We start from the raw sequence: 70225 nt of genomic DNA, 5'->3' as shown, positions 1-70225 counted from the left end.
TATACATCACCGGGTGCCAGGGGCGTGGTCAAAGAAAAGGGGGAAAAAATGGCGGACAGCCTTATTTGGCGACTCCCGTGAAATGGTCCTTCGACCCCAAATGGGGTCCCGACCCACAGGTTGAGAACCACTGATCTAGCAGGTTCCTCTGCTATTTCTTCCTTAACCACCCCTCTTTCTTCACCTCCCTTCTGAGTTCACTGGAGTAGCTGTTCTTTCTCAAAGAAATCAGGATGTCAGTTTAAAGCATGTCCTGATATCTACCAGGCTCCCACTCACTGTCCACGTCACTTAGACTTTCATTGGCAGTCCCATTAAAAAAGTTCAAGACCGCAATTTGTGACTTCTCAGCCAAGTAGAATTGTGAAAAATAAGTATTTTAAGAGTCAATTAATTGGTATCCCTTGAAGGCCTTCATCATTCCCATTATCCAGACTTTATCATGGGCCTGCATGAGCTTGCTTTCCAGGTTTCTCTCAGATGCTGTTCATTTTAAATAATGATTTATTTATTGAACTTCGTGTGGGAAATAGATTTGTCTATCTTTTTACAGAGTAACTTATCCATTTACATAAAATATAGGCAATTCTGTGAATAACTTCCACTCCAAAGGCTGTGAAAAGGAGGAACCACCATTAAAATTAAAAAGACATCCCAGTTAATTCATTTTGAAAATAATTCCTTTTTTTCACAGTTCTAATTGGCTGAGTAGGGTTCAAAACTGAAATTTATTCATTTGTTTATTACATTTACACACTGCCCATCTCACCATCAAAAATGACACTGTGGCAAATGCAGATGATAATTTAGGAGACTGCCCATACTAGGGATTCATGATTCCAACAGATACCTCAAACTTCAGTTTATTTATGAAAATCACTGCTGCAAATGTCAGTGAGCATGAGAAGATCCATATTATCACAAGAAAGGCACAGAACTAAAACAAAATTACAGCAGGATTTCCCTAATGATGGCTCTGTGACATTTGTCGTATCCAGATTTAATTAATCTATTCAGTTATAGCACTGCTCAATTCCAGAACAACACTGGACAGCTCACAACATAATCAACAAAATAAAATACAATGACTAAGGAAAGAACAACAAAATAAAGTTAAACAGAGAACAAAAAATAACCAAATAGCCAAAACACACAAAAAAACATAGATGAAGTTTGATATCAAAACAGACTCCTTCAGCAGAGCCATTTGTATGCTCCATTAAGAAACAAAGAGTTCCTTATTATTTCTATGATCTTCACAACAGTTGGAGCATCACACAATTAATTCACTGACCATATATGATCATAACCTTGAAGAAAGAAGAGGGAACAGCCTTGAAGGACAGGAGGAAGAGTTGCTATGGTCAGATAAGAGGGGCTTGAGTCCAGGCCAAGAAAATAACAAAATGTCTCAAAAAATTCCATCCCTAGTTCACATGAAGATAAAGGGAGGAAAAGGGAAAACATCTAGACTTGCAAGATTCTGTTACTATACAGGTAACCCTTGATTTACAACAGTAATGGAGCCTGGATTAACTGTCTGTAGTTGCACAAATATACTTATTATTTGTTCAAGAAGGTCTGACCTCTGCTATATAACAAGATGGGTCAGGAAGTTAACTAAGCTCCAACAGTTAATGTTTGATTGTAACTTGGAACTGTTGTTTGTGTCCTTGGACATTATGATCTGGATTGCTTAACTAATTGTTTTTAACTTTGCACACTGGCCAAAATCACTGATGTTAAGTTGGACGGCATCTACATTGTTTAAATAAATAATAAAAAAATAAATGTTCTGCCTTTCAGCTATTGGTTCTGATCTGATTGCGGATCATTCCATCTTTTGGAACAACTGTTCAGGATTACTCAGTGAGATGGCTGATGTATAAATTCAATCAATCAATCGCCAAACATTGAGCAAGAATCAGGAAATGCTGTTGCCTTAATCATCTCGTGAGTGGTATTCAGGTGCTATTATGGTGAAGATCAGCGGATCAATCATCCCCATTAATCAGTTGCTGATAAACTGAGACACATGATTGCCTTTTTAGGTGTTTTATATTATGTAAAGCTGTACTAAGAATGCATTATGACCCAAAAACCAGGAAAATAAACCTGATATTTTAAAAATATGATGCTGCTATTGACCTCTGCTGTGTTGTTTTTTTTAAAAAAAAATTTTTAAAAGTGATTAACAATTTCTCACTGCACTGTAAAAAACCAACACAACTGAATCTTGTCAGTGCAATCAACACATTGACGATGGAATGATGGAAATTCTACTTCAATTTCCTTAATTTCTAATTTCAGGATCACTTTTCAGGATTCCATGCACAAGAAAGCATTGATGCCCTTGTGATTGTTGGGCAAAAGACTCAACTTTCTGTCTGGCAATAAATAGATTTCTGTATGCCTTGGCCTGTCTCAACTTCAATGAAGTATATAAGGAATTGCTCTTTTGTGTATCTGAAGGAGCAAGGTTCCTTTGGGACCTCCCTAAAGTGTAGAATTGGGATTCTGCACATGGAAGTCAACAGCAACTTTATGGTTTGGCAGTGGCATATTCTCAACACTTGTGTTATTATTCACTCCACAGGGCTCAGGGGCAGCAGGCTTAAAGGACATCTGGGACCTTGTGGCAGTAGAAGGTTCTCTTCTCCATGGCTGCACTGAGTGGTGACAGTAGCTGCTCAAAAGGAGACTCTTCAACTCCTAGGATGTCACATGGCAGTCTGCTGTCAATGCTTTTGCCATTAAATGGGGCTGTACACCAGATCGGCCACGTCAAATAAAGCGAATCAAAGTTTCTTTTTTAAATATCCTATTACAAAATAACTGTCTTCAAATATAAAATTATATTGGACCACAAGGTTGCTGGTTATTGGACAATTTGTCTGAGGTAATTAAAATTAAAAAAGCAAAATAAAAGCAGAAAATCAAAATTGTAGAGATAGGGGTCAGGTAGAGGTCGTGAGCAGCAAACTGCCCCTCCAAAGCCTGCGTGCCTCTTCTCTCTCTACATGATCTCATCTATTCACATCACCATGGCAATGTAGGGAAATACTCCAGGCTAGTATATGATATCACCTGGTTCACATGATATCAGCTAGGTTACATCAACAGGATGTTGCAGCAAACTGCTCCGTCTGGGGCCTCCTAGCTGGTATATTCTTAAGGATTGGCAAGGGGTTTCACCAATAGAACTACTGTTGCTATGCTGATGCCATCTTACTTTATGCTATTTGAATACCTGTATAAAAAGAATAAACACTGCGAAGGCAGTCAGCCATATTTGCACCCTGCAATGACTGAGCACTGATTACAACACAAAATAAACAGATATTTTATTATTTTGTTTAAAAAGGAAAATAAACGTACCTTAGCCAGCAATGTGAGGGAAAAAAATCTTGGATGTTACATGACTTTTTTTGGAATTATTTTCTGAAATAGTAGTAAGTTGTAATTTAGGGCCTTGAGCAAAGCTACAAGGAAGAAGTGCTTCTAAGTGCTTTTGAGCTCCTGTACCTTTTATTTCCAGCAGAAAACTGTTTTCTAAAACTTCTGAGCTTAAATGTTTCTCAAATGTTTCTTGAGGATCTGAAAATAAATTTTACGGCAAAATCTCCATATGGTTTCAGCGTAAGAATGAAGAGCAAATGTAAATACGAAACAAAACAGCCAGTGCAGAAATACTCATGGGATTATGTGGGAGCAGATGTTTTAGCTTCTTTTATAAAAGGTGCAGGAAGTATATAGAAAAATAAAAATTGCCTTGAAGGACAACACAAATATATTAACTCCTGGAAGATGTATGGATGGTAAACATTTGTAAAACTCAATACTTGGCAGACAGTTGCAAATTTTGTTTTCTCCAGTTTCTGAACATTTACTAGCCTTAAGTGAGCAATCCCTTCCAAAGCAGCTAATCCTTTTGGCAGCGATAACTTCCTTTCAATATCTGAATATTGTTTGTCTGTTGTTGGGGTTTTTTTTGGGGGGGGGAGACATATTGCTTATATAATAATATGTGGCCATAAGCATAAGCATAGAAGTAAGAAGTAGTCGCAGGCTACATGAAGTTCCCTTTGAGTGAAAATGTTCTCTGCTGGATTTTAAACTTATCTGGTTCAGTTCATACCGGCTGTAAACAAATAAATAAATAACATTTTATATGCTGTTCTTCAAGGTGAGGCATCCAACAGCTTCCCAAAGATCATAGCAGACCAGATGCAAAGTGCAGCTGCATGCTGAATGTTACGTGTTTTTGCACGTACTAATTGACCTCAAACTTTTATTAACTTGTTACACAACAGTAATGTTGCTTTAATGTGTTTTAAAGTGGTTTCTGGCCTTGGTTAATTGCATCTATAGGAAACTGTTTACATATGCGGTCTACAAAGGATAGGCAAGAAATAATACTGCCCTTCTGTACAGTCGAACACAAGACAATGCCCAGAGCAAAGGAATCAAAACCGTATATTTCTCTAGGATAGCAAACTATAATTTCAATGTAGCTGCTGAAAATAATTCTGCAATTGCTGGCGGAAAAGGGGCCAAACTCTCACAAGATGTTGTGTTAATTTTGGCAGCTTAATGATCTCCATAGTTGGGAGTGAGACATTTCTGACACTGCTCCAAGCCAAGCATAGTCTGAATGTATCTGGCCCAGCCTCCTTGTGCAAGCAAAAGCTACATGCAGAATACAGGTAATCCCCGAGTTATGAGCATTCACTTAACGCTTGTTCAGAGTTACGTGATCAGTGCCCCCTAGTGCTTACGAGCAATTCCCAAAATTACGACTATTACAGCAACACGGCAGTCATTCACGCCCTTACGAGCGACCGCAGAGGCTCTGCAGTACAGTATTCACCCTATTCCTTTCCCCATTCCTCACAACTGCTTCCCGCTCCCTTCCTGCCACGCCAGAGTCCCTTACCTTGCAAAATCTGTCTCCTCTCTGCCATAGTTTCTTCCCTTTGAGGGAGAGGAGAAAAGCTTGCAAATGCTTTGCGTGCTGACAATGGAAGCTCCTGGGTGCCATAATATCGTGCAAGTTCAAACACTCATTCTTTGCAAAAGAGATCATGGTCCTGGAAGCTTTCATTCTCGGGGGGGGGGGAGTGTTTGCTTCATTTGCACACCTATGAGGCAAAGCGGGGAATCGGAGTTGGCTGGGTGTAGGAACCAATACTGTCAGCGGCCTGGCTAAGCCGTTCGCTTGCGTGCGCCAGACATAGTTTGAGGGCATGAACGAAGCCTTCAAATGAGTGGGGATGCATTGCAGGGCCAAGTCCCTTGTACCCGCATCCAAGCCAGCAGCGGCAGCAACCACCTGAGCGGCCATGATCCCCCTCCCCAGCCAGCCATTCCGCCTGACCTAGTCCTTGCCTGGCCACCCGGCTGGCACAAATCCTTACTGCTCTTCTCCTCCTCACTCAACCGTCGGCAGGAGCTTGGGTTTTAATGAGGAAGAGAGTGATCTCACTAAAGGAACAAGATTCACTCTACGAGTTTTTGATTTACAAGTGGAATGGGCAGGCTCCATTACACTTGTCACTCGAGGGCTACCTGTAGTCTTCTAATGTTCTGATTATAAACACAATATTGGGAGCTGAAATCCTCCTGCCAGTCTTTTGTTCAAAGCCAGGGAAACAAGAAGGAAAGGATTTTCCAAGGAAACTGATACTATGATGCTGACACTAGCCCAGGGTTCCCAACCCCCTGTCCGTGGATTGATACTGGGCCACGGCATGCCAGCAACTGGTCCGCACAAACAAGCCAAGCCCCATCCGCGAGATGCAGGCAGCACACAAAAACCACACCCCCTCCAGTCTGCGGAAAAACCTCTCTCCACATATCCAGTCCCTGTTGCCCAAAGGTTTGGGGACCTCTGCACTAGCCCATCGGCTGCCATCTGAAAGTATTGAGGCATTTGATTTCTGTCCCTCTTTACCTCCAACAATCCACCACCCCCTTTTGTCCTTTCACTCTGTTGCAGATGGAGGCCAGGGTGTATACGCCTTGAGGATAGTTTTCAAAATCGGGTCTGTACAACTTTAAAGGGGGAATGCCTGACCTCATTTTGAAAGAGAACAGATTTATAGCCCATTGACAGTTGAAGACATACACTTGCCTTGCAAGATGCAAGGAGGGAAAGGGGCCAACATATCTCCTGGGGAAATTTGATCCAAAGTGTGGGGGTTACAACAGAGAAGGCCCACCTAGCCATCCCTCCATTTCCTAAAGAGCAATTCTAAGCAGATCTTCAGTTGAGGTTTCAAATATACCAACCAACTTGTGCTATGTTGGATCATCATTTCAGAGATATTTATTTACCTAAACAGAGAAACAGAATGACCATGGGCAGGTTAAAAAAGCTGCAGGAGCAGGAGAGACTTCAGAATTCCTGCCACCTTCCCCATTGTGTTTCCTTGTGGCAAGTTGGCAAGGAGCAGTGGAAACTCTTTTCCTTTCCTTTCCTTTCCTTTCCTTTCCCTTCCCTTCCCTTCCCTTGAATATTCTTGTATATATTCCCTTCCCAGGAATATTTTTGTATTTCTGCTTTTAAATATAAAGAACTGGATGCACCAGTCTGATTTCAAAGAATTCTCTGTTTCAATAATTTATTTGCTTCATTGAAAATATTTTGTGCTTCTGTTTCTTTGTATTTCATCATTTTAAGTGTTTACCTCAGGGGCAGTCAACCTTGGCTCTTTTATGACTCGTGGACTTCAAGTTGACTACCCCTGGTTTACCTGATATATCACCCTTTCTCAGCCTGGTGCCCCCTAACTGCATTGTACCATAATAATTCCATCATACCCAGTCTGAACAATGTTGCTACAGGCTGATTTAAGGAAGTGTTGTATCAGTCATTGGCATGTTAATTAAAAATAAAGGGATACAAAAATTAGGTGCCAAAGTTACTTTATTTTAGCTTATGGAAATAGGCATTCAAGATGGCATATGAAAGAGTAGAACATGGCTTCAGAAACACACAGATTTTCTTCAGTTTAAATTTACATAGAGAAATACATGATTTACTGACAGACATATTAGGGAACATTCGTAGATGTCTCAAAGGTATGAAAATAGTATTTCTTAAAAACAGTGTTTAGAAAGTATGAAGCTGACATTCTTGAAGACCCATCTCTAAAATAAGTGCTACCATATTTTCACTTTTCTATGATGGAAAGAAAATAGGGGGGAAATGACAAGAACAAAATGTAATCTTGTTCGCAATGGAACCTACGCACAAAGTAATTCTCTGTAGATCAGGGGTGTTAAACTTGCAACGTCACGTGACATGTCGCGACGTGACACGTCTTTTTTTCCATTGTGCGCAATGGGGTGGGCGCGGTTTCGGCATGATGCAGTTTGACACCCCTGCTCTGGATTTAAATTTCGTTTCTTCACTTCTGCAGCTGCCAAACATATACCAGAACCAAGACAGATAAATACAAACAGCTGAGAAACTATCCTAAAGCATTCCTTATCATAGCTTATTTGTAATTTTTTTTTAAAAAAAAATTGTTAGCTCATTTAGAAGTGGCTGTTTTTAATACTGAAAAACAATATAAAATTATTTGAAAAAAAAATGTAACAGTTTCCCTGACGAGAGACAACACGAGAGTCAAGGGTTTGTGCAACTACTCTCAGACATTCTGAAGGGTTTTGTTAAAAGCAGTTCTTGTGACAGTAGTTAAACATATGAAGTTAGAGCAAATGTAAACTGAGATGCAGACCAGAGCCGTTTTCTCAATATCAGAAGAAAAATCTACTTGAACAGTAAATCCACTGGAAAAATCAAACATTCAGCTAATTGCACCTACAAAATAAATGTCATATAATATCACTGAATAGCAGCTGGGGGGTGAAAGCTCAGGATCCCAGTTTGCTTATGTACTGAATGATCAAACATATTTTTTCTTGCACATGCTGAATTCCCAAATGGGGGAGATACTTAGAGGCAAAGATGTACAAGAATATTTTCAAATGGCTTAATAGGATTCTGAAATGGCTTTCGGTTTCTTTCATTTTAAACAGAAATACAAAATTAATAAAGCAGATGACTGCAGTCCGAAGACATTAAACCCGATAGAAAAAAATGATAAGAGTTTTCCACTAAAGAAAAGCTATGTAAACGAGAAACAAAAAGATCCACAGGCTACACCAGAGTGAGGTATTTGGGATACTTATAAGTGGTAGAGTTATGCAGGTCAGTTGGTCCCTTCATTAGGGACCTTCCCCTAATTTCCACAACGACGGCAGCTCAAAATAAAAAAAAAAAGATCACCAGTGTGAGAATCAGGTATCTGACCACAAAGGTGGCTATCTACACAAAAGCTGACATCAAAAATATTTCCATACCAACTTAACATAGTCATAATTAATCAACCAGTCCTGCTTCTACAGCAGCAATTGTTAGAGATCTCTAATAGTGTCTCATGGAGAATCAGGATAATAAGCAACTTATTGTCAAAATATTAGAAGTTCCATCATAATGGACAGACTTATAGGAGGAAAAGAAACTGGAACAAGCGACTGGAAGTATAGTTTTATGTTCTCTCTACATATTTCTTTTGCTTGCTTTTATTTCTTTATTTGATCTATATTCCACGTTTCCACTGGAATACTCAAGGGAAGATACTCTTGTAAATCAGCAAAATACAGTTAATCACAGGTTAGTAAGGGGAACCTGGATGGCTTTTTAGCTAGCGTTCACCACAGTTGCCACTGAGCTTTGCTGCTTGGGCTGCAAGGCACTGTACTTCAGCCTCTTCTGGTGGACCAATAGCTTCCCCACACTTGCCATACAGTTTCTGATACAGTTCAGTAAGCTAGTCACCCACAACAGGGAAAAGTATTCCCTTACTGCATACGCAACATGGCTATCCTTCCTTTTGCTTCAGCACAATGACTGAGCACGCAAGAACATGCGATGCCTCCTTAGAAAATGCCAGGTAATTCCAACATCCTAGCTTAGATAGCCCCAGGAAAGCAACACAATTCTAATGGGACCACAACTGCCTCTTCAATACAAAGACGGGTAGGGAGAATGGCAGAGACTGCAGGTACAATGCTAAGTGTATCTTATTTCCCAATTAATCCACATACAAAACAGGAGCTTTGAAGCACTCCAGGCAGTCATTTCTTATAGGCTACAGTCGCTTCCATCTATTCTTTTTGGGGTTGATTGTCCATATTCTCTTTAAGCTAACTATTAACAGTATTTTTTTACAATGCAGACTAAGCATGCAGACCAGTCACACACATTAGATTCTAAAGAATACACCGCAGCTATATAGATTTTTATTCAACAAGATCAGGTTAAAAACTGCATTATCAGAAACTCAAAAGTTTCAAGCAAGATTTCCAAAACCTAAAACGAAATCCGAGACAGATGCAATGATTGCAGAAAAGAAGCACTCCCTGATAGAGCTTCCTTTAAAAACAAAAATAAACTCAATATGATTTTTTTTTTAAATGAATGGACGCATATGTTGCCAACCCTCACCTGGGAATTTGTGCTTCACACAGAACTTCAGTCATTAAGCCACCAGACACAAGTCAAGGACTACCCTTGTATTAATAATAAAGTCCAGCCCCTAAGTTAAAATATGTTGCCTGGCCCTGCATTGTACTTGCCAAGAAGGCAAATCAGGAGCCAAAAGAGTTCCTATAGAAACACAGAAGACTCAAGCCCAGATATCACCTCAACGGGAAGGGCAAACTGTGACATGAAAAGCATCCAGGAGCAAAACGGGGCCTGACACTAGGGTAAAGGATGGAGAGAAGCCAGCCAACTCCACAGACAACAGAGCACCTTAAATCCAAATTTCAAATCAGGAACTTTTGTGCACACAGTTAAGTTACATATCACCCTAGTACACGGGTCAGCAACCCACGGCTCCGGAGCCGCATGCTGCTCTTTCAGCTGTCTCCTGTGGCTCCCTGTCCTCAGCCACCATGTGCAGTCTGAAAAAAAAGTGGGACTAAAAAAGTTCAACCAATCAATTCAAACTTCTCATGAAGTTTGAATTTATTGGTTGAACTTCTTTGGTTTGTGGGACTGCCCACAAACCTCTTTCCTTCTTCAGACTGCACGGGGTGGCCAGGATTGCTGGAAACGTGTCCCTGGTAAGGAGCCTCGGGTGGCCGGTCTCAGGGTGCTTCTTCCCTGCCCAGTGGGTCTCACCTTGCCCTGCCATCGCCTCTGTTAGTGGGGGGGGTCGCCGGAGGTCTCTGTAGCTTCCTCTCTCCGCCTGCGCTTTTCGGCCGTCTCAGAGGCAGCGGATTCCCCCCGCGGCACCTGCCCGGTCCTTTCTCCAACTGCTGCGCGGTCCTCTTGGCCATTCTCCCGCCGCCAGTCGTGCTGAGCAAGGCCAAAGAGGCAGCAGTGAGCGGGCAGCCATCCCCTTCACCGTCCTCCCACTGCCGCCACCGCCTTTGGTACTGCAGAAGACCCCCCCTTGTCCCCGTGGTGGCATTCCCCGTTGCCGGTGCGGCCACCCATGGTGCACCCGGCCTTGGCGCCCTCTTCTTGCGATGGCAAAATGGTTAAGGACGTGGCGGGGGCAGTGGCCAGGCCGGGGGCAGCAGAGACGATTCTGCAGTGGCCGCTGCTGGGCCACCGCCACCAGAGCCGCTGCCTCCCATCCTGCTCCACCTCCCCACCTGTTCGGCTAAGGGGCCGCTCTGCTGTCACCGGAGCCACTGCCTCCCGTCCTACTCCCCCTTCCCGCCCGTTCAGCTGAGGATGTGGCGGGGCGGCAGCTGGGCCGGAGCTGCTGTCTCCTGTCCTGCTTCCCCTCTCTGCCCATTCGGCTGAGGACATGGTGGGGGTGGCGGAGAACACCGTCAATGCTGCTGTGGCCGCCGCCGCACCGCTCCATTGCCACCGGAGCCACTGCCTCCCATCCTGCTCCCCCTCCCCGTCCAGTCGGCTGAGTACACGGCGGCCGTGCCAGGAGCGATGGGGAACCCCGACGATGCTGCCGTTGTGCCATTGGAGCCGCTGCATCCCATCCTGCTCCCCCTCCCCGCCCGCTCGGTGCCGTCTGCCTTTCGTTTTCTCTCTCCCTCCTCACCTGGAGAGAGAAGAGAAAGAGAGAGAGAGGAAAGAGAATGAGAAAGAAGAAAAAGAGCGAGAGAGGAACGAGAGAAAGAGTAAAGAGAAAGAGTAAAGAGATAGAGAGAGGAAAGAGACAGAGAAAGAAGAAAGAGATATAGAGAGGGGAAAGAGAGAAAGAGGAAAGAGAGAGGAGAGAGAGGAGAGAAAGAGGAAAGAGAGAGAAAGAGGAGAAAGAGGAAAGAGAGAGAGGAAAGAGAGAAAGAGAAAGAGGAAAGAGAGGAAAAAGAGGGGGGAGAGGAAAGAAAGAAAGGCAAGAGAAAGAAGAAAGAAAGAGATAAAGAGAAAGAGAGAGGAAAGAGGAAAGAGAAAGAGGAAAGAGACAGGGAGAGAGACCCTTTTGATATCTAAAATGAAGATAACACTGCACATATCCTTTTTTACCTTTATTTTATATATATACACACAAATACATACACACACACACACAAACATATATTAAAGGTAAAAAAGGATATATGCAGTGTTATCTTCATTTTAGATATCAAAAGGGTTTTGAGGCTCCCAGTGTTTTGTTTTCGGTGGGAAACGTGTCCAAGTGGCTCTTTGAGTGTTTTGGGTTGCCTACCCCTGCCCTAGTTCATTTAATTAATGGACTTCTTCCACTTGCTCAAAGTAAAACAAACTGCCTTAGGAAAATGGTAAAAATGTGTATGAAGTTCTCTGTACTACAAAGGAGCAAGAGGGAGGAAACCAATTTAAGTGAAAGCTTGAACTGCATAGTTGGACACACACTCCTGGGTCAACTGGTCAAGTGCAATGATTGCGCTGTAGTTCATTGACCAGTGTTCAAACTACTTCCTCCAGAAACAGTCATTCAGACTCTCCAACAGTTATTTTTCAGCTCAGAATTTGTTCTGTTAACAATTTGGCTGACCTAAATTGTAAGAGAACAAATTGTTGTATGCCATCCAGAGTCACTTTCTGTGAGATGGACACCCATATAACATATCTGATAAATAACAATTAAGAAAAGAAAGAAGAGAGGAATGCATACAATGTCATATAAGAACATCAGGGCTGCCTTAACTTCCTCTTTGTGTTCAGATGTGCAACAACACTCTCCGCTTAACAGTGTGGACAGAGAAGGATGCTACCTAGTGCTTTATTAATGAGCAACTTTTATACCCTGCCCCAATCAACTGACTACAAGACCAAGGATCACTGTCATGGATGAAAGTGTACTATGAGACCAAGGATCAGGGGTAGGAGTAACTATGACTCTCTTAAATGTTTAGTTGCATGGTCTGGCATCTCCTTGTGGTGACTGCTGGGGAAGGTACGGGTGTGATCTTGAATCCCCTGTGCTCGAACTAAGACCCAGGCCACTCCCCTGCTGGGTTAATCACCTTGCAGGAGTTAGATGCTGGTTACGACAAGATCAAAGAAGTGCTTGGCCTCTCTGGACCCCAAAACATCAGCAGTAAAGATAGGACAGCAGGAGCCATGGAAGCTCCTTTGGACAGTTCTAGTTCTAATCATTTTATGTGCTCCTGGAGGCTCCAATTTCCATCACAGGGGAGCCTCAATACACACAAATAACACAGACACACAACCGATGTCAGCGCTGAGTGGGTTGCCGCACTGACCTTGAAGTGTTTGAACTGGTCCCTGGAAGACGATGAGACTGACGCCACCCCAACCTTTATTGGACAACTGGGGTATTAAAGAAGGAACTTTATACCCTTCTGGTTCCACATTTCCTGGGAGATTCCTATGAAGCTATCAAGAAGCATCTTCAAATTATTAAGTGCCTCAGGTTCCACCACACTGCCTGAGATTGTGCAGCAGCAAGAGACATTTCGCTCCCTTGCAAGCAGAATTAACAAGCCATGCATGCTGAATTCCATCGTTGTTACTACTAAAGCGGAGGTCTGAACTGAGTGGAGGAATGCTCTCACTCATTCCATCGATGGGCGAGAGTTGAGTGTTGCTGATGTGGATTGAGCCAGTCATGATTGGCTGTTGTGCTTCTTCTAGGTGTTCCTTTGCCTGTATCTATGGGGAATCCAATTGAGGGGCGGTCTACTCGCCACAAAATCCAGGGGTATGCATGGCCTCTGTCATCAGGTGCTTGACAGGTGTTGCAGAAACCTCTGAAACTCTTCACCACATTCTGCAAGTTTGTGAGATAACTCACAATGTGAGATGTGCTGGGTCATAATTGTGTCCTTCGTTAGCTAAAACAATTTTTGCAACGAGATGGAGTCCACTTGTAGGTTGAGACCATCATACCATCTGGGCCTTCCTTTAAACTCAACTTAATTGTGAAGAGACCCCAACAACTGTGAATCCTGGACATTTCAATAGTCTCTGGCTACAAGTTCCACTGACACCCTGTAGAACAGGTAGCTGCCCTGCCATCTAAGTGCCTGCTTTGGTCCTGAAAATGATGTGCCCCTAGGATGCCATGCTGACTATCTTTGGAAAATTGGGATGCTCAAGAAGGAGCTTTTTCCTCTACTGCCTCCCTACTTTTCAGGTCACTTGTCAGAAGCCTGAAGAACCATTTCCAATTCATCAAATGGGCTCCTCCATCATTGATCCCTGCATCCTCAGGTCCTCCACCACCATCTCCTTCATCTTCCAACCATCCACTAACTTCAGCAGGCTCAGTTGTTAATCCTGTCTCTGACCCTAGTTTCATGGAGATCCACCTTATTAGAGTTTGCTGTGCAACATCTTTTAAGAATTGAAAATGGGAACTGACACCTTGAACCTGGATTGCCCACAACCTTCAGTCCGGTAAGCTTAGCCTGCATTGATGTGCAGACCTTCTGCAAGAATATGCCCAGTGATGGTTTACCCATAAATGAAAACCAACTGAGATCCAGTCCAAGAGCACCACCCAACAGTGGAGTAACAAATCCATCCATAGAATGAATTATGCCATCATCCAACACCTTACATGCTCGAGAAAAGATGTTGCTTCTACCATGCTATCCAGATATTTGAAGAATGTGCATTGCAGCCCCTTTCCTATTCCACCAGAGATGATGCTTGCGGTCAATCTTTGAGACTCCCAGCACAATCAACAATGCACAACCCGCACACCCATCTGTAATGCTGTGGTCCCTTCTGGATGTCATCACCCCATCAGAAGTCACTATGGGACATAAGTTCTAGTGCGCATTTAAGGATCCAGCAAATATCATAAGTACTCAGTGTCTGTTATGTTTTTTTTAAAAAAACCTCATTGTTTATGTATTCAAGAGAACATCAATAAACTCAAATCAATTTATAGATTTTTAAAAGCCCACTTCATACTACAGATTCTAAATGATACAATGACAAGCCTTTCTCTCTTCTTCACTGAAAAATGTGAGCCAGAATGGTACAATTTGCTTACACAGAATTGATTTCTATTTGGTTCGTTCTCTTGATTAACTACATGGAATTGATTATGTCTGCTAGGGACACAAGATGCTTCTTACAGTTCTAAAAGAATTAAATACTCTAGGTAACAGAAACAGGAATGAAACAACGTCATTCAACAAAACTCTTTCAAAGCACTGTCAACTTATTTTCAAATCCATACAAACAACAGGATACCCAAGATCAAAATACAGAGGTTAATAAATATGTTTACAAAACAATATAACAATTCAGATAAAGACAAATGCATCTAATGGTTAGATCTATATGACTGGCATCATATCCAAGAGCTAGCTAGATGCTCAGACTTTGTTTCTTGATCTACTGCTGATAAAGTGCATAAGCATATATTTTTTCATATACAGTAATCCTTGATTCAACTTTTACTGAGCCCAGAATTCTGGTCATGAGTCATTGCAGTCATTAAGTGAGATGCCCAGGTGACCCGCCTTGCTCAATGACCACAATCCCAGTCCTCCCAGTGCGGCGGCAAAGCGACTGCATGGGTCATTAGGTGGATGGATTGAAACATTTGCCTGTCATGCGCAGAGATCCCAAACACGTGAGCTTCATTTCTTTGGCCCACTTCAGACTTCCTCTCCCCTCTATGTGCGGAAGGAAACCCCCATGCTTGGCCAGAGAAAGGAAGCTTGGGTCCCCAAAGATCTGAATGTTTTGCCTCTCCCCTGGCATGGCTGCTTTCCTCCTGTGTGCTAGCCTCTCAACCTTTCAGAAACATTGCATTTGCTAGCTTTCTGGTTAGAAAGGTAGCGAACGTGATTGGATCGCAGGTTTCATTATCCCACACCACAGCTACGCCGGCTGGGAACAATGGAGCCTCTCCTCCAATGCATCTGGAGAGAGGGTTGCTCAACCAATATCCTGCCACAATATTACCGAGACAAATATATAATCAAGAAACCCGCCCAGGTAACCAAAAGAGATCGTTTCATGGGGCCTTCTGCAGTTCATCTACAGGGGAAAGAGATCCCTGAGGGAAAGATGGAGCCAGACGCCTCGGAAGCCTCCCAAAACAGCGCCTCACTGTGGTGAGGCTGAACGAAGTCACATTGCACACTGATTTTTAATATATTTTTTAATACTATTTCATAATAAAAGTACTGCCTTTAAAAAAGAAAAAAAAAGGTAGCGAATGTGATTTTTTTCTGAATAACAGAAAGGCTGGAAAAAATAGAAAAACAGAAAGCTAATAACACGATGTATTCGAATGGTAAAAAGTGGCTCTGCTAGCCTTTAAAACAGTGCTTCTCAACGTTTGTGTGACGGCGCCCCCCGTCACACAAATGTTCTGCGCATGCGCCGGGCCGCGCCCCGCCCCGCGTGCGGTGCACCGCCCCCACGTGCGGCGTGCATGCGTGGCACCGCCCCCACGCGCGGCGTGCATGCGTGGCACCGCCCCCATGCGCGGCGCGCGTGCACGGCACCGCAAAAAATGGCGGATCGCCGCCTTTGGCGACCCCCGAAAAATGGGCGATCGACCCCAAATGGGGTCGCGACCCATAGGTTGAGAACCGCTGCTTTAAAACAATTGTGAGAAAAACAACAGCTCTTATGATGTTTCTGAAGGCAAGCAAGGCTGGAAAGAGCCTTTTTTACTATTCGGAAACACGGTGCTTACTGGTTTTTCTGGTTGGAAAGCTACGAACATGATGTTTCTGAATCGCAGAAAGGTTAGAAAAAAGGTTAGACATGCAGAATGCAAATTTCTTTTCTGCAATCCAATGCTGGAGTTCCCTTCTGCGTGCATGGGGGGGGGTAGGGGGTACTCTGATGCTAGGCTGGAGAAAATCTCGAATACCTTTCTTTCTCCAACCCCATGCTAGAATTTCCCTTCCACTTCTAGCAGAGGAGGGGGAAACCCTTCTGCAGGCAACAGTAGCTTGCAACCTGGTGGCTTCTGCACTGACTTTCTGGGGAAACCGGAAGGGAAGATTGTAAATGATAATCACATAATCGCAACCTGTCGCAAGTGCAAACAAATCGCCAACTGCCCGAAATGCCATCGCCTGACTGCGGGGATTGTGCGGCAGTTGTAACTTCAAGGAATGGGTTGTAAGTAATTTTATTTAATAACTCTGAACTGTCATCAGGTCAAGAGTTGTAACTATGTCTTTTTTTCATTATTCTGATTAATGGCAAGAATTTCATAACAGCTTCTGATAAAGCATAAGAGTGAACAAGGGCATTTTTCATCTTCCTCCAGCGAGGCTGTCAGAGAACCAATGCAAGAAAAATGCAGGCCAGCTGATCTGATCAGCAATGCTCTGATGTACTGGAAGGCATTTCACCTAGTCCACCTTGGTTCTTTTATGACTCGTGGACTTCAACTCCCAGAATTCCTGAGCCAGCCATGCTGAGGGGAAAGGGAGAGGTTTCCAAGCTGAGCCACGCTGGCTCAGGAATTCTGGGAGTTGAAGTCCACGAGTCATAAAAGAGCCAAGGTTGCCTATCCCTGGCCTAGTGGCACTGCTTACATCAACTGTATTTTACTATTATCTTGTGCTGGAGATAGGTTTTCAATATGGATTTTTATATTTTGTATCTGTTGCTGTGCTTTTGGTGAGATGGGGGGGTATATAAATTTAATAAATAAACCTTGTATAAACGGAACATAATCAGGGACACAAAAATCCTTTGAATAATATACTTATCCGTGTAAACTATTAAAGTAACCATAGTACTATTATAAATACTATGATAATAATCAAGTAGCAAGAAAACTGAAAAAAAAATTGCAACAGTTAACAAAACGGTCCAACACATATACTCTTGCTGCCTCTAACAGATGCTTATCCCTTGCAATCACTCAGCTGCAGTAAACAAGATCCTCATATTCAACATACCAGTTCATGCATTCATATAAGTCCCACAAAAATATTTAAACATGCCTGATTTATCAAAACACTGAAATACTTCCCTACCATCAAATAAGTGTATCAATCTTAAGCTATATAATAGTTTCAAAGCATGGCTTTATACTACTCAGATGGCTAGCAAACTTTAAAAGAATTATTTCACGAGAGAGATCCAAGATTTCCTAAAAGGACAAGAAAAGCAATATTTGGATCAAGGCACAATTTACTAGGATTGTGTTATTTTAGTAGGATCTAGGCATAGAGAATTCCTGACAGATTGTGCCTACAGTAAATTAATAGCAGCTGCGTACATTAATTTAAGCATGCTCACCTCATACCTATTTAGACCCAGTGTTCCTTTGAATAAGTACATTCCACTAACAGATTCTTCTAACTTCCTAGCTCATGTAGCCCTTCACCAGCATCTCCAAAGTCCCTCCTGGGACTCAAATATCCAGACTGTCAAAAAGCTGGAGATTTTTGGGTTATCAGAAACCGGCAAGTTTTTTTTTTCCAGTGGCAGGTGCCAGAATATTAAAAACACAGTAATACAAATAGCTGGAATACCACAAAATCACCTATTCTCATACATCTCCAAGTTCTAAAATAAGAATGCTGAAATCTCAGTGCATCTGTGTTCTTATCTAAATTCCTGCAAGATCCTGCCACGTATTTGCTAACTTCCTTACATTTTGCAATCTGGCAGCAGCCTACCTGTCGTAGGAGTCTAAAAGTAACCTCCAAAGTTGTAAGTTAATTAATGAGTCCTAATTAGAGTTGCCATTTTTATAAATAAATCAGTGTAACAGACATTAGAAACAAAGCACGTATTTAAAAAACCTCTTACACAGCTAGTACGGAAGCAAGATTAATATTCCAAACGACAAACATTTTCCTATGAGAAAATATTTTATCAGTAACTGACTGGATAGGCCGCATATAAATCTATCCCTCACTCTATTAAGGATCGCAAAAAAAGGTAAGAATATCAGTCAGCGGGGTCTGCGCCTTGTAAGTCACCAATAATAATACTTATTCAACAAAACTGAACTTGAAGCAGGCTGTGAACCTAGTGCAGACATAGTTTTTGCCCCCAGGGGAGCTTTGTAGTCTTACGAATTTTTTTCTCATACAAATTTCCCCATTTTCACCCTTCCATTTTCAAAAGAGAGCAAAAATAATGGTTCTGGCACTGCGCCATGTTAGGTTCCGAAAGAAAAAGGAATGCATTACCAACAGAGGTGAGGAAGGGAGAGAAAAGGAGCAGCTTGACTCCACGGATTATTCCTGATCAGACGGTGCTATGTCTGCGCAAGGATCGTCTGAACCCCCGAGTGGCTTTGTGCAATTAATGGAAGAACTGCCTTCAAGCCTCAAATTACAAACCTGGTAACAATTACTATTACACAGGACTATAACATACTTTTTCAGGGACTACTAAAGAGTAATCAGTAAACAGTTACCATGAAAGGTTCCTCCACTCTGTTATTTTTTCTTCTTGATGCTGTATGTGTATATATATATATATATATATGTGAGAGCCAGGATCATAGTGCAAGGTTTTTCAGCAAAAGCCATGCTGAACTACCATCACTAGTTAACAGGCCAAACTGGATCAAGACCTATGTGTCTTCATCAGTTTGATCTTTAGTCAGTTCCTGTTCAGACACACTGGACACGTCATCGTCTGTCTGTTCACCTGAGTGATAGAGCACCAGTGCGTGGGTCTTGTGAGTAATAGTGATAGTGCAAGGGCCTTGTGCCCAAGGCTCCCCATCCACCTGCATTGGCATCTTTGAATTCTTCAAAATCAACTGAAATCGAAAAACAAAATGGAAGTTTAGTAAGGGTAGAGACTGTGGAATCTGTCAACTCAGTTTTCACATAGAACACCAACACTAAATATATTTAGCATGCACTAAACAATGTAATTAATTCCCCCCTATTCAGGGGGATAACCAAACTAGTAGGAGCCTGAACAAATCCCCTTTCCTATGGTCTCTTTATGCTTGCATCTCTTTTATAATTTATTATTAGAATTTTATCCCACCTTTATGACTTTGTAAGTAACTTAACGCAATGAACAGACCCAATACTCCTTCTTTCCTCCTCCTATTTTTCCCACAACAGCCCTGTGAGGTGAGTTGGGCTGAGAGAGAGACTGACTGGCCCAAGGTCATTTTCCTTTGTAACCAACGTAGGAGGAAGGCAGCAAGGTGGCAGAGGAGGCTTTCCCAAAGCAAAAACCTGGTCTGCAGATTGCTTTCCCTGTGGCATGAAAATGAAAACTCCTGAGAGCATATTAACAAAATCTGGAACAATTTCTAAACCTCTCTGGAGAGAGAAATAAATAGAAGATTTGGGAGAGGGTAGAGTTGAATGAGACAACACTCTGCCCTGAACAAGAAACAAGGGAAAGGACAGACAAGCATTCATTTTAGAAAATGCTTTGGAAAGTATAAGCATTCAGATGACGTTTTTGTCTTGAGTATATGACTATGCCTCAGTGTGAGGTAAATATTGTTTGGACTCCGGGAGAAAGTGGACTTCCTTGTGTACCGGCAGAAGAACGTACACTGTTAAGAGAAGACAGTAGGCATATCCTTCTTTTTCTTCTTTCTGTACTAGCTTGGCAAGATTTGAGAGTGACACTCCAAATGAGTTGGCCTAAATGTTGAATATAAGCAGATCATCTACACCAGAAGGTCAATCATGGCACCAAAGGGCGCTGTCCACATTTTCCTCCATAGCCACCAAAAATTAATTTAAAAAAAAAATGTAAGCCCCAATTCCTAAGTTTTGCCGAGTACCCGCCCCAGAGATACAATGTCTTCATGCAATACAGAGTTTCCTGGCTTGGACTATTTCCAAGAACAATTAAACTAATGGGCAGTGAGGTCAGTCTCCATGCCCTGCCTTTTCCCAACACGCTTTCTGTTTCATTATTGGGCTCCGAATAAAAGGTTCAATCCAGAGTATGGAAAACAGCCACAGAGATGTGCAACATACCCTTACTGTATGGGCCTGTCCCAGCCGGACAGGATTTGCAAGCTTCACTTGAATTTGTGCGCAGTGAAATGAGCCATTGACTCCAACAACTTCCAGTAGTCCATCATCATGCCTGAAGTAGGACAAGGAGAGTTTATGATCAGTAAAGACATCCTGGACCCAACTGTCAAAAAGGTTACTGGATTAGGAGTATCACAGCCCTGCCATAGTACCCCACCCCTCCCCAGACTGAAAAGGTATGCTGAGAAACCCAAATGGGTAGGTATGGCTGAAATTTCGCATCCCAATCCAACTCCTCAAGCCTCCTCAGGAAAGGAAAGGAGGTAGAAAATTGAGATGATGATCTAGATCAGGGGCAGGCAACTTTGGCTCTTTTATGACTCATGGACTTTAACTCCCAGAATTCCTGAGCTAGCCATGCTGAGGGGAAAGGGAGAGGTTTCCAAGCTGAGCCATGCTGGCTCAGGAATTCTGGGAGTTGAAGTCCACGAGTCATAAAAGGGCCAAGGTTGCCTACCCCTGTTCTAGATGCTGCCACCTGGCAAGAAAGAGGAAGTTGGGGATGGAACAAATTATTCTGTAGGATCCTTGGGGCCCTCTGAGCTTGGGTTTTTTTTTTTTTTTTTTGCAGATTTTTCATTACCAAACTAGGTAACATCATCAGTGCGATCTCTTGTATTGAAACAAATTATTTCTTTTTAATTTGGACTTCCAGTGAAGATGGCCAACTAAACCCTGAAGGGGTTTTTCCCTAGCTGGCACTTTTTCAGCTTACCAACAGAAGGAACCTGTATTCCTTTAGTTTATATTACTCTCTTGGGTTAGAGAAGGACCTAGAGCAGTGGTTCTCAACCTTTCTAATGCCGCGACCCCATAATACAGTTCCCCATGTTGTGGTGACCCCCAACCACTTATACATCACCGGGTGCCAGGGGCATGGCCAAAGAAAAGGGGGAAAAATGGCGGACAGCCTTGTTTGGCGACCCCCGTGAAATGGTTGTTCGACCCCAAATGGGGTCCTGACCCACAGGTTGAGAACTACTGATCTAGAGTCATCCCACAAGATCTGCTGTATCGGGTCTGCAAGTAGCTTCAGGAGCTGTGCTTCAAAGCAGCCTGCATGCTGACAGCTGGGTAGAAGGCAGCTTCAATCAGTTCATTGTTGAAGAAGCAACCCTTTTGGAATTTATTTTTCAAATGGACAGTAACTTGTGCCTTTCATTTCTTAATCATTTTTAAGGACTATTAATTTTTATTAAACTAAGAGAGGCTTCTCTTTAGTCACAGCCTGTTATTCCTTTTTGAAGATCTGTGCCATTAAAAAACAAGGAAGAAGGCTGCTAAGGCAAGCTAAAATAAAGAAGTGTGGAGTATCTTTTTTAAAAACAAACTGATGGAGAAATATAAGGGTAGAAAGTTGTGGTACTAGTTTATTATTTTTAGTTATTTGTAGTTTGGTCTGCTTTGCTGTGGGTGGCTAAAGCTTTCTGATTTATGAGTCCTGATTGGCCAGCAATTCTTCGGTAACTTACAAAAAAGTAAAGAGGGAGTTAAGAAGATGGAACAAACTATTAGAGATGTCTTTGAACAATCTTTAAAAAAAATCCAACAATTCATAGATCAGCTATGCTCCAAGGATGTTAAAAAAAACTACTCAAATTACTTCAGAGATGCAAATATGTGTAGAAAACTACCAAACCACTGAGGCAATTTCACAAGTAGCTGTCAATGTAAAGGAATCAACTGCATTTCTGGAATATAAACCTGACTCTATTAAACCAATCTCTATTATGATGGTTTAAATATACATCTCCCAACACAATTGAAAGAAGAGTTTCAAGAAAATCTGCAACTTTCAAAATGACAAATATGAGACTTTTTCTTCATGGACACTAACAAGGTTGAGAAATCCTTGAGAAAAAGAGAAGTTTATAACTACCTGATAAACATTCCAGAGAAGAAAAAAATGTTATTTCATAAAAATAAGCTGGAAGGAGTGACTTAAATTTAATGAGTCAATTGGCATTAGGATGGATTTTTATCGGTCTGATATTGTAACTGAAAAAAAGTTTTAATATAAAGTGGGCCTGAAAATGCATTTTTCCTATCTATCTGTCTGTCTGTCTGTCTGTCTGTCTGTCTATCTATCTAATGCTTAAGTAATTATTAAAGCTTGTAAAATAGTACTGAGTGTATTTGAAAGTATCTATGTTAAGAGAAAGTTAAAAAAAAGATGTATTAGCTTATAGAAAAGTTTAGAGTTTTAAAAAGGATGTATACAAGAAGAAAATTTTTATAAGGGTAACTTGGAGGGAGTGATTTAAATTTAATGAGTTAATTGAAGCTAGTTGGAACTTTATTAGTCTAATTGAAAGTGAACTTTAAAAAGGGAAGTTAAAAAAAGATTAGAACTTTTTGATCTTAGAAATGTTTTTAAAGAAAAGTTTGTTTTAAAATAGATAAAAAAAAGTATTTTTCCCCTTTAAGGTTAAAGAATCTGAAAGAATACAGTGAATTTTGTTAATACAAATGGTGATAGTTTATAAAGATTTTTAAGTGCAAATAGAAATATATATTATTTCCACAGCAAGGAAGAAAAAGCAAAAATGGTTAAACTATTCAAAGAGGGGAATATATTTAATTATGTTTTCTATTTGGAAATCAGTACTGGATTTTGTGTTTGTGATGAAAAAAAAATGAAACTTTGTCTTTAGTTTTGCCGATTAGATAGATTTGTTGTTATAGAAATGGCTAGTGTATACTAATGTGTAAAAGTAAAAAGTGGAGGCTGTAATGTTGTTATCTTCTCCGGTGCTAAAAAAGAGTAGGAAGTCAATGCTTTTTTTTCTTTTTCTCCTTGTACCCCATATTTTCTTTCCCCCTTTCTTTTTCCTTCCCCTAATTTCCTATTTCTATTTTCCTTTATATTTTATACTTGGATGAAACAATAAAAGTCAAAATAGACCCCCCCCCCAAAAATATTCATTTTTAATTTAAAAAGCAAAAAGCAAAAGAGACAAACCTAAAGTTTTGGTTGGGCCATGCACTGCCCTCTAAACTGAAAGGAAGTTCTTTTCCCAAACATTACTATTATAGAGTCCTCATTTGTTAGGATGAAAGAAAGAATAGGAGAAAAAAATCAAGGCCTGAGTAAAAACCCAATGCCCCAAAGAATCAGGAGGCCGAATGTAGGGCAAAGTAATCCAGAAAGTGAGTAGTGGAACTGTGCCCAGGCTTCCCAACCCTGGAAATGCAGACCACATGGGAACACCACAACTGAGGTGTCCAACTATCAGATGGTCCTGCTTTGATGAATCACCCCTGGATGCAAGACTCTCCGAACCTCCCCAACAGTACATAATTAATATGCAACTTATTACTAACCTACCTTGCTAGAGGATAAAGTTCATCCCCCATTCCTTCCCACAGTCGACAGCCACCTCCCCAGTAGGCAATATTTAGCACTATGATCCCCTCCAAACTGGGCAAGTCGATCTTCTCTCCATCCAACTCTAGCTTTAAAAAATATACAACAGGGTGTTAGTAAGTTACACTTGCAGGAATCAATTCAAAATGTTAGCCATCTGAGGCAAATCAGAAGAGAATGTAAAGGAAGGTGAGCAATCAGTTTGTACAGCCTCTGGGCTCACCCATTACGCTAAGCCAGAGATAATCACGGCTTGAGAAACATGTTCCAATCAAGCCACTACTAGTTTTGCAAACAAGCAAAATAATCCTAGCTTATTTGGCTAATTGTTATTTTGCTTTCCCTTGTTTTTTAAACACTGCTTTTGCATTGTAGGTCTATGGATTGGTCAGGGGCTTGACTGGAACACAAAACAAACCAGGAAACTCCATGTGGCCTGGTCTGTTATGGAAGAGCGATTTATTTATTGGCCCCATTCATACTTCATGCTAAGCCAGAAACAAACCAATCACATTCTGATTTAATATAAAGGGTGAATCTCCCATGTGACTTACAATGAATTGATCTGGGGAGTTTCATGTATGCTTACAAAAGCAAAAATAAGTACAAATGAGCATCCAATGATTGCTATCTAGGACAAAAAGAATCCTTATTTTAAAAGCTACTAAACATACTATTGATGCCCATCTGCTCAAAATGCCACTAAAGCTTTTCCATGTACTGTACATCCTTGATTTAATGTATACGATTTCTGATTCCACCTCCTTATAAATGACAAGATATGTCTCATATAAATTAAATTCTTAGGGAGAGAGGAAATATGGTCATCTTACCTCAATCTTTTTATTTAGATCCTTACATTCCTGAACTAAGCAATCTTTGGTTCCATAAAAAAAATACACAGCCTACAAAACAAACAAACAGAGGTGGGATTTCAATGGAGAAGACTGGACAGAGTGGCATTTTTTTCCCCCTGTTACAGAACACATTTAAGTTTCCAAATTCTTTTGAAGTACATAGAATTATTGCGTAGAAATATTTTGAAAGAGATAACTACCATGAACAAATGTTTAAAATTCTAATGCAAAGGGACAGAAGGATCTGCTTTTTTTCTACAAGTTACTCAGTTACATTTTCCACTCCACCCCCACTATCCCTGGCCAGCTGAAATAATGCATATTACCACTAATGATTTTGAAAAAAAAAAATTCTGCAATTTCCTAATTTGGGACCATCCATATTCCAGTTATATAAGCTTTATATTACATCTAGAACTTTTTCTTTGTGGTACAACTTGTGAACATTTATGAGTCAAATTACATTGATAACAACATGCAGGAAATCCTCATTTAATGACCATCGCCATTTGCAACCATAATGGTCAGGCTCCATTACAATCGTAAGTCAAGGAATACCTGTGTTGTGCTCCTCTCAGATTAAGAATGTCCTGATTTAGAGATAGTCATAAAATCAGGGAATCCCATCAGAGAAAATAAAGTACGCTTATGTGTATCTACAAGAAGACTGGCCAACACAAATTCTCCAGATTGTACAGTATTTTAGTGTAACAATCAAGAATACTAAACTAGGACTAGACTACTACTAGTAACTTTCAACTAGTTACTTCCTCTAAATATTGTTGGGAGAAAATGAGTACAGTTTTACTATATGCATTTAGCTGAGTTATTTGGACGAAGGACAGGTAAATAATGCTTGAGTTACAGTCATTCATTTAGTGACCATTTTGTCAACGCTGCAAATATTGTATATTCTTGCTTTTGACAATATGCAAAATTGTCTGGTAATTATGGGGTTAATACAGAGCAGAATTGGATAATGTGAGATATGACGGCTAATTTAGGGAGGGAACATGCTGATAATTTAACTGCTCAGAGGAAGAGAACTTAGATCCTAGCATCCCTCCATTGTACCTGTGCCGACATTTTGATTTAATAAAAGACTTTTAAGAAAATAAATGCCTGGAAGTTCTTTGAAATGTTTCATTAGCCAGAACCATAACACATTTAACATTACAATTGCACTGAAAAAGGTGATTTATGACTGTTTTTCATAAATCTGGACACTTGGCTCATATTTACGATGGTTGCAATGTCCCGGGGTTATGTGATTACCTTTTTGCCACTTTCTGACAAACAAAGTCAATGAAGAAGCCAGATTCACCTTAACAACCGTGTTACTAACTTAACAACCACAGTGATTCGTGTAACAGCCGTGCTCAAGAAAGGGCATAAAATGGGGCGAAGCCCATGTTACCACTGTCTCGTTTAGCAACAGAAATTTGGGGCTCAATTGTGACTGTAAAAATTGAGGGCTACCTGTGCCAGAATTTTCGGCTCATTCAACCTACCTTGTTAATAATCCTGCTAGTAAAAAGAGATGGAGTCTTCTCACGGTGAACATGAAAGTTTAAAGCCATGAGGGCATCTGGCCCTACTGAAAAATAGTTATTCATTGTGAATACCTGCAAAGAGAGAGAACACCGGCCATCAATAAATAATCAAGGCAAAACTGGGGAAGAATAAATTTACAAAAAACTTGGAAGAGTCAGTTTTGCAAAACATACATGTACACACACATCAAGGAACAGTATTTTTTTTTTTTAAAAAAAAAAAGACCTGGGGCTTAAGTAATGCCATGAGGCTGGTGAAGGAAGTGCAGTGGGGTCACGCAATGCTCTTTTTCAAGAAAGTGTGTAGATCTGAACATTCTGTTCTGCCTCCTGCTCAGCACTGCTATGGCTTACCAATGTTAAAGGGGAAAAAAAATTCTTATATCTCTTTGCCGATAAGGCACAGCAAGAAGACTAGACCAAATTTTAGAACCATTCTCTGCCAGGAAGTAGGATGGTTGGGAATTACAACCCCTCTGATAAAGGGGAAGGGGGCATCTCTGAACCAGCAACATTCTTCTCTTCTAAAATGTCCCAAGTTCAGACTAACATGGATATTTCCCATTCCCAAACTGTCAATAATAAGCCTTCAAACGAAAAAAAAAAAAGGTTAATATATGATCTGGCAGAATCTTAGAAATAGCAAATAATCCACCTCTTTCATACCTCACACTAGATTTTATCCAGCTCTCCTGAATATGCATATTTGCTTAAGAATCTTGCTGGATCCAAGAATTCCAGAATCTAGCAGCTCCAAGTGGATCACTAGACGTTACTCACCTACCCATAGAGGATCAGGTTCTTATGTTACAGCATTTTAATCACTATACAAAACTTAAACATTTCCAAGCCTTACCTTCAATTTTCTTAGGTTGTAGTATCCTTTGTTTATTACCTGAACTTTCCATCTAGGAGAGAATGCACAGATTGGCATCTTACACGGCAAAACAAACAGGGAAAAAAAAGAGAGCTAACAATGGCATCCTGAATCAATCACAGTGATGATTTTCGGGACAATGACAATTGCTGAACGAATTTTTCAATACCTTTTTAGGTTCTTTTTGTGAGTACATGGGAGTGGCAGGCCCTCATGGTTGCCACTCGAGTGGATTGGTCTATTCACCAAATGCTTATCTTGGTGGGCATATCTTGCCATATAATCCTTTTTATCAGAAGGCAAAACTGCAAAGATTGTTCCTTGCTACTCTTCTAGCTTCTCAAGATGTTTGTTTCAATTCTAGAATGGCATTGTCTTTTTAGGGGCATGTGGGTACTTTTCTGTATTTTTTTAATACCTATCTCAGTGGTGGCGAACCTATGGCACGGGTGCCCTCTTTGTGGGCACACGTGCCATTGCCCCAGCCTCGCCTCCCCTGCGACCCCCTCCTCTCCAGCAGCCCCCCTGAAGGAGAGTCAGCGTCAGAGCAGCGCAGCCAAGGACATGGCAGCCAGGCAGTGTAGACAAGATTCTGCCTTCACAAGTGGACAAGTGGATTTTAAACCTGAACTTTTTTTACTAGGTATTATGCCTGAAAAGACTAATAAGCAGAAACTATATTTAATCTTACACATCACCACAGCAGCGAGAATAATTTTTGCACAATACTGGAAGAATGAAGGATTGCCATCAGAAGAAGAAATAATCAGGAAAATATTGGAATGTGCAGAGATGGACAGATTAACTATGAGGTTGAAAGATAAAGAAGATAACAGACTATTATCAAATTTGGGACCTATTTTATTGTTGGCTAGAGGAAAGAATGAAGGATTAGGAATTGAACATGTATTAGCATAGCAAACTCCAGACAACTCGTTGATTGAAAAAATTAACATATGTTTATGAAAAAAAACCCAATAAAATCTTTATTAAAAAAAAGATTCTGCCTTCACACACCATCGTGCAGTTGATGCTGAGGGCGCGGGTAGAAGGTGTGACTGCCATAGCGCTCGTGGGCTGCCTGGGCGATTTGCGGCAGGCCCTGGAGGTGGTGAGTGGCCCTGCGGGCAGGTGGGATGGGAGGTGGGGGGCGGGGCAGGGGGTGGAGCGGGGGCGGGGCCAGTTTTTGGTCACTCAGTCTCTAAAAGGTTCGCCATCACTGACCTATCTGAAATGCAGAAGAATTCTTGTATGCAAAGATGGTGCTAAAGATTGTCATATGGTTTTACACCATCTTGGCTTCCAACGTACTGTATTTAAATGTAGAATCTAAAATATTAATTAAAGGCAGGTGGGGCAGGAAGACCAGCAGGTGTGAATGGAGATGACTATGGACATCTTGGTAACCTAGGTGCCACATACCACCTACCTATACTATCCCTTAATTTTTGTTCATTAAGAATGGTTTAGCTAACATAATGTTGCTTTTTGTCTCCGAGATCCTTGACAATAATTCCATCCTGACTGTCAGGGGTTATAAACACAGACTTGGAGGAAACATTATTAAGCAAGAAATGGAAATCTTTGATAGATCCCAGGCCAAGCTGCCTTACCCTCCAACTGGCCGAATCCCAAATGCCCTGCTTGATAAAAAAAATCCTGCAGGGGGATTTTTAAAATTTGGTTTATGCTTATATATAACATGGTATATATGGCGTAAACCAATATTAGAAATAAAACAGACTAATCAATACAAGAAAGGTTCTAATGCCAGTGCAATCATAATGTAATCCTGTATTTAATGAGAAAGTAAGTTCTTCCAACTTCATCAAGATTCTGTGAAAAGAACCACAACGAAAGCCCATTCTAAACTTCAAGAGATTGGATTCCAGATCCAGTTCAAGGGTTGTTTTTTTTTTTTTCCTGGAAGGCAGAAGCTGGAATTTGAGAGAGGTTTTGCTTTCAAGCACTTACCTGTCCAATTGGATTTCATCTGCATCCATGATGTTGTGTAGAATCTGCTCCACTGGAACTTCCCCAGCATAGCCAGCACCCCAGCCAAGGGTATTTGATAGGTCATTACCTGTGCCCAGGGGTAAAATTGCAACCCGAGGGACAGACCTTTCTTGTCCCTGTGATATAGAAGCATTAATTTGGGGTTAAGAGTTGATATTTTATATGCCTGGCTGCCTAACATCTTTGATTCTCGAAATTTCAGACACAGCTTAAATGCCACTAATTGCAATTCTGCTTCAAGGATTCTTCCTAAACTGCACAGCTGGGCTTCTGAAAAAAAAACCAACCAGAATACTATATAATAATATTTGCAAAGCCTGGTGAGGCTTCAGTCTAAGGAGGAACTGAAAAAGAAATTCATATCAATATATGATTTATTTATTTATTTGACTTTTATCCCATCTTTTATACTTTGTAAGTAACTCAAGGTGGCAAACATACCTAGTACTCCTTTCTCCTCCTATTTTTCCCACAACAGTTTCAGGTTGGGCTGAAAAAAAGTGACAGGCTGAAAGTCATTTAAGCTTTTTGAGCCTAAGGCAGGACTAGGATTCACAGTTTCCTGATTTTTAGGCCAGCATCTTAGCCATTAGACTAAACTGGCTCTTAGAAGTAGCCCTTTTGCATTCATATTTGCATTAGGGACAAAGGATTTTCATGGCTGAACATATTACTTGGGGGGGGGGGAACCCATGCTGTTGTCTCCATTCTGGGGGAGTGATGGATCTGCAGTTAAAGACATTGAACTTGTTAGCTGGAAAGCTAATAGCCCGGGTTCAAGACCTGAGAGCCACACAATAGTGTGAGCGCCCAGCTCCTGCCCACCTAGCAGTTCAAAAGCATGCAAATGAGAGTAGATTAATAGGTACCACTTCGGTGGGAAGGTAGCAGCATGCCGTCTGCCTTTGGTTATAGTCATTCTGGATTTATGACCACGGAAAATGTCTTCAGACAACGTTGGCTCCCTCAGTCAAGAAACAGAGATGAGCACTGCACTCTAGAGTCAGAGATGACTGGACAGGGAAATCTTTACCTTTATACTCCATTTTAATTTTCAGGAAATTAGCAAACTTTTCTGAGCTACCATTTTAAAAAATTGTGTGACAGAGAAAAGAGGACAGAACATCTTATAGAAAAAGTATGCTTCAAAACACACATTTCAGTCATAGAAATGACTGAAAAATGATCTGGGGGAGGAGGGGAATGGATTTTTATGATAAAACTATTATATTGCTGCATTATCCTGACAATATTGTACTGGAAGAGATGCAATGAGTTGGCAAGTAAGGAAATTTGTGGATAACAACAAAAAGGGGTTGCTAAGATATTCTGAAACACCATAACTTTATTTTATTTTTTTTGAGCTAATACCAGAACTCTTTTTGCTGGTTATCATTAAAGACAGATATAATAAAGGATCCTTATTCCTATTATTACACATGCTAACAACAGCAAGATTAGTCTTTGCACAGAGATGGAAAGACAGTGAGACACCCTCAGAAGAAGAGGTAATAAATAAGATTTTATCCTGTGCTAAAATGGATAGGTTGACGTTAGAACTTAAGGATAAGAATGAAACAGATACTACAAAATCTGGAACAAATTGTATGATTGATTGGGGAAAAATAGAGGGGAAAACGCTCCGATTCAGCGAAACACATTGATCAAGCATGATACTGATTAAAGGGAAAATATTTAAATATTAAAGTGAAAATTAAGAATATTGATGACAGGAACTATCAGAGAGAATATCTATGGGGGGAAAAAAAGAAAAAAAACATTTGTGTGAATACGTGGATTATGGATTATAGATATTAATTGTTGACGATTTTCCTTTGTAAATGTAAGCCAGGCAAACACACTGTTAATCAACTATTATGTGATTTATGTTTTAAAAACCAATAAAGTTTATTAAAAAAAACACATACTTTTATTTTCATGCCATCAATTGCATCCAGGACCCAACCCACCGTGCCATCTCCACCACAAACAAGGACTCTGGCAGAATTGTTAGGTAGCCAGGTGCAAAGCTGGAGTGCTTTTGCTGGAGTTACTTTGGTTAGTTCAAATACCTAAAAATACATTTTTAAAAATATTTATTCATGTGTCATTGTAGGAGGCATTTTTTTCACAGATTAAATAATATTTCTACAAATACAGGTTCTGATATATATAATCTAGTTTAGTCTAGTCTAACTAACCTATTCAATTTAAACAGTGTCCATCTCACCACCCAAGCGACTCTGGACACAAGCCATAAAGCCATAAAAACAGACATAATTAGAGACAGAATTAAAAAGAAGGAAGAATAAAATAAGAACAGGGTTAAAAGAGAAATTAAAAAGTGGAGGGTGGATTTTCAAGCCACCAACCACCTCCAGGGTTGTGTGCCACTCTTTGATCCCCACAACACTTGGCAGAAGGCAAGAATGGGAGCCAGCTTCACCTCTGGGGACAAGATATTCCATTAAGTTAAATGAGGTCTATTCATCTAAGCCAGGGGCAGGCAGCGTTGGCTCTTTTATGACTTGTGGACTTCAACTCCCAGAATTCCTGAGCCAGCCATGCTGAGGGGAAAGGGAGAGGTTTCCAAGCTGAGCCATGCCGGGGGAGGAATTCTGGGGAGGGGGGGAGGGTTGAAGTCCACCAGTCATAAAAGAGCCAAAGTTGCCTACCCCTAATCTAAGTCATGGCCTATGATCTTAAAAATGACAGAGGAAAATTATTATTTTTGTTCTATGGATTATTGGAACATATTCACTGCAGAGGTAATTCTAAGAATCTGAAATCATTTAAGTATGTTTTTTCAGGTTCTGTGGAACAAGAAACTGAAGGAATAGCAAATTTTTATCATAGCACTGCATGACAGCTCCCAGTTGAATTCAGATAATTCACAGAGGAAGAAACTTTCCAATGGTAAGTTGAAGATCTTAGCAAAGGTTTAAAATATATAGCAAACCATGGAAGGGACAAGAAAAGCACACTTGTTTCTTTTCTTTTTAAAATATTCAAGAAAGTATTCAAGAAAAAAATGGTAAAAGTTGTGATTTAAAAATAAAAATTTAAGGAGTAAGGGTCTTTCTACATTATTATAGAGTGTACTGCAAGTACACTCTAATTATTCTGCAGTATTCATTAAATTTTCACCATCAATGGCATGTTATCTAAGTGGGGAATATTGAAAGAAAGTGCTATACAATCCTTTTGTAAGGAAGAGATTTGCCATTTTGTGCCATTTTTAAATCTTGTGAGCAACAGGGCTGGTCACAATGTAGTCTCTAAAACAATTGGGAAAACATTTTTCAAATGATATGGCGTATTTGCAGTGTGTCATTGTACCGTACATATAAAATGATAGCTAATGGTCACTATATTCATTTAGAACATTTATCTGTCTGCGGAATTCATCCTCAGTGACTCCAGGCAGCTTACAGAAATAAAACTCCAAACACAAAACCCAACATAACCCTAGCCCAGGGGTAGGCAACCTTGGCTCTTTTATGACTTGTGGACTTCAACTCCCAGAATTCCTGAGCCAGTATGGCTCAGCTTGGAAACCTTTCCCTTTCTCCTCAGCATGCCTGGCTCAGGAATTCTGGGAGCTGAAGTCCACAAGTTATAAAAGGGCCCAGTTTAAAGACCCCTGGGGTAGACAGACCAGTGGGATCAGGATTGGGCAGCAGATAGCTAAGGGAGGGAGAACGAAAGAAAGGAAGGTAGGTGGGCAGATGGCTGGCTGGGCACATTATAGACTGGCTGAGGAGTTCTGGGAGTTGAAGTCCACATATCTTAAAGTTGTCAAAGTTGACAAAACCTGCTGTACAGTATCATGCTCATTTCTATACTGCAATGTTATGCATGTTTCTTCAGTTGAATCCATCTTGACCACAGTGATAAAATTCCTTAGGGAGTTTTCAAGTTTCTAACCCTATTTTTTTTTAAAAAAATAAAAGAAAACAATGATGATGTCTTAAGTTATGTTTGATTTCTTACTTAAGCAATAAACCTAGCTCATCTTCAGTTTCATTGTATCAGTACAATTACCTGAATTGGATTTAATAAGATCTTGAATTGCCCTATCAGGGTTTCCCCCATATTGTTTCCACTCCGAGTATTAACCAGAATTATTACTGGGGTCCAATTTTTCCCATAAGACTCAGATAGCTGCAAAAAAAAAAGAAAAAAGAAAAAGAAAAAAAAGGCAGAAGAAAGATATTTAGATGTATATGTGTATTGTCATGAAACAAAACAGCACCACTCTCTTATTTTTCCTTCATGTTGAGAAATTAGCTCTTAAATTGTAAAAGAGAAAGTGTACCCTTGCAAATTACTTAAAAATAAATTGCTTTACAATTTGTAGGAAATACCAATTTTCCTGTTCAATGTAAGACTAAAGCATGATTCACATATATGATTTATTCTGAAAGGTTTTCATATGATTGCCATTTTGAAACAGTCATCAGAAGCTATGGCTTGTTAGAACTCAAATATATAATAAATCCTTTCTATGCACTCAGTGGTTATATTTGTCATGGTAATGCTTAATATACAGGTAAAGAAAAATTAATACCCACAAGATAAGTTGCAAAATTGATCTGGATAAGTCTCTTAAATCACAAGCAAGCTAACATATGTGCCATTTGCACAGAGATTAAAATATAAGCTAGAACTTGTTCAAGCAGCCAAGTGGGTACCTTAAAAGCTGGCCTTTCGTTGATAGAACCATAGTAAAATCAACTTCTGCCATTTTTTTCCAATTAACAAGTGGTAACATTTATTTTGTTCCTTGACCTTACTATAGGATGAATTTATACTTCCCAGTCATTCCAGGAGTAGCTGAGTAAAGTTATAACCTGCATTTTACTGTCTTTTATTGGGGCACTACGGTAGCTGCCACATACCTGTATCAGAGGGATGTTTTAGTACACTATTAACCAATTATTAATTATTAACAAGTGTCCCCAGATTTCACAATGCCATGACCCTCTGCAATGACTGATGAACCCTCTCTCATAAATAAGACTCATGACCTCCTGGATGTTATGAATGGGCAAGAAATTGATATACCACTTTATAAAAGATGTATAATTTCCACAATGCTTTCTTAAGCTACTAGAATTATGAACAGAAATACTGAACTTTATTAATATATACACTCCTATAGGCATGACTAAGACTTGAGAACCGCTGGTCTAGTCCTTCCTAAAGCATCCCTGGGTATATCATCATTAAGAAAATGTCTGTCTTTCTCCGCCCAAGCAGACCTCAAGTAGGAACTGAATTCTGCTCTGGTTCTCATTTACATGCCTCATCCATTCTGTAATTGCAGTTCTGAAGTGGACCTTGAAAACTCTGGGGCTGAGGGCTGGGATCAATCAACAGTTTTCCGAGTACTCCTTCTATTGTCCAAGGTTAATAATTTTTTTATCAAACTGCCTTATATAGAAAAAGGTTATGGGAATAGTAATTAATCAATTGAGAGTCTCATGTTTAAACTGATAAATTAGCTTTTCTCCACCCCCTTTTGCAGTGTGGCCTGCAGTGGACAATCAAAGATTTATGAATTCCTTAGTTTAGAGAGTCTTAGTCATGCCTATAGGCATGACTTAAGACTTCCTGTGCTATGCCCAAGGTTACCAGTTTATAGGAAACCATCCACCAATCATTGGTTCCCCTGACAGAGGAGTTAGCTCTCTCAAAAATTGTTTTGGGAAGGAATGAGTTTCCTTCTCTAGTATAACTCATTTAAGTTATACTGGAGAGGGAAACTCATTCCTTCCCAAATAAGGAATTCAATGCTTAAATTCAGTGTTGAAGGCTGTAATTCCATACCCACTTATTTGGGAATAAACCTCACTGAACTCAGTGGTTTCCAACTATATGGGCAAGTGAATGTGCTAGAAGTCATGATGAATGGGTGGTGGAATTGCCAATCAAACATAACAATGCAGAGGAGCTCTCTTCCCTGTTTATATTCCAAAGAAAGGAGGGGACTGTGAAAAGTTAAGACTGAAGATACAGAGGTGGAAGGAGAGGTTTGAAGGAGCCTCAGGATTCTAGCCTAGGAGATCCTCCACCTATCAGAGGCAGAGTAAAGAAAAATACAGGTAGTCCTCGACTTACAATAGTTCATTTAGTTGACTGTTCAAAATTACAACAACCCTGAAAAAAATGACTTATGAGCATTTTTCACACTTGTGATCGTTGCAACATCCCCTTGGTCATGTGATTTACATTCCAATGTTTGACAGCTGGTTCATATTTATGACGGTTGCAGTGACTCGGGGCCACGTGATCACCTTTTGTGACCTTCTGACAAGCAAAGTCAATGGGAAAGCCAGATTCACTTAACAACAGTATTACTCATTTAACAACTGCAGTGATTCACTTAACAACTGTGGTAAGAAAGGTTGTAAAATGGGGCAAAACTCACTTAGCAAATTTCTCACTTGGCAACATAAATTTTGGGCTCAATTGTGGTTGTAAGTTGAGGACTACCTGTACAGTATTTTGTTCTAGGGAAGCTAAATATTGATACACTATGGATCCACTATATTATTAAGAAAAGCATTTTATAATTCATTTAATAAAAGTTATTTAATAAAAGTTAATTTGTTTCTTCCTTTCAATGTTAATAAAGTGACTGTGCTGACCTATATCTTCCTCACATTTTTTCCTAGTCACATTACCACAGCGGAATAAAAAGTAGAAAAAAAAGAAAAGAAAAGAATTGTAAATCAGAAAAGAGTTTGGAGGTAATATCAAGACAAATCAATTATTTTTGAGATCTCCCAAATTTAATGGGATTTTGTTTTAGTCTGGAAAAACAAACAGATGGGAAGGATACCGTATTTTTCTGTGTATAAGACGGTATTTTTTCCTGCAAACACCTTGTTCAAAAATCATATGCGTCTTATACACGGAAAAGTAATGGTAACCTCCGCAGCCCGGGGCATGCCTATGTGGGTTCTTTACATGCCGCTGCCATGCTGCCTGGTGCAGGTATCAAGCCCCTGTGGGCTTCCCACTAACGAGAGGGGGGAGGGGGCAAGATCGTCGGATGGCGGCGTCCAGAGGCAGCGGATGTGACTAGCAGCATGGATGGCAGCGACAGCCCTTTCCCTTCCTTGTACTTGTATGCTGGCTGGGGACACCCTATGGAACGCAGCTGCGAGGCCTTCCTGCTTGATAATAGTGGCCGGCCGAACTTCCGGATTTGCCGGCTCAGCTGTTCGGCACTCCACCAAACAGCTGATTGATGTGGAAAAATGGCGGGGAGTTTAAAACCTGCTTTCACTTCCCTTGCTTTGCTGTCATGCCGGTGCTCATGCCGGTTTGTTTACCAGCATCAGAAGGCGGCTGCTGTGAACTGACTATGCATGCACATGCGGGATGCTGGTTAGGTGGGTGGGGCTGGTTGGGAGGCATCTAGCTACAGCGCTGGGAGGCGGTTGCTCCCAACGTTGACTTGTTTGCTGTAAGTTTGGAACTCACATGCCAGAGCATCTTATACAAGGGTGTGTCTTATACGCGGAAAAATACGGTACCCACAACAGAGTGGTACAAATTAGAAGCGAATGTCCTTCTTAATAAAGCAGTCCCACCAATACAACACACATAGCTGAAGAGTCACCTAATTTACCTGCTCTATAACTACATAAATTATATATTAACCTAATCTTCAAATGAAACATTTAAAAAGCACAGTTAAGACATATATGTTCAATAGAGCAAGCCAGTCTATAAAACAAACTATTTTATAGTATGGATAATTAAAGCAGCTTTCACTATCATAAAGATAATGCTTTGTGAACTTTTCTGGAGAAGTTATTTCATACTAAGTTGCCAACAAGCCCTTTATGTAAGTTATAGATTGCACTGATGCAAGGGGGGCAGTACCTGCCTTCTTTCTTCCAATTTCTCTTCTTTTATTATTTTTCTCAGTGAACTATAGAATTAATCCAATACATGTATCCTATTTCTCCTCTTTGTTTTGGTCTGACCCAGCTCACACAGCCCACTCAGTCAATGATTCTGATCTCCTGGAAACAGGTATCCCCAGCTGGGTCTTGAGAACAAACACAGTAACACTTACCTTGTAGTCATTCATGTGTTTACTTTTACGCATCTGAGAGATTTTGAGCAAGTAAGTTGGGGGTATAATGAGGTTGTGAAACTCTCCCAATTCACACTTCCCATTCTTCAAAGAATTCTGCATACAATCATCATGTACAGTTTGCTGGCACCAAATACACCTGAAAGAACAGTCACAACAACAGTCACAACAAAGAAAGACTGGTTTCATTCCCACATATTATTATCGGACAATTACGGAAACAATATCACTTTTGAGGGACTTAACAAAAAATGGTACGATCACTCAACTACTGAAATAAAGCACATTAACTCTTTCCTTATTAGTTTCAGAAGGATGAAAATAAATCTCTCTTCCATCTATTCTCATTTTCCACAAGCTTTGCATTATTGCCAACGTTGTTTCAGTGTTCTTCTGTGAGTGGCAAATGTAAAGTTTTGTGAAAATACTTAGGAGACTAGGAAAAGATCATTGAATCAATAAAAGGAATTTTTAGATGTATCATTTTATGTAACCAAATAAAGTACTCTGAGTTTAACACAGCCAAGCCCAAGCATTAGTACCATATAGCAGAAAAGAAACATAAAGAAAGGACTTTGCCAACAGCTTGTTTTGCCCAGCAAAAGGAAAAGGAAGTAAAAAGAAACTTGTCTTAAAACAAAACAAAAAAGTGATTGGTACCATCACTACAGACCCAATTTAGAAAAAAAAGCATTAAAAGTCCAAGAGAAATAATTCCTATAAGCAGCCTCAATACCCTCCTCTTGCTTGCCTATATTCCACTCTCCTTGCCCTTGGATCTAGTGGAACAGGTGGCTGTTACTCGTCAGAGATTGGCTGCCTATCAGCACCACTGCTGGTCATTAGCCGATCCTCCCTGTGTCTGTGCAGGCAGGCAGCTCTCCCTCTGGTTGACCACCTCCCCCAATGCCTGAGGGGCCTGGGACAGCATCGTCCTCAGCCCCTGGTGTGCCTTTCCTGTTGGATCATCCCAACTCCAACTCTTCCTCCTCCTCCTCCTCCTCTGAACCAGCCTCTGAGGGGGCCATGAAATTAACTTCCTGATCCATATCTAATACCCTAACCCAGCGATGGAGAACCTTTTAGAGACCAAGTGCCCAAACTACAACCCAAAACCCACTTATGTATTGTTGGGTGCCGGGTGGGTGTGACCAATTGGGTGGGCGTGGCCCTTTGGGTGGGCATGGCTTCGATGGTAACGGTGGACTGGGCGGGACTAAAAAGTTCAATCAATCAATTCCAATTTTGCGAGATCTTTTTTTTTCCTGTGAGAAGTTAAAATTGATTGACTGAACTTTTTTTTTTACACATGGCGGCGGAGGCCTAAAGCAAAAAGGTTTTATAAACCATGCTGAAGGCCTAGGACTGGGGCGACGGTGCACGTGCCTATAGAGAGGGCTCTGTGTGCCACCTGTGGCACACGTGCCATAGGTTCGCCATCACGGCCCTAACCAATATACTAGACTACGTGGGGAAATATACTATAGATTGTCCTTGACTTACTATTCAAAGTTATGACTGACCCAGAAAAGGGTCCCAGATCTGAGATTCCAATGGCTGCCCCTGGTCACATGACCATACTTCAGGCACTCAACAACACGGCCACAATTATGGCTATTTGCAGTGACTTGTGGTCATGTGGTTGTGTTTTATGATGGTTTTGCCAAAATCTCTATGTTGCATGATAACTTTTAATGATAATTTTTAAATTGTAGTCCCTGTTAATTTGTAATGGAATTATTTAAAATCTCATTTAGAAATCACTTTCAATAGGCAAATATCTGGTGGCAGAAAAGTGACATATAAATACTGACAAGGATTAACGAAGTCAGTAGGACTGGGCAATCCTTCAGATTTGATTTGGAAGAGGCGGCTTAGAATGCACAGGACCAGGAATGTTGCACCTCTCTATTTTTCATTAAAGCAGCCACATCTGATTTCAAGAACAGCTAGCAGTAGCCTATTCAATGAGTCTCAGACAGGAATAGCATTCCTATTCCTGCAAGCTCCAAAATATCTCTTCTGAAATAAACTGGAGACATTTTATGGCCCAAGGAAAGTAAAACAGTCTAATAAAAGTCAAAAGAATGATAGATAATATTGAACATACAAACAGCAGTATTAAAAATATAGCAATTAACTGTGCAATTGGTTTTGTTTTTAAATTCTTTTTACAGGTTCTCAATCCCTATAGAGCAGGGGTGTCAAACTGCCGGCCCGCAGGTCAGTTGCATCATATGGAGGCCACGCCCACCCCAGCTCTGGCAATCCCAAAAAGTCACAATACGTCGTGACACGTCACGTGACATGGTGAGTTTGACACCTGTGCTATAAAGTACCGAATGATATTAATCAGGCTTATACGTATGAAATCATTCAACAATTGCAGATATTTTGCAACTAAACTGAAAATCTCAGAATTTATTTATGTAAGGAGAAGTTTCTATAACTCCCCCCTCCTCCACAGAAATATGGTTCCTCCCTGCAGGGTTGAATAATGAGCTAAAGTGCTAAACCACATCCATTTGGTGTTATTTTGAAAAAAAAATGGATGCAGTTTTGTCTTTAAAAAAGATTAATACGGATAATCAACCATCAAAGGAGGACAAAAGGGCTTAAGTTAAGAGTTGGCAGAAGATAGTTTTCATCAGCCAACACAATACAGATGCCCAAATTCCGCACAAAAATAACATAAATGAATTAGTAGGGGGATAAAATAAATTTATTAAAATACAGATCAGTTCTGCTGTGCATTCACAGAGAGAAGAACTGGTATATTGTTGAAAAAGAATATCTTTCATGTTCCATTATGGCACTGTATGTAATTTTAGTTTTTTAAAAGCTTCATGATCAGACTATGGAAAAACAGTCCTCAGTTATACCAAGTAAGAAAAAAACACAATATAGACATCAACCATTATATTCTCCGGTCCTTTCAAGTGAAGAAGAGTTACAGAAGCCTCCTATCAACCTATTGTTCTTCAGGGATATTGTGACTACAACATCCAGAATTCCCAGCAAGCATTGATGATGTCTGTTAATTCTGGTCTTGGTTCTTAATGAAATACAAGAGAAATTTATAAATAAAACACAATGCAGTTGCAATACATGCGAAGGGTGCCAAGTTTAGGAAGACTGAGCTGTAGTGTAAAACAAGTAGTGAGTGAAAAGGTGTATAAAAGTACCTGCCTGTGAAGATCATTCCAGCTGTTTTACATACAAAGTGGTAGTCACAGAGTAGCATGCTAAATTTTAAAATTAATATATTCAAAGAACAAACAGGTTTCCTGTTTCCTTTTTTGGAATGCAAAAAGCTTTCTTATTGATTGTACTTAACCTACTACATTCTTTTCATTCGTTTTTCAAATGTGAATATCTACAAAATATGGTAAGAAAATAAAAGGAAATTTTTATCCAGCAAGACTTGAGATGCTATTTACAAAACCAAACCAAATGGTTTTTGCCCTCAGAATCATCTCCAGGAAATGTTAAGAGTGGGACTCAACAACTTGTGGCTCTTTTTCTACCAGGATTTTTGCAAATTAGAACAGCACTGTAGTTAGCCTAAAGCTTGTTTCCAGCGAAAACCTTGCTAAACCTAGAGCAGAGGTCAAACTGCCGCCCCGCGGGCCAGATGCGTCATGCTGAAACTGCACCCAACCCATTGCCGGCAATGGAAAAAAAGTCACGATACGTCACGTGACGTTGCGTGTTTGACACCCCTGACCTAGAGCACCATCAGAGTTAGCTTTGGCAAAACCCTATCCTATTCTTGAGCCCTAGAAATTGCAAGCTGAGAAGCATTCATAATTCAATTCTATCAAAAGAATATGCAAAAATCTTTCCAACCAAAAGATGCCATCCATAATTAAAAGGCAACACTTTAAACAAATTATAATCAGTGGCTTGTATAAAATGCAACGTAATAATCAAGCCCCAGAAATTTAAAGAGGATAAATAAGGAACACATACATCACTATGTTATTTCCTCTACCACTCCCCTGGTACTTAAATCTGCAGCATTACCTGTAATCACAGAGCTTGGGTTGTGTACCACATTGTAGTTTGCACACCACACAGTAGCTACACAGTGGAACATTGCCTCGGATCCAATGGTGCACCATAGAAGCCGGTCTCCCATCTTGGCATCTTGTCACAATTTCCTTGCATAGGAAAAGACCATCAGCTTTCTTCAGGCATTCTTCATCAACACACACCCCACAGCAGTTGCAGAAAGCTCCCTGGAGAATATGCTGGGTGCAGACACAGCAATAGGTAGGCTGGCTAAAGAAGTCTATATCTTGCCAATCATGCTTGCTTTTATGCAAGATATCCTGCAGAAGTCCTTGCCTCCGAGATCGCCGAAAACTGCACCACAAGGTGATCATGACTGGTACCATCACTGAGCACAGAGTCCAGAAGGCCAAACTCCATTCTGGAAGCCATCCTGAAGATGATTTAGATCTGCTTTCAGCCTCTCCCATCTTCTATTGATTTACTGTCACTCTAGATAATTAATTCAATCATGTAAGATAACACTAACTTGTAGGCCTAAAGAAATCATCTTTGCTATTATTATGGTACATTAATTGGCCCAGTATAAAAATTATCATGTGTTCATTTCAATTATCTTAATTATTCTAGCACTGTATATCAATAGTTTTTCCTTAAGTCAGATGAGTCCTTTATCCTCAAAAAAATTGCTAGCCTCTTTAGATAATTTACTCCTTTGTCCACACTTTATTTCATAATGTGAATTTATTCTTCACAGTGACAATGGTATTCACTTATCTGCTATAGCCAATGTGCTCCCCATTTTAGTAAATAAACAAATACTAGGCCAATCTCCAACTCAAGCTGCAACCACCTCAGCTAAAAAAAAAACCCACATTTTTCTCCTTGCTTTTAACAATGCTATCTTGTTTCGATCCCTCTTTGTTCAACACAAAGCTAGCAGGTTTCTTATTCCTGACATCGAAGACCAATTATTGTTAAGGCAGTTCCATTATACCCACACATACTCACAACTGGGATAAAACAAAGCTTGATTTCCCTCTCATTTCCAATGTCAGTCTGTGCATCACGAGTCAGTTGCAGCAGCTCCAGAGCAAGTCATCTGAAACAGAGAAAAAAATGAAGAAAACCTCTTTTAAAACTACTGTCACTTTCATTCATTCAACCGGTGTTCCTCCCACTATCTACCCATTGCTGCTGCTTCAGCCTAAAACCAGAGTGTCTAGGAAAGGAGATTGCTAAACCAATTGGGATTTTTAACCTCTCCTTTATAACAAGCGTCCTCAGCAACACACTGGGAGGCAGTTTACCCTGCTCGTCGTAGGATTGATTCTATTCTTAATAGTATACTGGAAGACAGAGCCAAGGATCCCACCCACTGCCGAAGATTATGGAAGTTGTAGTCTAGCTAGCTTATAAAAAGAGCGGGGAAGGCTGTTTCAAGGAGCTGCAATTACTCCTGGGACATCCTCTTTCCATCTCTCCCTCCTCCCCGCCCCAATCTCGCCTACCTGGTGCCGGCAGAGAAACAACAGCATTCATCCGGCAAAGAAACAGGCGACAGCGGCGGAAACGGAAGAGGCGGGAGCCAGAGGTCGCTCAACCGGAGAGGGGAGAGGAGGAGGATCGAAAGGGAGGGAGGGTGCTGATGTCGGTTGCTAGGAGACGAGTCAGCTACTCACCAAAAGCTCTAGAATGATACAAGATGCTGGGGAGGAGAATTACAGGATTGGAAGAACAATGATGGGCGGGGAGAAATCCTTGCTTGCTCAGGAATAAGCTGTGGAGATTAATTGGGGCATTCATCCCTTGGCTTATTTACAAGCAGGTTTGCTTGAGGTTGCTGTTTTCTATTTCTGTTGCCTTCCGGTCACATTTCCTGCCATCGTTTTCAATAATCCCCGGCTTAGGGCAAATCAAACTTTTACAGCTAATATTCAGACATAGCTATTTTTTTTTAAAAAAAGTTTTGCTTCCTTTTAGACTTGAGGGCACAGGATGGTGGCTGAAACGTTGCGTTGCATACATTAAGAATTTGCTTTTTACAAATGGGACACGGCTGTATTACTGAGTATGGTGCAGGCCAACTGGTGAAAGGGAGTGAGCGCATCCAATGGTCTATATGATACTGACATGTTATTTAATGTGCTGTGTGTATCCAGTCACACAGTGTATTTATCTGCACCCATTCAGAAGAAGTAATAATTTTGTCCTTTGCTTTAATCTACCTTACAAAGGAGTATAGCCATAAGCTGTTCTTAAGAGAAGCAGAAACAATGGGGTGTGGTGCTTTTTGTTTTTAAGGAAGCACCATAGATTAAGCCTATGAATGAAGTCACATACTTAATTCTAAGAATACAGGATAAGGCTTGGTTGTCAGAGAGGGTGTTTATGTTCATCCTTCATTTTATTCTTGCTTCTGTTCTATTTTCATACTTTTTCCTTAAGAATAGCCAGAAATAGAAGTAACTACTGCTAAATGGCACCAGCATCTTTCCATCAGCAGTTCTCTGGATCCAAGCCATTAACAATATCTCTGACAATAGCAAGTGTCTTTGTAAAATGATTTAGCAAACCTCTACAGCAACAAAAGGTATAACATATGTTTATGATCATAGTAAGTGACAGCGATGGAAATTGTAAAAAGATACATAGCGTCTTCTGTAAGAGCTTTAAGAAGACTTTCTTGTTCCCATTCTATTAAAGTGTAGTGTACTGCCTTTCGTGTATAAGATAATTGGAGTAGTTGGGTCAGAACAAAAGGGAGAATTCAACACAGGACTATCATTTTCAACAGCAGACCCATGTTTTTTTTATAGAAAGTCACCATGTCTTACTCTCCCAAAGATTTATGCCATACTGTATTTGCACAAGCTACTTTGAAATGGTATATGAGAACAAACCTAATCTCTTATTTATGAATGCTCTACTTTTTAAAAGGATTGCTTATCTAATAGTGCATCTGATCAATGAAATGGATAAACTTGTTTCAAAATGGTTATCTTCCAATCATGCTTCATTTTTCATGGTGCTTTAGATGATGGCTCGACTAAACTTTCTGTGTAACATTTAATCCCCAAGCCAATTTTACTTTTGTTTTCATCCCAAATGCTAAGATGTATGGTCTCTTTCTGACCAGGAATTTAATTTTAAAAAGCTAGCATGACACAGCAACTAAAGTGCTGCTGGCTAAAATAGGAAAAAGTTGGTGTTGGATCTTTTTAATCTGTGAAGTCTGATTGTTAAGCGGATCCTCCATTGTGAACCCATTGCAATTCTATTCTACTGAAGGCCTTGATGTCATAAAAGCTAAGGTGACCAACCGTCCTCCTTTAGGGAGGACAATCCTCCTTTTGTAAGTTCTGTCTTCCCTTGAAAAGTGTCCTCCTACATGTCCTCCTTTTTGATATTTGAAGACTAATCTGCAGGGGTTTTTTTTCCTCATAGAACGCTCAGAACGGTGTTTCGGCACCTTTTTTTGATGTTTTTTTTTCAACTTTTACATGAGCTGCGCTACTCCCCCTATTGGCGCACTAAAACACCCGGCCGGCAAACTTTGCACATGCAAGTTGTCTGCAGTGAAGGTGAATTGGCAGGAACTTAGCACCCCTCCTGCTACCCAATTACACCATCTCCTAGTTAGTTCCGAAGATACCTGGAGGAGACTGGAGTGATAAGTTTCTCTTGATCTTCGGCTCTGCTAGGGCAATAATGGCTGTGGGCGCAAGAGGCAGGGGCAGTGGGGATGCTGCGGGTGAGGGTGTGAGGGGCGGCAGCAGCCGGCTGCCCCCCGTGCTGTGGGAGCGCGGGGCCCTCTTTACACGGGACTGTGCAGGGTGGGCGGTGGTTCTGGCAGGGTGGCTGCAGGCGGGGTGTGTCAATGGTGGGCTGCCCCCGCCGGAGCCGGCGCGGCTGGTGCTTTGGGAGCCGCGGGGCCCGCTCTACACAGCAGGGCAGCGGTGCTGGCAGGGCAGCTGCGGGTGGGGGCACGGCGGATGGTTGACCTTCCATGGACCGAGCCAGCTTTTACAATATTTTTTTCTTCTATTTATTTGTCTCCTCCTTTTCATTGTAAAAAAGTTGGTCACCTTATAAAAGCATAATTCTATGCATTAAGGGAAGCCATTTTGCAAAGTGCCACAGTTGTTTAACTAAGGAGAGGCTGAGGTTTTGAGACCATATACCAGCTTCATCCACGACCTTCAGCTCTTTTTGGTTAGTGCAAATAACAAGTCCATACAAAACTATCCTCCCTTTGACAGGTGTTTTGATTCTGATTGTATTGGGTCTAAGCAGACATTTATCTAAGACATTTAGTGATCATAAAAAGAAACCATCTACTTCTAGTCAGATGTTACTACAAGGATATAAAAACTTCTTAAGGAAAAAAAAAAGGCAACATTGAGACCTGGCATTCTGAGGTAGGGAAACTCAGAAACATCTCTTTTTTTGCAACTTGTAGCTATTTGGCCAGCTACAGGCCTGCCTTGACTATCGTAATGTGTATTTGCTGACAAATGGGAAAATTATTGTCATGAGCTCTGTGGCTCATTGGATACCTTCTGCAAGATTGAAAGCACAATTTGAAGAGTCAAGGCATGACTTAGTCCAGTATATTGAACACTGTGTGGCTACTTTTCTTCTACATATTTAATTTTGATCAGAGACTTTAATGCTAGGATAGAGCTTGATGACAATTCACTTCATGCTCGGTTCAACAGTTTCTCTCTTGACCTTGAAGATTTATCCAGATTACAAGTTTTTTTTTGTAAATCTCTTGTAAATCTAGGAATTTTGTGAGTAATTTTGCAGGATTGCCTAATACATTGGATGTAATTATTTTAAATGGGGCATTTTGAAAAGGATGTTCCCAGCCCCTTTACCTTCCAGTCTGTGTAAAGATTTTCCAATATTGTTTATATTTTAATATCAAATAATTTGGTTCCTAATATCCCCTATTTTGTGAGGTACCTAGAACAAACGGATAATTTACCCCTTCTTTCCTGCAACAACTTTAATTTTGTTTGTTATAAATCTGCTAGACCTCAGTATGTTCCAGCTGAGGAAACCGGCCAATCCAGAGTTAATTGGAGGCCACCTTAGTTGTATAATCATTATCTGGTTTAATTTCCCAGTTGGCATTCATTTCAGTAAATTTCTTCAGAAACCTTGCTTTCAACCTCTCGCTATGTCCCTAACCAAACTCAGGAGACCTACACATCTCACACATTTACATTACAATCTATAATAGTAATATCTATAGAAACAATAGGACTATTCATAAATGTTTTCCTAACCTTGCTGCGATTCTAATTGTGTAGCTGCTAAGAGGACGCTGATCTCATTATTTATGTTATAAACCCTCTCAAAACCTTATAGAATTGAAAATAAATATTGAAAAGTTCTGAAAAGGAAGAAATGTGCTGCCTTTCTAATCTCCTGACACCAACTGATTGAAGCAGCCGGTTATAGGAATCCTACTCTCTTCCGGCATATACCTGCTGCTCAGACCATTTATGCTGACGGGAGATACATTTTTCCAGTCTTTATGAAATTCAGATACTTAACCCTTTTTACTATCTTTAGCAGCTGATTCTTTGCAGCAATGATCACCAAATAGATAATGTTTGACCACAGGTAAGGTAAAGTAGTAAAAAGTGCAAGAAAAAAAGAATAAGAAATAAAGAATAAAGAGAAAAGAAATATATAGAAGTGACTTCCAACTTTCATCACAAGTATAAATAAACTTAGTGACTCACCACCCCCCTCTAAGGTAACAATTATCTCTTTATCCCATCCCTTATCTGTAGACCAGGGGTGTCAAACTGCTGGCCCCGTGGACCAGAGGTGTCATGCTGAAACTGCGCCCACTTCATTGCCGGCAATGGAAAGAAAGTCGTGATATGTCACAACATGTCATGTGATGTTGTGAGTTTGACACTCCTGCTATAGACAAATCCATAAAGCACCACATTTTCAGTCCCTGCCAGCAGAACATCCCTAAAGGATTTCCAGAAATAACAACATATCTTATTTTAACCTTTAACCTTGTACTTCAGTATCTTATTCAATGAGTTTTTTCCAGAGTGTACTCTAATGCCCTCCCTTCTGTAATTATGGTTGCAGAAATAAAAAAAATCCCTGTAGAATTTAGGCAATACAAGTAGCCCTTGACTTACGACCACAATTGAGCCCAACATTTTTGTTGCTAAGTGAGACAGTTGTTAAGTGAGTTTTGCCCCATTTTACAACCCTTCTTGCAGCACTTGTTTAGTGAATCGCTGCAGTTATTAAGTTAGTAACACAGTTAAATGAATCTGGCTTCCGCATTAACTTTGTTTGTCAGAAAGTCGCAAAAGATGATCCAGGGACTATTGCGTGTGCAATAGTCGTAAGTGTGAAAAATGGTTATAAATCACTTTTTTCAGTGCCATTTAACTTCAAATGGTCACTAAATTGCTGTAAGTCGAGGACTATCTGTATCCTTGTGTCACAGATAGGTCTGAAACCTTAGAACAGGGCTCTTCAAACTTGGCCCTTTTATGGCTTGTGGACTTCAACTCCCAGAATTCCTCAGCCAGGCATGCTGGCTGAGGAATTCTGGGAGTTCAAGTCCACAAGTCATAAAAGGGCCATGTTTGAAGACCTCTGCCTTAGAACATGTTTTTGTAAGGTGCGTATTTCTATGTGGAACCACATTCTCAATTTGTCCTCATGTTAACAGAAGTATTAAACTGTTACAGTGTTGTTATATCTTTGGATCACACTTGGATTGTTGTACAGGTTGCTGTCCTCCTACTGATCTTGGACCATAATGAAAAATATTTGAGTTTGAATATCCTGTGCTTTGATTACCCAATTAAAAATCAGAAGGAAGCCATATCTTTATGCAGGAGTTAAAGAATCTGGGGCTTTACCTGTCATCTGCTCTGTTCTTTGCTTGTTGGAAACAGCATAGCAGGGTTGGAACATTTCCCTGCCTTTCTTCTTGGGCCTTTGGGAGATCTCTGAAGGACAGCAGTCTTTATCACAGGTTGTCAGTGCTGCTATGCTTTCCTCATTTAGCTAAGAGGTTTGTGAGTTCTGTTTAGTTTCTTTAACTTCTCCAACTTATAAACAAGCTCTAGTTTATTATTAAAAAGATCTCGGGTTTCGTTCATGCCTACTGAGTGAATGCTGTAATGAAAGAATACTTTGTGTATGGTAAAATTTACACGTGCACATAGACACATACTAAATACACATACTATACATCCCCCTCTCTTAAATGCTTTATTCTACATCTAGCAACTTAATTAATCTTGTTCATTTTTTTAAAAAAATATGCCTATTACTACTGAAAAACTAAGTCAGGTAGTTTTTGAAAATCTATTGTGAACATAGACCAAAAAGCAACTTTCCCTGATCAACCAATGAGGGGAATTTTTTTTTAGGTGTTCGATTAAGTTTCATAGATGTTTGTGGTAGGTTACTTTGCTTTGTATCTTTAGAAATCTAATCAGTCATTTAATTCAGTACAAAACCTCTATTGATAACCATTTGAGAATCTGGCCAAAATAAACCTACATGAGAAAATTGAAAATAGTTAATTTTTTTTGTTAAGTCTGTATGACTGTAGTCTTATTTATCATCACCTAGATTTGATGCTATTAAAGCAGAATTGCCATAATTCAGTAGTGGAAGCTTTAGGTGGGGCACCAAAGGCCACACTTAATATTTTGAACCTTGGGGAAATGATACAAAGAGCAAGTCATATACTTGCAGTGTGCTGCAGCTGCCAAAAAAGGCAGCACAGTGCTAGGCTGCATTAACAGAGGGATAGAATCAAGATCAGGTGAAGTATTAATACCACTACAATGCCTTGGTAAGGCCACACTTGGAATACTGCATCCAGTTTTGGTCATCACGATGTAAAAAAGATGTTGAGACTCTAGAAAGAATACAGAGAAGAGCAACAAAGATGATTAGGGGACTGGAGGCTAAAACATATAAGGAACGGTTGCTGGAATTGGGTATGTCTACTTTAATGAAGAGAAGGACGAGGGGGGACATGATAGCAGTTTTCCAATATCTCAGGGGTTGCCACAAAGAAGAGGGAGTTAGGCTATTTTCCTGAAGGCAGGACAAGAAGCAACGGATGGAAACTAATCAAGAAGAGTAGCAACCTAGAACTAAGGAGAAACTTCCTGACTGTTAGAACAATTAACCAGTGGAACAACCTGCCTCCAGAAGTGATGAATGCTCCAACACTGGAAGCTTTTAAGAAGAGAATGGACAGCCATTTTTCCAAAATGGTATAGGGCAGGGGTACCAAACTCAATTTCATTGAGGGCCACATCAGCATCGTGGTTGCCATTGGGGGGCTGGGTGGGTGTGGCTGGCATGGGTGTGGCCTACTGGGTGGGCGTGGCCAGCTCCATGTCACTCACGTTGGGCATCTGTGCGGGTCTGGGCAGGAATGAGGCTCATCCGAGTGTGGGGAAGAGTGGGTGGGACGGGGCGAGCGCCAGGGTATGGTCCACTGGAGCAGCCTCACTGAGCCTCAGGCTGTGCATGGGGCCCCTGGACAGTGGCATGGACTGCCCAGAGCCCTGGGCAGTGGAGGACAAATGCCCAGCCTGGCCCTTGAGCTTCCACGGCACCAGGACCCCACAGCCCTGCCTAGCCCAGCCGCACTTCCCCAAGGGGGTGCCCAGCTGCACTTATCTCCTCAATGCTGCTGCTGCTGCTGTGCTCACTCTCCTTGGCCAGGTTGCTCATGGTGGGTGCAGGAGGACAAAGTGCATGGGTCAGAGGGAGGCTCACTCCCTCTCCATGCGAGAAAACCTGGCTTTGTAACCAAAGCATCCCTCAGCAATAGGATAGGAGAAGGCAAAAGGGCAACAGGGCTGCTGGTGGCCAAGTGCTAAAGCAGGACTTCTCTCAGACCCTCCCTCCCTCCCTCTTATTCCAATCTCCTTCCTTCCTTCTTTCCTTCCTCCTTCCCTCCCCCTTTCTTTCTTTCTTTCTTTCTCTTTCTTTCCTTCCTTCCTTCTTTCCTTTTCCTTCCTTCCTTCCTTCCTTCCTTCCTTCCTTCCTTCCTTCCTTCCTTCCTCCCTCCCTCCCTCCCTCCCGTTCTTTCCTGCCTCCCTCCTTTTCATTCCCATCTCCTTCCTTCCCTTACTTTTTTCCTGTTTCCCTCCCCTCCTTCCTTCCTTCTCTCTGTGCCCAGGAAGGGACAAGGAGAGGGGGAGAGGTTGGCAGCACTTCTGTCAAAGAATAAGAGTTGGAAGAGACTTTTGAGGTCTTTAGTCCAAGCTCCTGCTCAAGCAGGGGACATATACCATTCCAGACAATGGAATATCCAATCTCTACTAAAAGCTTCCAGTGATGGAGCATCCACAACTTCTGAAGGCAAGCCTTTTCACTGATTATTTGTTTTCACAAGTCCTTAGTTCTAGGTTGGTTTTCTTCTTGATTAGTTTCCATCTATTATTTGCCTTCTGATGCTTTGGAAAATAGGTTGACCCCTTCTCTGTGGCAGCCCATCAAATATTGGAACACTGCTATCATGTCACCACCCCTAGTCCTTTTCACTAAGCTAGACATACCCAATTTCCACAAACATTTGTCATATGTTTTAGCCTCCAGCCCCCTAATCATCTATGTTTACCATCCATTTAGACCAGATAGTCCCCCTGGTTTGGTTTATAGAACAGTGGCCACAAGCAGAGCCTTCTCAGAGACAGCATCCCCATTATAGAACTTTCTCCCAAGGAAAATATGAACAGTGCAACTCTCACCCATTTAGAGGCAACTTCAAACACACTGTTCAGCTAGGCATTTGTAAAACAACAACACATTTTATGATCAAACAGCACTAAGTAAATTACTACTACTATTTTTCTTTCTTAAAATACGTACTTTTAATATTGTTTTAAGCAGTGCTAGTGATGATTTACAATAGCTGTCTTTGAGAGTTTTCTTGTAAACCACCCTGGATTTCTTAGAAACTTTTACTTTCAAATTAGATGTTGCTTTAAGAAATTAGGCAGAAGAAACAAATGTTTAAATACATCTAAATCCCACAGACCTCCTACTGCCTCCTAGGTGCATACTGCAGAGAAAATAAGGCATTGCATTTCTAGCCAGCATAGCCACAGGATGATGGGAACTGTGGTTCATGACACCCAAAATATATTAGTTTGAGTAAGGCTGGATTAAATTATAAAAGAGCAGATGAAGGGAAGTATTTTTGTTTCCGACAAAATAATTTTTTTGGGGGGGGGGAGTTGACTTGGCCTTTTAATTTCAACTCACACCAATTCCTAACTTCCCATTCAATCCAAAGAGATTTATTATTGCCTGGATTTTGAAGGCAAGAATAGATCACAAAGCTAATCTGCAAGTTTGCTCTCTAGCCACCTGCACACCACCTTCCCGTGTATGTGTGTATGTGTATGAGAGACAGAGAGATCGATCCCCTTTTTGTAAGTTTGCTTACTCTGCAACTCCCTGCTGGCTCTCTCTCTCTCTCTCTCTCTCTCTCTCTCTCTCTCTCTCTCTCTCTCACACACACACACACACACACACACACACACACACACACACACACACACGTTAATAAAAAAGAGCAGGGGGGAGAAAGGTGGAAGCTCTCCTTTTTTGTAACACCTCAGCTTCCTCCTCCCCTCCTGGCTCTCTCTCTCTCTGTGTCTGTCTCTCTTACACACACACACACACACACACACACACACACACACAGTCACACACACAACACCCTGTTTTCTCCTCCTCCTCCTTTTCCTCAGCTGCACCTGAAAGGAGTGGGTGGAAGTTAAAAAAAAGGGGGGGGGTTGGAAGAATGGGGAAAGCTCTCCTTTTTTGTAATACCTCAGCTTCCTCCACCTCCTCCTCTTCCACTCCTGACTGGGCCTGATGGTGTTAAGCTGGGAGGGGAGGGGCTTAGTTGTGAATTGAAAAATGCTAAGCAAGATGGAAGGAAAGAGAAGAAGAGGACAACCAGCCACAAGATAGGTGGACTCAATTACAGTGGTGGTGAGTGCAATATTGGAAAATTTAAAGGATCAGGTTAGGGATAGATTGTCATGAAGGAAATCTATGTGGTCACTAAGGATAGACACCAACTTGATGGCTCTTAATCAGTAATCAAAAAATATGGTAATTGTGGAATCAGGCTCTCTAATTTATAAATGTTTAATCATATTCTCAATGGAGATTTGCAGTCCTTTCATGTATGAACCAGCTGTCATTTGTGTTGATAAAAAATAAAAACTTTTCTTTTTTAATAATTATTTCATTAAATGTTACAAAACATACACATAAAAACTAACATATAACAATCCAGAGGAAAGATAAAGATAGAGAGGAAACAGATAGGAATAGAGGTGCAGAAAGATATAATGAAAAAGAAAGCAAAAATATATACAGAATGACTTCCGACTTCCAAAGATATATAAACACCTACATTCAATTCTTAATTTAATATTACAAATAAAAACTTTTCTCATGAGTTTGGATTTCTGCAATTACATGTACCGTATTTTCCGGCATATAAGACGACTCGGCGTATAAGACGACCCCCGACTTCGTAGAAGATTTGCATGGTTAGAAAGTCATCTTATATGCTGGAAAATACGGTATTTTCTGGCATATAAGATGACTCGGCGTATAAGACGACCCCCGACTTCGGAGAAGATTTGCATGGTTTAGAAAGTTGTCTTATACGTTGGAAAATACGGTAGATTACAATGGAATAAGTTTTATAACTTTAATTTTGAAGTAGTTATTTCCAAGTCATACAGCATACAATTGGATTCCATTCTCTCTATTGCTTATATCTTTCCCTAAGTGCACATATATGCTCATACATTTTGATCAATATGGGCTATTACATTTAATTTGGGAATGTATTTTGTTTAATATATGGAAATTTCTGAAAGAACACATGGAATAGCATTGTTCAAACTATGCCTATTGGTTTGTAGGAATAATTTGGAATAAAATTGCACCTGCTGCTAAATGTTAACTTTTGGAAAAGAAGAAAAGAAATTGGAATGTTTTCAGTGAAGACAACCGAGAGGTAAATAAGAAAGATGCTTTGGAAGATACACGAAATAACAGTGTTCAAATTCATTTTTTATAATTTGTAATTTAATACAACTGTTTTAATATTAGCTTTATGTTTATTGCTTCACCTCATACATGCTTAGAACAAACCTTGCTTTGGTTGTCTTGTTTTGCTTATCGAATTAGATAACAAATGTTGATTCTCATTTTACGTGATGATAAAAATAATTTTGTTAGGTAATTTCATAACAATTCTTAGCATTTTCCCTCCTTTAACAATTCAAGTGTGCAATTGTGTGCAAGACATTTTAAAGCAGACATGTCAAACTCGCGGCGTCACATGATATTGCGCGATGTATCGGGACTGTTTTGCCATTGCCAGCAATGGGATGGGCACAGCTTCCACGTGACGCGTCCAGTTTGAGACTCCTGTTTTAAAGTATAGTTTATTCCACAATTGTATGCAAGACTTTTTAAGGTATAGTTTGTTCAATAAGTCATAGTACTCTGGTTTACTTATTAACACTCTGCTCAAAACAAGAAAATCCCATTGGGGCTTAGCTACGGTTAGCAAATCTGAGCTGCAATAAATTAGACAACTTAATGTCTTTCTGTCTGCTATCATCTTGTGATCATCTGGATTTTTGCAACTTATACACACAGGCAGCCTTAGGCTTCATACAATGTGTGAATCCCCCAAATGAGGATAGCATTCTAGTAAACAAGGGTAGAAAGAATAATGATTTGCAGCAGGTTTGGGGTGAAAAAACAAAATTGTCCTTCTTCTTTTGATTCATCAGAAGTGCTATTTGACCACGCTTTTTTAAAAAAACATTTTTAATAAATGGAGAAAGGATCACAAGGTAGTGGTAGAACCCTGATTTTCTAAGCTGAATGGAGTTCCAGTCCCTGAAAACGCAATTTAAAGCAATAGATATGAAAGATAAGATAATTTACTGCCAACCCTATAAAGCCACAATTAATTAAAATAAACAAACACTATTTTGGTGGACAAATATTGTAATCTCACATAATATAATTTTCCCTTGAAATATATGACAAAATAATAGTTTAACCTTTTTCTGTCTTTCAATATACACGTGGTTGATTTTGACAACCCATTTAACAGAAAAAAGTATGTAACAGTATTGATAAATATAACCCCAACATGGGATGAAATAATGATTTTCAGATAGAGCTCAAAGAGAAGCTAAAGTTCCTTATTTTTAGCTAGACTGACAGCCCACTGATAAATCTGAAAGTGTGGGAAATTAATTTCACCTTTTCCCAACAAGTGATTTTAATCTACAGGTGAAAGTCTTCCTATGCTCCTACCAAGGAAATGTGTTCACTTTCCTATAAATTAAAGTAATAAAATGAAATAGAAATAGGAAGACCTCACAAAATGCAATTCAACCTTGGAGTTAAAGTTATCTTTATTACAATTATCTTACTCTGAATACAGTACCCAAAGGAATTCCACTGAAGTTTTGTTTCATTTCTATCACATCTGTGAATAAATTTAAATTGTTATATGAGAAAGTTTCCCCAGAATCTTCATATCAAGATAAAGAAATCCTTACATTTGTCAGAACTGTGTCACAGTGCTGGTGCAACGTAATCACCCTGATTTACTCCATATTATAAAGACAATGAGAGGATGCTATATTCATGTATAAATAAAATAAGGATATTACTGGGTTATCTATAAAACTGTTGTTGTTATTGGAGTCAGCCTAGACCAGTGGTGGCGAACCTTTTAGAGTCTGAGTGCCCAAACTGCAACCCCAAACCCATTTACGTACTGCTGGGTGCCAGGTGGGCATGGCCCACTGGGTGGGTGTGACTATGGTCATGGCAGACTGGGTGGGTGTGGCCAGGTGGGCGTGGCCACCTCAATGTTGCTCGTGGGGAGGGATGCCTATGGGGGCCGGACAGGGTTGGGGGAGATCCAGGGGGTCTCTGGCAGGTGGGGCAATGGGCAGGAGGCTCGTCCTGCGGGGTGAAGCGAGGCAAGGTGAGGCAGGGCGGGGGTGCCTGCTGCCCAACACCATCAGCCCCTGCACACAGAGGCCAGCGAGCGCATGGGCATGAGTGCAGTGTCTGTCAGCAGCCACAGCCTGCCGGCCCCTTGACCAGAGCACTCTGGGGCTCTGTAGCCCACCGCCAGCAGTTCAGAGAAGCTGCTTCTGAACTGGACTGCTGGCTGACAGCTGAGGAGGCGATGCAGTGGGTCATGCCCTAGAAAAAGAGAGCATGCGAGGCCAGGAGAGATGGGATGGGGGGAGGGAAACCAGCCATGTTGGGATGCATCCAGCCATGTGGGACCTCAGTGAGTTAGCGGGCGGCTGGTTGAAGAAAAACGGTTGCCATCTCCGGGACATGGCCGCGTGCCCACAGAGAGGGCTCTGAGTGCCGCCTGTGGCATGCGTGCCATAGGTTCGCCACCATTGGCATAGACACCTGGTGAGTGTCTGGACATATCCTTGCAGTTTTCTTGGCAACATTTTCAGCCCTTGCCTGTTTCCCAGGATTGAGACAGAATAACTAGCCTAAGGACATTCAGCTGGTTTTGTGCTTAAGGTTGGACCAGAACTCACAGTCTTTTAATTTCCAGCCTGGTATTTTAAATCACTGCAGCAAATTGGCTTTCTCTATAAAACATAGCAACTTCACATAGTAGATTATTAGGCTCTGTTCCCTCCTCTGTATTTCTTTTAATATTTTTTTATGATATGTAATTATTGTATCAAGTTCTAAATTCAAACTAAAAAAGAGCAAAGAAGGCATCTTTGATGTGTATACTACATATTAGTAGAAGAGGGCACACTACACATTAAAATTTGTGACTAAACCATACCAGTTCAATGTAAAAAACATAACCCTGAAATTTAGTTATATGAACGTTGTTTATACCCTACTTCCTAAGACCCAAAGTGATTTGCAATGAAAGCAACAGAATAGCTTAAAACTGAACCATTCATTTCCAACTGCAATACAGCAAGCTTTTCATGATCAATACCGAACACTCTGTGAAAAATAAGCTCTTCAGTGCTTTTTTGAAAGCCACAAAATTAGGGGCAATCCCTATCTCAAGAGGAAGGTATTCACTGAACGTAGAATCATAGGGCTGGAAGAGACCTCGGAGGTCTTCTAGTCCTTCTAGTCCAATCCCCTTCATAAGGTAGAAGCCTTATACCAAGGGTAAGCAACCTTGGCTCTTTTAGGACTCATGGATTTCAGCTCCCAGAATTCCTGAACCAGCATGGCTCAGCTTGGAAACCTCTCCCAGGAATCTGGGAGTTGAAGTCCACGAGTCATAAAAGAGCCAAGGTTGCCTACCCCTGCCTTATACCATCTTGGCAAAATGGCTGTTCAACTTACAGTATTTTTTGAAAACCTCCAGTGATGTAGCACCCACAATTTTGGGAGGCAAGCTATTCCATTGATTAATTGTGCTGTCAGGAAATTTCTCCTTACTTCTAGGTTGGATCTGTCTTTAACAAGCTTCCACCCATTACTTTTTGTCCTGAGTTCCGGTACTTTGGAGAATAAGTCATTCCCCTCTTCTCTGTGATAGTCCCTCAAGTTCTGGAAGACAGTTACCATATCCCACCTAATCCTTCTCTTTGATAGGCTAGACGTACTTAGCTCCTCCAACTGTTCACTGTAGGATTTAGCCCAGACCCAGTGGGGGAAAAAACAAGAAAAAAGTAGACAAAGCACAGTTGTAAAACAAATTTTATTTTGCAATCCTTACCCATAGCCTCAGATGCAACAAGCAAATGTTTAATTAGGAGCTCGATACTATTTTTTCAAAAAAGTTTAACAGTCTAAATATAAACAAGCACATAAGCAGAACATGTAATATTTTAAATCCGCCGCCCAAAAAATTTCAACAAGTACTTAAAGAGGTGAGATGTGTTTCAATTGCCACGTGATTGTGAAATGTTCTTTGAGTGTTATTGAGAATTTCAAACAAAAGTAGATGGCTGGAACTCTGAGGAAACATAGAATACTCTTCTGTTGAATAATATTTTCTCCTCTGTTTATACTTCCTTCATTTTCCTACAAGCAACAATTTATAGGGTGTTCTAGAGTCCTCCGATCAATGAAGTGCTCAAATAACAATTGTTCTACACCACCCTAGTGATCCAGACTAGGAAGATGCTGTAGATTAGAAATGGGGAAATGATGTTACCTTAGTTTACTATTGCAGTCAAAAGACCAGCATAGCAGAATGATGGTAGGAGGGGAGCCCCAAAAGAGAAGACATATAACTGTAATGGTATGTGGGAATGACTTTGAGGAATAGGGGAAGAGATGCTGCCTAAGAAACGATCAGATAAAAGAGCCCACAACTGCTTAATGCAGTGATTCTCAACCTTTCTAATGCCGTGACCCCATAATACAGTTCCCCATGTTGTGGTGACCCCCCAAGTGGGTGTGGCCACCAATAAGAGGGATTAAGACAGCTAGGGAAAAGGGAAAAAAATGGCGGACAGCATGGTTTGGTGACCCCCGTGAAATGGTCATTTGACCCCAAATGGGGTCCCGACCCACAGGTTGAGAACCACTGGCTTAATGGGTGAAGAAACATAGGAATGACCCACTCTAAATTGATCAGCTGTAAAAAGAGAGTGCAAGAGATTTATACTTTCAGACTTATAAGACTCTGTTAATGTAGCCTTACAATAAAGTATAGAAATAGCTCATCTGGTCATGTTGCTGTCCGGCTTACCCAGGAGGGCCGACCATAACTCTAAACAAAATATATAACCTAAACAAAAGTTGTTACAGATAGCCAAAATTGGGGCACCTTAAATCTTGCTAACCTGCAAGAGATGTGGGAGACAAATAATGGCAACATTTTTGTTAACTCTAATGGAAGTTGAAATGAAGTGAGATTTCCTGTCTGAAAAAGCATCTTAAGAATGGCATAATTAGCGTTTCTTAATAAAAGTTTCTTAATAAAATGGACAAAAAACATTTTTACTTCAAATGTACTCAAATTGTATCTTCTGCCATAAGTGCTCAAAAAAGGGCATTCAAATAAGCAGACAAAAAAAAAAAAGCCACCTGATTTCAGCAGATTGAAATCGGGAAGGTGGAGGCAGAGCTGTTATTAGTCAATCTTGCATACAAGATGTTTGGGGGCTGAACTCCTACCTTTTTTATAAATCTGATTCCAGATATGTTGTTTTTCAAGATCAATGTTATAACAAATCCTGAACTAAAAACAGAAAGATAAAAATTCTCCTCTGGAGTTCTTGTCAATGTTGACTTAAAATTGTCTTTTAAAATTAAAAAGCACATCTGGTCAGTACACATTTTAGCCAAAGTTCAAAAAAGAAACAAATCCTGTTTAGTCCAAGTCTAATACCAATTCACAATTGCAAGAACTGAATTAAAGAAATTAGATTGGACAACCTCCAGCTACCAGTGTTCATGAATGAAAGCTGATCCATAAATTATTTAACAAACAAATGTTAAAAAATGGAAATATGAGGGTGCCAAAATGCATGGCTGCATGGGGATTGTTTTGACAGATGCCCATAAAGTTTGAGTTTGACTTTTAAATATATTAATCCAGCTAAACTCTCTTTACATATTATACAGATTTAAAATTTACAAATATCATAACAAGAGCCACACATGGGGGAGGATATTTGTCAGCCACATAGTGCTGAATTGGATGAAGAAGCATCAATAATCTGTATTACATTGATTGCATTTCTCAGAGAGAATCTACAAGAACTAATCAACTCAAAGAGCAAAGAGTAAAGACAGAATGTAATAACAGGTGCACCAAATATAAAGATATCTATTAATAAATTTTACTTGTTAGAACAGATCATCAACAACAAAAAAATCTAGCAGTCAAAAAATATGCTGCAGGCTAACATCTGGTAAGGCTGCCATGAGGGAAAGGATGTTTGAATGCCATGATGTTTCTATACAAGAAAGATTATAACTGTTCAGGTAATGATTTTTGTTGTGATGCTAGCTGGGCTTTCAAGTAGCCAGACAGAAAGAGTACTGATGCATTTCTATTTTGGGGTTGGAAAATACTTTTTTTTTTTAATTTTTATTTTTAACCAACAAGACAAAACAAAACAAAGCAGAACATAACACACATACACACACAATATATACGCCTCCTTTTTTTTTACAGCAATTGCGTAATGGTAATCTATTATTTACATTTCCCCCTTATCTTCTTTAGAATATTTGTCCTTATAGCCCCGTTATTTCTTATTTACATTTTTCTTCTTTCATGTTCTACTTCTTACTAAGAATAATTCATATTATTATTATTATACATTATTATACACATATTTTCACTTTTGACCTTTCCATATTTATTCTCCTCCATGGGGTTGGAAAATACTTTTAAGGGAGCAATAGAACAGATCCTATTTTAAACTCATACTTATGCAGAAATTTCAAAAGGGTTCAGAAAGTTTCAAGTATCCACTGTAAATGGCTAAGCTGAAGATGATCGTTCTGGAGAGAATCTATTGATGTGGTCTCAAAGAGTCAGTACTGACTTGATGGCATTTAATGTATCAAATTGCAGAATTAACTCCTGAACTCCTCAAAGGATGCTTGTTCCTCCACAGGACATCTTCATTTAAATAACTTCCAATAAAGGTGCTGGGCATAAAGCTTACTTGTTGCACTTAGTAGACTCACTGGTCTGTAATTTTCTGAATCAGCTTTCCTTTCCTTTTGGTAAAATGAAGTAATGACTATAGAGCAGTGGTGGGATTCAGCCGGTCCGCACCACTTCGGCAGAACCGGTAGCTAATTTTTTGTTGCCCAGGTCCAGAATGGACTTCCGGAAGAGGCATTCACACACAGAACTGGCTGTTCACATATTTGAATCCCACCACCTGCTGGAATTGGGTATGTCTAGTTTAACGTTTAGTTTAATGAGGAGAAGGACGAGGAGGGACATGATAGCAGTGTTCCAATATCTCAGGGGCTGCCACAAAGAAGAGGGAGTCAAGCTATTTTCCAAGGCAGGACAAGAAGCAACGGATGGAAATTAACCAAGGAGAGAAGCAACCTAGAACTAAGGAGAAACTTCCTGACAGTTAGAACAATTAACCAGTGGAACAACCTGCCTCCAGAAGCAGTGACTGCTCCAACACTGGAAGTTTTTAAGAAGAAACTGGACAGCCATTTGTCCGAAATGGTATAGGGTTTCCTGCCTGAGCAGGGGGTTGGACTAGATGACCTCCAAGGTCCCTTCCAACTATTATTATTATTATTATTATTATTATTATTATTATTATTATTACCACTGCTATAGAGCACCAATTTTGGGGAGTATTTACTCTGCAATTTTTAAACACTTTGCAATCAAAACAGCCACATGATGGAGATGGGGAAAACTGTGCTGAAGGATTAAAAAAGAAAGAAGGGGCCAAACAAAAGTGGGTTGGGGTGAAAGCAACAAGGCCAGGAAGGAAAGAAAAGAGAAGCTCTGCTTAGACATTATGAAAAGGTTACATTCAGCCTATAAACAGCCTCCTTCCCAAAATCTTCCATGTTATTTACTGTTGCAGCAGCAGCAACAGGAAGGCACATAAAAATAGGTATTTTTGTAATCTTGCAAAAAAAGCAAACTAATTTTTATTATAGAACTTCAAAAGAATTGTAAATGGGTTCTCTTAAGGGGACATCTTAGGATAACTTACTCTCACAGTAAGAAGACAAATTAGGTATTTTTCAAATTTTTGACACAATGAGCCCCAAATGTTCACCATCACTGTATTATATGCATGACATCTTTGCTGGATGTTTAGAATTGATTCCCTTCTACCTCAACATCTAGAAAAGCAGGAGTGAACAATCTTCTAATCTGTTAAGGACTACACTATCCATGGTGTTGAAGAGTCAAAACTGGATGGCAATGCCAATTTCTCTTCAGCACACTTTTTTTTTTTTTTTGCCTTTGGACTCTATCTTTCTTATTCAGTGCTTTTTTTGTAAAAAAAAAAAAAAAAGTGCCGGAACTCACACACATTATACAACCCACCTTGCCTACCCTAGAATATTCCATCCAAAAAAGGTGCCGGAACTCCGTTCTGGGTGTTCTATGACAAAAAAAGCCCTGGTCTTATTCTTTTTTTTGTATACTCCTCTCTCTCTATCACAGACCAAACTCATAGGAGGGAAATGCAGCTCTCGCTCTAAGTCTGAACTTGCCTCCCCTGGACAGCTTACAAACAGAAGTTGTCCTTTAAGTAAACAGGACATAGGAAATGGTATACTGCATTCCAATTTTTTAGTGGGCAAAGTAGGAAAAAATGTGGTACTATAATCTAAAAAGCCTGCAAGAAGCATTTTGGTTTGTCTTTCTGTGACCAGTTTATTCTCTCATTTCAACTGTACTTTCTTTAATGTCTATTTGCCTATTTGCTTTAATTGCAAGTCCTAGTTGTACTGATTTTTTTTTATTTGCATGGCTGCAGTGGTTTTTCATATATTGTCCATGATTGCTATATCTGATTTTGGGGAGAAACAATGATACAAAACCCATGATTTGCCTCAGATGTCAGGATGTAAATATGAAGGATGGAGATGGTGTCAAGACCATCATGAGCATATCATCATTTTGATGCAATCCGGGATGGCTCTAGATGTCCCTGTTTAGCTGCTGTACAAGACAGAAAAGATGCCTTTAGTTTATGGGTTGCCAGCACTTTCCTGGCCACCCCCACGTATCCTGAAGTGCCTTTTTGCCTTCAGAATGTTACACTATACTAATTTGGACTGGCTGGTCTAGCCACTCAGGAACAGATGAAAAATAGACTCATTCACACTAATCTTAATAGAGAAAGTATGACAAATGTGCAAGAGATAAGCCCGAGAAAACTCAAAGCATTTTGCTCATTCTAGCATGTTTTTATAAATCAATATTTGAATAAAATTCTTCTAAAAGTTTTCCACTAGATGTCACTCTTCCTGCATGCAAAGTAACTAAGCCAACCATCAAATGTCAATAAATCATAAATATAGACATTACCTATGGAAAATATTGTTTATGCATTTTAATGTTTTTGGTGAAGGAAGAGCAACTTAACCTTGTTTAATAATACCCAAATATTTTGGCTGAGTGATCCTAAGATATTACATATACCATTGAGCTGTTTTCAGTTTTCACTTTCCCTTGTAATTTTATTTTGTACCATCCAGAGTATATATCAAAAATAAATTTTGGTTAACGGGGTCTAAGTAGCACAGGAAAATATAAGCTCTTGCTCTGTATAAAATTACTTCTAGATATTTGCTTGTGTTTTTTGGACGACAGCCCTGGCATCCAAATCTTTAGAATTTCTAACATAAACATGTTGCTTTATTTTCATATTTAGCTATTTATCACAAAAAGTAATGGCTTGAGCACAAACATGGGTAGATCACTTCAGGCCCTGGCAGTTCTTGTTTTTCAGAATCCATCTATCATTCTGTCCTGTTTTGTTTCAACTTTTTTCATTTTCTGCAGATCTACATTGGAACATTCTTCTATTTCAGCACTTGTTTAGGATTTCCATGAGTTAACACTTCAAATGCATCTTACTTAAATATCAATGGAAGCACACAGCTATGGAAGTTTGGTTCAGATATCTCAGTCTTTCTTTTCTTCAGTGCACCGGAAACCTCAACTAATATTGTTTTTAAACTAACCACAACTGTTTATGGTATCTGAACTCGGAGAGAGATAGTTTGTTTAAACTTGTTCCCTTAAACAAGCGAGAATCAAATTGTTTCAAACCATACTTTAAACACACAACTCTTTTCCATTACATCAACAACTATCTGTATTGTCCGTATACTGTTCTTTCTTCATCTCCCATATATATGTTCTTGATAATTGAAGCAATATATCATTTTCTTCACAGAAGTAAAGTTATTGCTAGTCTATGTAAGCTATCATTCTCCAACTTGCTGACCTCTAGTTTGTTAGGTCTACAATGCCTAGAAATCCCAGCCAGCATTCCCACTCTACAATATGTCTAGCTTGAGGGAAAATGCTGGTTGAATAATGTTGAACTGGACTGTGCTGAATTGATAAAAGATAATTCTATAGGTTTCTTAGGCTACTCGTTTATTTCAAAAGTCCAAAATATACTATATGTACGAATATATAATGTTGGCCCTCATTCTAGCTTCAAACCTTACTAATTTATGATTAAAACTAAGATCCTCAGCCTTAAATTAATTTTGTATTGAAGGAGATGCAAGACTAAGTAATGTGACTTTTGTAGTCTTAAGCTGGTCTGAAAACAGAATCATGGTGGTAAAACTGAAGAAAGTTATCATTTTCTAAAAATAGATGTTCTTGTTCTTTTATACATATACATTCATTGTGCTTTTAGAGTTTGTAATTTTAATTGTTTTTCATTTTTTTATTGTTAGTTTAATTTTCCCCCTTAGTTAGCTAAGTAATGTCAGCCTTATGAGGTAGATCAAATTGGGAAACTAACTTCACAGGAAGACTAGAACTGTACTTTATTGAGATGGGCTACAGTAACTGAATCATGCAAATCTATATTTCCTCTTCCCTCCCTCTTATAGCCCAGGGAGTCATAGAGGAGCAAACCTCAACCATGACATAGGTGGCAGATAATACTGAGAATACTCAAAACACTGGACTTCACCTTTTATCAGGGGTCTTCAAACTTGGCCCTTTTGTGACTTGTGGACTTCAACTCCCAGAATTCCTCAGCCAAGCACGCTGGCTGAGGAATTCTGGGAGTTGAAGTCCACAAGTCATAAAAGGGCCAAGTTTGAAGACCCCTGCCGTATATCATTGAATAACCTCTCCCAAAGAGTTCATAATAGCAACAAAGTGTGTTGAGCTCAAGGAAACCACTGATTCCACTCATTAACAACAACATCCATCCCATCTCTTCTCTGAATTAAGCTTCAACTTATTGCTCCTCTAAGTTTTTTTTATTGCCTTGCTTTGTTCTAATTAAAAGCAAAGACTGAGATGCATTCAATTGGCATACTCAAGGCATGTCATTTTAAATCTCTGAATGATCTCAATTAGCAATTACAGATAAATGGTAGATAAAAAATGGACACACACCTCCCCCCAATGTAAATGTCACAGGATTCATTTCTGCCAGCTATACTTTTTGGAGGCAATTTAATCATATATGAACAGCACTACTACAAAATAATTTTACCCACACTTTCAATAATTCATGTTGCTTCATCTGAATCTTGATTCTTAATCTTTTACCAAAAGTAGCTCTTGAATTAAAAGCATATAGAATCAATTAGGCAGGAATATTGATTCGGACTTTATCTTTTTCATGCTGTCATCTCTGAGTCAGAAACTAAAAGCCTTACTTTGCAGGTTACCTATAAAACATTTTTTGTTGAATAAAAATTATATACACTGTATATAATGAACAATATATTCAAATCATATATACAATGAACAAAAATGAACAATTCATAAATAGTAATAGTCTACAGCTGTAACAGAAATTTGCATAACACTCATATGGGAATTTGTTAACCCTCCTTCAAATGTTTTGGAAGTCTCTTAAGACCTGGCACTGTTCCCAGGCCTGGGGTTAGGATGCTTGTGGTGCCCCTGGTCATTCCCCTCCCCCGGATGTTATTTATATGTCTTTTGCCCAGGCAATCGTGTTCCTTTTCAAACTATATGTTCTTTTAAATATTGAAAGCCACTCAGGTCTTTTTGGAGTCAGGCGGCCTTGAGATCCAATAAATAAAATAAAAATAAATAAAAATAAACTGAACCAAGAGTGTTTGTAAATTTAGAATGCAATTTTATTTACCAGGAGTGGCAATTCTTGAACCTTTTCTTGGCAGTCTTTGGAATCCCTCAGCTAGGACTGCTAAATATAACTCATGTCATTTCTTCCTATTTTCAAGTCAGAGGACTTTTCTTTCTGTCCACATTATTGTGCATTCCTATCACCTTTGAGCTGGCAAAAAAAAAAATAAAAAAAAATGCTGGCACAATTTATGCTTCCCTAAGGACCAAGCTTAATGTATTTCCGTAATGACTCTTTTGAATGTCCCTATCAGAACAAGCTGGTTTGGGAGAATTTAATGGCAACAGCTGATAGATTCCTGTTTTTCTTTCCTAACCCTAACACTAGCCCAGGGGTAGGCAACTTTGGCTCTTTTATGACTCGTGGACTTCAATTCCCAGAATTCCTGAGCCAGCCATGCTGAGGGGAAAGGGAGAGGTTTCCAAGCAGAGCCATGCTGGGCTCAGGAATTCTGGGAGTTGAGTCATAAAAGAGCCAAGGTTGCCTATCTAATGTTAGCTGTTGGCAGAGAAAAAAGCACCCATGACTCTCCTTAAGGTGTTATATAGCAGGTTTGAGTGAGTGTACTTAACTGCCCGGAATAGAGATTTTAGTCACTTTCACTCCAGTGTGGAGCTAACCATGCCAGTACCCTGTAACTCTGGCTATTTTTTTTATATATATAAGTTTTTATTGATTTTTTAATACAATTCAACAGTGCTTATTCAACAAACATGCTGTCTGAGTTTATCACTCACTAATACAAATTAAGTTCCTAATCCCTAGTTCATTCCTCCAGCCATTGATAAAATAACTCCCAAGTTTGAAAATATTCTGTTTCTTCTTTTTCTTTCAATTCAAAATAAGTCTGTCCATTTCTGCAGTCTAGTATTTTTTAAATTTTTTCTTCTTATGATGGTATTTCTTCATTTTTCCAATATTGTGCAAATATAATTCTTGCTGCTGTTGTCATATTGTAAAATCAAATATATACTTCATTTGTCAAGCTTTTCTGGCATTATACCTAATAAAAAAAGTTCAGGTTTAAAATCTACATGTTTCCCCAACATCTTTTCTAGCCAAGTATGTATTTTTGTCCAATATTTCTTTGCTTTAACATGTCCACCATACATGATATTAAGTACTTGGTTTATAATTACACTTCCAACATTTTCCAACATATTTGTAAACATTTTTGCTAATCTTGCTCCTGGCAAATGCCATCTATAAAACATTTTGTATAAGTTTTCTTTATAAGAGGTTAACATTGTCAATTTATAATTTCTTTCCCACAGGTTTTGCCATTTCTCTAAATTTATATTATATCCAAAATTCTTTGCCTATATTATCATTGTTTCTTTTACTTGTTCATCTTCCATTTTCAAATTCAATAGAAAATTATACATTTTCTTAATTAGTTTTCATTCGAAGTTAATAATATTTGATCAAACAAAATCTGCTCTTTATAGAATCCATATAGTTTAACATCTTTATCACATCTTACTTGTATCTGTAAATATGACCACCCTGATAAATCAATACCCTGATTTTCCACCTCTTGTCTAGATTTTAAGTTCCCTTCAGAGTTTAGAATATCTTTATATGTCCGTATTTTCTCAAGGCTAATTAGATTTGGGTACACAATTTTTTTCCATTGTTGAAAGCCATCCTAGAATTTTCAAATATATTTTGCATTTTATTTTTTCCCATGTTAATAATAATGCATTTCTAATATAGTGGTTTTGAAAATATTCATGAATTTTATTTTCCCCATACCATAAAAAAGCATGCCAACCAAGTTGTAAATCATGTCCCTCTAGATACACCAATATTTTATTTCTGAGGGTTATCCATTCTTTTACCCACGTTAACACTGATGCTTGATAATGTAAAACCCAGTCTGCAAGCCAAAGCCTCAATTTTTTTGAACTTGAGTTTTGCACAAGTAACTCTGGCTATTTCTGAGCACCGGTCTGGAAGCCTCAGTGACATAAAAATGATAAATGTCTGCCAGAAACGTAAACAGTTTTACCCTTCTTCCAGTCACTTTGACTAGAAGGGGAAACTAGTTAGAACTCTTCTCAATTTTAACTCTGTTTCTAAATATCTCAAATTCCTAAGTACTGCAAGGACAGGAAATAGAAGTTCTGATTGAGTGGCCACAGCTGACAACTGTCAAACTATGTTGGTGTCAAACTCGCCATGTCACATGACGTGTCACGACGTATTATGACTTTTTCCCCATCGCTGGCAATTGGGTGGGCGCGGTTTCAGCATGACGCATCCGGCCCACGGACCAGCAGTTTGACACCTTGCCATAGAGTATGCAAAATGGCATTTCTTCCTTCCATAAGTAATAAGAAGCCCAATAAAAAACCCAGCCATCAAAGAAAACCCTTTGTTGGCAGAAAACTGCAAAAATCCCTAATGCATGCATTTGGGACAGAACAAGGAATAGCATCTCTTTCTTTGTATAAATCAAATAGCAGCCCTAGTTTTGTTTTGTGTTTTTACAGACAGGTCTACCACTGAACATGTTTAATGATGTATCTAGTATTCATCCAGAAGTCCCACATACCAATGCAGATAAAGAGGTCACAGAATATCTGAACAGCAGGTCAGGCATTATACAAGGACAGGCTTCTGAGGAAGACAGATGTCTTCTAACAGCCAAAACCATGAAAAATAGTGACCAGAGGAAAAGGGGAGTGCACAGCAGCCTCAACAGACCAATAGATTCTTAGCAAATGCCAGCCCGACTGCATCTATCCCAAGATTGTGAATAAGACTTGTATATTTATGAAGATTTGTCTTGGGAGAAGATGGAAAACACTAACGCTTGAACACTTATGGATAAATTTAGGCTGCCTCTGAAGAGGGCTCAGGTTGAGACAAATAGCAATAGCACTTAGATTTATATACCGCTTTATAATGCTTTATAGCACTCTCTGAGCCATTTACGATGTCATCATATTGCCCCCAACAATCTGGGTCCGCATTTTACCGATCTCGGAAGGATGGAAGGCTGAGTCAACCTTGAGCCGGTCAGGATCAAACTGCTGGCAGTGGGCAGAGTTAGCCTGAAACACTGCATTCTGACCACTGCATCAACACGGCTATAAAGGCTATGAGTATAGGGCAGTGGTTCTCAACCTGTGGGTCGGGACCCCATTTGGAGTCGAACGACCATTTCACAGGGGTCGCCAAACAACGCAGTCCGCCATTTTTTCCCCCTTTTTCTTAGCTGTGCTACTCCCTTTTATTCTATTGGCTTTTGAAAGCCAATAGAATAGACTCTCTTGAATAGAGTCTAATTCTATTGGCTTTCAAAAGCCAATAGGAATTGTCCAGGCTGTCTCTGCCCTGCTGAGCCCGCCAAAAGTCCCATTCTGCAAACGGTGCTGCACCAGTTGAGTAGTCCTTGACTTACGACTGGTTGAGTAGTCCTCGACTTACGACCGGTTGGGGGTCGAGGCATTAAAAAGGTTGAGAACCACTGGCATAGGGTGTCTTTGTGCAGTAGTTAATGGAATGTGCGGATCAGTCCAGAAACACACAAATCACAGGTGTGGGGTTATTGTCTTAACACAAAAAAGGGAAAAGTCAATTTAAGGTTTTAAAATAAGAAATTAGAAGAGACACAAAAATCTTACTGTATCCAGGTGTGTGATCTGGTCTCATCAACTTTGCATAACAGCTCTATCCACTCTGGCTCTTAGGTTATGAAAAGAGCAATCTCTGACTATCAAATGTTTGCTCACCCTTGCCGTATGGATATATTTGGGTAAACGTCCAATGAATGCAACAGGATGAACTTATGAATGGATCTATGTACAGTTGCTCTCTTAGGGAATTTTCCTGCTTTCCTCTGGCCAGCATCCACTTATGTTGGATGGAGAATGACAAAAATGCTCATTATGAACCACAAATACTAAATGCTTCCATGGGAGAAATCTCCTTTCCTCCCTATTTCTACTCTGCTATGCTACAACAAGGCAGGGTTTTAAAAACTGGTGGAGCACTGTGCCCAAGCATTCTTTGCTCTACCATTCTTAATTACCCAGGACTTATTTTTTGTGACTATTAATAAATTCATAAATACAGCCCAAGGCAAGTTTATAGCAACGCCAGATGGGAATAGGAATAAATTATTTAGCATTTAAAATTGTATCAGGGAGGAAAATTTTTTCCGAAGTTCCATGCTCTTCCACTGTTCACCAAGAAGTTACTACTTTTATGAGTTTTTACTAGGGAAACAGTGGGATAATTATTGAGGTGACACCAGAATAAGAGACAGGCTTTTCAACCCCCAAGAAACAAGATCTGATGAGAAGTTGTAATTTCTGGCCAAGATTGTGAGCAAACAGAGAAATCAAATAGTTGTAGAAATTTTTACACAGAACGCAAAAAGCCCTTTCTTCCATCTTTTTCCACGTCTCCTAGGCATGTGCATACGTCATGAAACAATTCTTGTCCTATGGGCAATAAACACAGTATTAATACAGGAATTGCATATTACTATTAATTATGGTAGAATACTAGCATGATAAATTTAAATTTACAAGTCTAAGGGAAGACCCTTTAATTTACTGGGAAATGACAAGGCGTCTGTGGCCAACATGTGTAAAATTTACTCCTTTCTACCAGAGTTACATACTATTGGATATTTACTTTGTGTCTGAGGGTATATTTACCATTCATTCAGTGTCACAACCGATCAAAGGAGCTTACAGAGGTTCGGATGTGCTGGTCTCTCACTCTTCTAAATATGAAACTTTCTTGACTTTAAAAGGAAAAAAAAATACATTTCCAAATGTTTGACAAAGAAACACATTCCTGGAAACTCAGAGACAAGTATTTAAGGTTAAATAAGGATATGTGGTTTGGGGACAAAAATTAGTTGAGAATTGTGAGGAAACTTTAGAATGTTTTTCATTTTTCATACACAATGTGGTCAAATTTTGAACAACAAAAGGATTAAACTATCCTCTTGGCTATTATTTATATTTATTCTGAGAATGCGAGTTAAACAATTCATAATGCTAATTACATGGCATCCTTAAATGTGAATTATTTTCAGTAATATGCAAATGAGAAT

The 70225-nt window shown here is 39.9% G+C and overlaps 1 protein-coding gene across 3 annotated transcripts; it reads right to left on the bottom strand.

The window, feature by feature from the left end:
• Positions 1–14354: 14354 nt before the first annotated feature.
• DGKE (diacylglycerol kinase epsilon) lies at positions 14355–42891 on the bottom strand. 3 transcript variants are annotated; one of them, XM_039343571.1, is made up of 13 exons: positions 42763–42891; positions 42259–42353; positions 41264–41743; positions 37217–37376; positions 33166–33285; positions 31050–31193; positions 29080–29237; positions 27085–27136; positions 26187–26300; positions 24652–24723; positions 23780–23907; positions 20392–20503; positions 14355–19196 (listed from the first exon to the last, which is right to left on the bottom strand). In XM_039343571.1, exons 3-13 carry the CDS (start codon positions 41719–41721, stop codon positions 19005–19007), a joined length of 1710 nt encoding a protein of 569 aa, XP_039199505.1. In that variant the 5' UTR covers positions 41722–41743; positions 42259–42353; positions 42763–42891; the 3' UTR covers positions 14355–19004. The 3 variants fall into 3 exon arrangements, with proteins under 3 accessions (XP_039199505.1, XP_039199504.1, XP_039199506.1); XM_039343570.1 differs by having other exon boundaries at positions 42263–42353; XM_039343572.1 differs by having other exon boundaries at positions 41264–41400; positions 42263–42353.
• Between the last annotated feature and the right edge of the window lie 27334 nt (positions 42892–70225).

The sequence above is a fragment of the Crotalus tigris genome, unplaced genomic scaffold, assembly GCF_016545835.1.
Source record: "Crotalus tigris isolate CLP2741 ecotype Arizona unplaced genomic scaffold, ASM1654583v1 scf7180000017865.1625608, whole genome shotgun sequence".
Classification (NCBI taxonomy): Eukaryota; Metazoa; Chordata; class Lepidosauria; order Squamata; family Viperidae; genus Crotalus; species Crotalus tigris.
The sequence above is the reverse complement of the archived record's forward strand: the minus strand, read 5'-3'. Positions and strand labels throughout refer to the sequence as shown.

Bases quoted from the DNA above. Each gene is read 5' to 3' on its own strand.
- DGKE (XM_039343571.1), bottom strand. From the start codon at position 41,721: ATGGGAGAGGCTGAAAGCAGATCTAAATCATCTTCAGGATGGCTTCCA. The intron at 23,908-24,651 runs GTAAGATGACCA...TATTTTTTAAAG, and splicing joins ATCTAAATAAAAAGATTGAG to CTAGAGTTGGATGGAGAGAA. The intron at 19,197-20,391 runs GTATGTTGCACA...TTTCGATTTCAG, and splicing joins GACAGGCCCATACAGTAAGG to TTGATTTTGAAGAATTCAAA.